The following is a 71,118-nucleotide window of genomic DNA, read 5'->3' as shown; positions in this document are numbered from 1 at the left end:
GTTAAGTCCGCGCACTCCACCTCAGTGACCCAGGGTCTGAGACGGCGTCCCACATAGCACAACCAGAGGGACCTACAACTAGAATGTACAACTGTGTACTGGGGGGCTCCGGGGGAGAGGAGGAGGAGGGGGAGGGGGAGGGGGAGGGGGGAGAAGAAGAAGAAAAATTGGCAACAGATGTTAGCTCAGGTGCCAATCTTTAAAAAAAGAGAAAAAGCTTCAGTGAGCAATTATGAGCACCCTGGAAACTATATGAAAAAAACAGAAAGTCTCAGCCATTGTAGTGGACCACGGTGGAATTAATATGGAAATACAAGCTCATCTGCTTATAAGTAGTAGGGTGAAAGTAATGCTGTGACTACTGGTAGGAGAAGAGAAAGAGAATGGATGCCACTGGTCAGTGTGGACTTCAAGCTTAGATCAGATAGCCAATTTACTTACATTGGGCTAGAGAGGCTCCTTATATCTCTAAATAAAGAGCATCAATTTAAAATAAGGCTGGTTTACTTCATCATCTCTGTAGTTGGGATAAAAATTTCTAGCACTGGGGCAAGCCCCGGTGGTCGAGTGGTTGTGTTCGCGCACTCCGCTTCGGCAGCCCAGGGTTTCACTTCGGATCCTGGGCACGGACATGGCACCACTCATCAGGCCATGCTGAGGCGGCATCCCACATGCCACAACTAGAAGGACCTACAACTAGCATCTACAACTATGTACTAGGGGGCTTTGGGGAGAAGAAAAAGAAAAAGAAATTCTAGCATTGAAAAACAGTTAAGATTTTAAATAGAACCAATATTGCAAGTGTTAGATGCCATTTTAGCAAGCCTCATCTTACAGTACTACATCGAAGCAGCACTGTACAATGAAATGATAGAAAAATTAGAGACTTAAGGTAGATGTCAAGTGGATGTATAAAGGAGGTAGGGCCCCTTTAGGAAATAATAAAGGTATAATGAAAACTCTATACACGTGGTTGGTCAATTCATTGCAGCTGAGTTCTGTAGGGGGCGGGGGCGCACTCTGGTGCCTGCTACTTTCTGTCACCCTCCTCAAAGATGTCAACCTATTCTGCTTGATGATTGGTCATTGTCCCTGCTCTCTGTGGCATCTGCCTCTGCTGCCCACAGTCCTTCCGTGGCTCTTGCTTATAAAGCCCGTGCCATAGCTGCTAATGGTGTCCCCTCATTCCTGCTGAGAGGCTCCTGCTGGTCCTCAGAGCCTCTCCCAGTCACGTCTGATGCTCTCCAGGAGGGCTGAGGGGCTCTGGGGACTGGCCACACCTAGTCCATGACTGCTGTGGACCCAGGCCTGCTGACAACAGGCAGGTCACTCTGGATACAGGCACGCATCTTCTCTCTTCTCAGAGCCCCAAAACATTTCGGGGGGTTTATGTCTCCCGACTTCTCTGAGTTGTGGTTAGGATTAATAATAATAATATTAATTAACATGATAGACAACAGAATGACAATTAGCATCACTTCCTATGCAATTGTTTGTGCTCTGCTCATAGCACTGCATAAGGCCACTTTGGTTCAAGGTCGAGTCAGATCATAGGAGTGAGTTTCAGTGAAACAGACAGTACAGACAGGAACCTGAAGTCTATAACTGCAAGTGAGTACGGTGATGGACTGGTGTTCAGACATTAAAATAAGCATAAACAGCCCTGGTTCTTTGCTTTATAATTTTAAGAGCATCTGTAGTTGGACACATAATATTTGAGCTTTTAGAATTCCATGTGGTCTAGAATTTTGTATATATTGGAAAAATTAGAACATAGATAGAGGCTAGGCTGAGCTCCGATGGTGGAGGACTTTCATCAGGGGCATATGTGCTTTATCAGCGATTACCCCATGAGGGTATTCTAATTTGACTTCTAGGTTGCGTACCCTGTTGTCTATTTAAACTCCAAAACACGTTTGCTGTAATTTCGGGTAATGACGACTGGTAACTACCAGTAACTACTTCTGGTAACCAACTTTTGGTTCCATTGATGATACATGGACACTTTTCATAAAATGTGTTAATTATTTTATTTGGGAGTTTTCTCATGCTTTGAGGCCATCCATCCAAAATGTGGAATTCAGCCCCATGCGTTTGTCACATTGGTGGGGTAATTTTATTTGAGAGGATTAATTCCTTAAAGCATCACAGTTTGCCAATGTGACCCCCACTCAGCACAAGGTGGTTAGTTCACCTGACTGGAAGAAGAAGATAGTCAAACAGAGACCGTTCTGTTTCCTGTTTAGAAAGTAAGGGAGAATGCGTCCTTGGCGGTCCCCACGCCGTGGCTCTTGGACACATGACTGGACAGGCAGTGCCTCTGACACATATGATGCTGCAGGTTATATTTTGAGCCAACAGGCCTGACTTAAGTATGCCAAGTTCCTTTTGCTTCTTTTATTTTTTTAATTTTTTTTTTCCGAGGAGGATTAGCCCTGAGCTAACATCTGCCAATCCTCCTCTTTTTGCTGAGGAAGCCTGGCCCTGAGCTAACATCCGTGCCTATCTTCCTCTACTTTCTATGTGGGAATCCTACCACAACATGGCTTGCCAAGCAGTGCCATGTCCATACCTGGATACGAACCCGCGAACCCCGGGCCGCTGAAGCAGAACGTGCGCACTTAACCGCTGCACCACCGGGCCGGCCCCATCCTTTTGTTCTTTTAATCTTCTTGATTGTACTCCTCTGTTGGACTAACAATGATTTTAAAAGGTACTTTAAAATGGAGAATCTGAATAGGCCAATCACAAGTAAGGAAATAGAAACAGTAATCAAAAACCTCCCCAAAAATAAGAGTCCAGGACCAGATGGCTTCTCTGGAGAATTCTACCAAACATTCAAAGAAGACAATACCTATTCTTCTCAAACTATTCCAGAAAATTGAGGAAGATGGAGTACTCCCTAACACATTCTATGAAGCCAACATCACTCTGATCCCCAAACCTGACAAGGACAACACAAAGAAGGAGAACTACAGGCCGATATCACTGATGAACATAGATGCAAAAATCCTCAACAAAATTCTGGCAAACCGAATACAGAAATACATCAAAAAGATTATACACCATGATCAAGTGGGATTTATACCAGGGACACAGGGATGGTTCAACATCCGCAAGTCAATCAACGTGATACACTACATCAACAAAATGAAAAACAAAAACCACATGATCATCTCAATAGATGCAGAGAAAGCATTCGACAAGATCCAACACCCATTTATGATAAAAACCCTCAATAAAATGGGTATAGAAGGAAAGTACCTCAACACAATAAAGGCCATATATGACAGACCCACAGCCAACATCATACTCAATGGACAAAAACTGAAAGCCATCCCTCTGAGGACAGGAACAAGACAAGGGTGCCCACTTTCACCACTCCTATTCAACATAGTACTGGAGGTGTTGGCCAGAGCAATTCGGCAGGAAAAAGAAATAAAAGGAATCCAAATAGGTAATGAAGAAGTAAAACTCTCGCTGTTTGCAGACGACATGATCTTATATATAGAAAAGCCCAAAGAATCCATAGAAAAACTACTAGAAATAATCAACAACTACAGCAAAGTAGCAGGGTATAAAATCAACATACATAAATCAGTAGCATTTCTATACACTAACAATGAACTAACAGAAAAAGAACTCAAGAACTCAATCCCATTCACAATTGCAATGAAAAGAATAAAATACCTTGGGATAAACTTAAACAAGGAAGTGAAGGATCTATACAATGAAAACTACAAGACTTTCCTGAAAGAAATTGACGACGACATAAAGAGATGGAAAGACATTCCATGCACATGGATTGGAAGAATAAACATAGTTAAAATGTCCATACTACCTAAAGCAATCTACAGATTCAATGCTATCTCAATCAGAATCCCAAGAACATTCTTCACAGAAATTGAACAAAGAATCCTAAAATTCATATGGGGCAACAAAAGACCGCGAATTGCTAAAGCAATCCTGAGCAAGAAAAATAAAGCCGGCGGAATCACAATCCCCGATTTCAAAACATACTACAAAGCTACAGTGATCAAAACAGCATGGTACTGGTACAAAAACAGGTCCACAGATCAGTGGAACAGAATTGATAGCCCAGAGATAAAACCACACATCTATGGACAGCTAATCTTTGACAAAGGAGCAGAGGGCCTACAATGGAGAAAAGAAAGTCTCTTCAACAAATGGTGCTGGGAAAACTGGACAGCCACATGCAAAAGATTGAAAATTGACCATTCTTTTTCACCACACACCAAAATAAACTCAAAATGGATCAAAGACCTAAAGATTAGGCCTGAAACAATAAGTCTTCTAGAAGAGAATATAGGCAGTACACTCTTTGACATCAGTTTCAAAAGAATCTTTTCGGACACTATAACTCCTCAGTTGAGGGAAACAATAGAAAGAATAAACAAATGGGACTTCATCAGACTAAAGAGCTTCTTCAAGGCAAGGGAAAACAGGATTGAAACAAAAAAACAGCTCACTAATTGGGAAAAATATTTACAAGCCACTTATCCGACAAAGGGTTAATCTCCATAATATACAAAGAACTCACATGGCTTAACAACAAAAAAACAAACAACCCGATCAAAAAATGGGCAGAGGACATGAACAGACATTTCTCAAAAGATGATATAAATATGGCCAATAGACGCATGAAAAGATGTTCATCATTGCTAATCATCAGGGAAATGCAAATCAAAACTACACTAAGATATCACCTTACACCCGTTAGATTGGCAAAAACATCCAAAACCAAGAGCGACAAATGTTGGAGAGGTTGTGGAGCAAAAGGAACCCTCATACACTGTTGGTGGGAATGCAAACTGGTACAGCCACTATGGAAAACAGTATGGAGATTTCTCAAAAAGTTAAAAATAGAAATACCCTATGACCCAGCCATCCCATTACTGGGTATCTATCCTAAGAACCTGAAATCAGAAATCCCAAGAGTCCCTTGCACCCCTATGTTCATCGCAGCATTATTTACAATAGCCAAGTCGTGGAACCAACCTACATGCCCAGAAACTGATGATTGGATAAAGAAGATATGGTATATATACACAATGAAATACTACTCAGCCATAAAAAAAGACAAAATTGGCCCATTCGCAGCAACGTGGATGGACCTCGAGGGTATTATGTTAAGCGAAATAAGCCAGTCAGAGAAAGACGAACTCTATATGACTCCACTCATAGGTGGAAGTTAATATATTGGCAAGGAGATCTGATCTGTGGTTACCAGGGAAAAGGGGGGGGTGGGGGGAGGGCACAAAGGGGGAAGTGGTGTACCCACAACATGACTAACAATAATGTACAACTGAAATCTCACAAGGTTGTAATCTATCATAACATTAATAAAAAAAAAAAAATGGGCTGGAGACATGAACAGACATTTCTCCAAAGAAGATGGCCAATAGGCACATGAAAAGATGCTCATCATCGCTGATCATCAGGGAAATGCAAATCAAAACTACACTAAGATATCACCTTACACCTGTTAGAATGACAAAAATATCTAAGACTAATAGTAACAAATGTTGGAGAGGTTGTGGAGAAAAAGGAACCCTCATACACTGCTGGTGGGAATGCAAACTGGTGCAGCCACTATGGAAAACAGTATGGAGATTCCTCAAAAAATTAAAAATAGAACTACCATACGATCCAGCCATCCCACTACTGGGTATTTATCCAAAGAGCCTGAAGTCAGCAATCCCAAAAGTCCTGTGCACCCCAATGTTTATTGCAGCACTGTTTACAATAGCCAAGACGTGGAAACAACCTAAGTGCCCATCCACAGACGAATGGATAAAGAAGATGTGGTACATATATACAATGGAATACTACTCAGCTGCAAAACAGAACAAAATCATTCCATTTGCAATAACATGGATGGACCTTGAGAGAATTATGTTAAGTGAAATAAGCCAGCGAGAGAAGGACAATCTGTGTATGACTCCACTCATATGAGGAATTTAAAATTATGGACTAAGAACAGTTTAGTGGATACCAGGGGAAAGGGGGGGGTGGGGGGTGGGCACAAAGGGTGAAATGGTGCACCTACAACATGACTGACAAACATTAACGTACAACTGAAATTTCACAAGATTGTAACCTATCAATAACTCAATTAAAAAAAATCCTATTAAAAAAAAGTACTTTATAATTAATTTTATATGTTACACTGTAAGCCATCAATGGACTATCCAGCCACACTGAGCTGCTCCTCGTACTTGAGCCAGGGACTGGAAGGCAGCATCCAGACTGAGGAAAGGCAGTAAGGACTACTTCCTGAACTGCGCCGGGTGGGCCTGCGCGTCAGCACCACCCGTGGGCTCTGTTTTATACCCTATTGAGAAAGGTCTGCTGCTGCGTTCAAGACACTGGTCTGAGCGTGTGTTGTTGCCCAAACGATTTCTTTTGAGTTCCAAGAGTAAGTTCCAAGGTAATAATAATTTATATTTACATACTAAAGTTCGTGTGTAGTTCTCGTTTCTTCCTCATGCCAACCTAGTGAGGCAGTTACTATCCTCCCACTTTTATCAGGCTAGAGAGGCTGACCTCATGTCAGCACCAGGCCTGACACTCAGGTCAGCTGCCTACAAAGCCCAGCTGTGTGGAGCATCCTCCCCTCCAGGTGAGGGCGGGGCAGGCAGGCAGCCAGCTCCCGACAGACCATGCCCATTTTATTTTGTTTTCAAAGTCCTAGCCCTCACGTTTCCTGTGCAGAGGGCCTGTGTGAGCAAGCTGCTTGTGTTCCCCAGTTGGCTGTAGGGAAGTGGCTCTCAGATGCGTGGGCTTAGGAACCATCTGAACTTATCAAGAGGCAGATTCCCAGGCTCCTCTTCCTACAGTCCGATCCTATAGGTTGGGGGTGAGGCCCAAGAATCTGAACTTTTAAGAAACGTGATTTATGGGGCACACTTTTGAGGAACAATGTAGGCCCTACATCGGAGGCAAACTATCATGGACTTTTAAAACATTTTTAATTGCGGCAAAATACACGTAACATAAAATTTACCATCCTAGCCATTTTTAAGTGTACAATTCAGTGGCATTAAGTATATTTACATTGCTGTGCAATCACCACCAACATCCATCTCCAGGACTCTTTTCACCTTGGAAAATCTGCAGCTCTATACCCATTAATCAAGAATTCCCCATTCCCCTCTCCCCTTAGTCCCTGGAAACCTCTAATCTACGTTCTGCCTGTATGAGTTTGACTACTCTAGGTACCTCATATACGTGGAATCTTACAGTATTTGTCTTTCTGTGACTGGCTTATTTCACTTCGCATAATGCTCCCAAAGTGATCCACGTTGTAGCATGCGTCACACTCTCCTTCCTTTTTAAGAGTGAATAATATTCCGTTGTGTGTATATATCACATTTTGTTCACTCACTCATCCACCACTGGACACTTGAGTTGCTTCCACATCTTGGCTCCTGTGAACGATGCTGCTGTGAACACAGGTGCACAATCTCTCTTCAAGTGCCTGCTCTCAGTTACCTGGGGCATGTACCCAGGAGTGAGGTTGCTGGGTCATATGCTAACTCTGTTGTTAACTTTTTATGGAACTGCCGTACTGATTTTTATAGTGGCTCCACCATTTTACACTCTCAAATAGCAGAGTACAAGCGTTCCAATTTCCTTACATCCCCGCCAACACTTATTTTCTGTTTTTTGATCGTAGCTATCCTGATGGATATGAGGTGGTGTCTCGTTGTGGTTTTGATTTGAATTTCCTTAGTGATTAGTGATGTTGAGTATCTTTTCATCTGCTTATTGGCCATTTGTATATCTTCTTTGGAGAAATGTCTATTCAAGTCCTTTGCCCATTTTTAAATTATTTGTTGTTGTTGTTGAATTGTAAGAGCTCTCTATATATTCTGGATATTAAGCCCTTATCAAATATATGATTTGCAAATATTTTCTTCCATTCTGTGAGTTGCCTTTTCACTCTGTTGATGTCCTTTGATGCACAGAACTTTTAAATTTTGATGTCATCCAATTTATCTATTTTTTCTTTTGTTGCCTGTATTTTTAGTGTCATATCCAAGAAAGTACCACCAAACCCAATGTTGTGAAGCTTTTCCTGTATGTGTTCTTCTAAGAGTTTTATAGTTTCAGCTCTTACATTTAGGTCTATGATCCATTTCTCGCAAATAGTTTTTTCCAATTTTATTGAGATGTAATTGACATATGACACTGTATAAGTTTAAGGTATACAGTGTAATGATTTGACTTACATATATTGTGGAATGATTGCCACAATAAGTTTAATTAGCAGCCATCATCTCACATAGATACAAAAAAAAAAAAAAAAACCAGACAAAAAAGGTTTTTTTTTTTGTGGTGAGAACCCTTAGGAATTACTCTCTTAAGAACTTCCAAATATAGCACACAGCAGAGTTAACTATAGTCACTATGGTGTACAGCACATCCCCAGGACTTATTTATCTTATAACTAGAAGTTTGTGCCTTTTGGCCACCTTCATCCAATTCTCCTGCCCTCTATACTCTGCCTCTGGTAACCACAATTCTGATCTCTTCTTCTATGAGTTTGGTTTTTTGTTTTTAGATTCCACATATAAGTGAGATCATACAGTATTTGTCTTTCTCTGTCTGACTTATTTCACTCAGCATGATGCCCTCAAGCTCCAGCCATGTTGTCACAAATGGCAAGATTTCCTTCTTTTTTATGGCTGAATAATACTCCATCATGTGTATGTATGTATATACACCACAGTTTCTTTATCCATTTCTCTGTCAGTGGACTCTTAGGATGTCTCCATGTCTTGGCTATCGTAGACAATGTTGCAATGAACATAGGGGTGCACAAATCTCTTCAACACAGTGTTTTCTTTTCCTTCAGCTGTATTCCCAGAAGCAGAATTGCTGGGTCACATGATAGTTCTATTTTTGTTTTTTTGAGGAACTTCCATGTTGTTTTCCATAGGTGGCTGCATCAATTTACAACCCCACCAAAAGTGCACAAGGGTTCCCTTTGCTCCACATCCTCACCAGCATTTGTTATCTCTTGTCTTTTTGCTGTTCCAACAGGTGTGAAGTGATATCTCCTTGTGGCTTTGATTTGCATTTCCTTAATGATTAGTGATGTTGACTACCTTTTCATATGCCTGTTGACCATTTGTACATCTTCTTTGGAAAAATGTCTGTTCAGGTCCTTTGCTCATATTTTAATTGGATTGTTTGGGTTTTTGCTATTGAGTTGCATATGATCCATCTTTAGTTAGTTTTTGTATATTGTGTGAGTAAAGGCTCAATTTCATTCTTTTCATATGGATATAGAATTTTCCCCAACATCATTTGTTGAAAAGACTATTCTTTCCCTAGCATAGGCTTTTGATCAGGAAGACCTGGGTTCAGATACTGATTCCCTCACTGACTAGTCTGGAGATATATGGAAGACGCTCAGGAAAATCTCCTACAAGTGAACTTTCCCTCTGAACGGAAGTCAGTGGGATGTATAGGCTGTGGTTTGTCTGTTGTTCCTGAGCCAGCTGCCCCAAGGTCTTGCCCAGACAGAGGGCACACCTGCAATGAGGGGCAGGATCACAGGACGCCTGGAAAGCCCTGGCCGAGAGGGCTTTTAGGCCCTTTGTTCAGACACTACACTTTTTATGATTCTGTACATGTTAGGAACACCTCTCCCTTTTCCCCTCAGTACCTACTCTCAAAGAAGGGAGAGCTTTGTGATGGGTTGATGCCATGGGTCTATAACTTCTGATCTGAGGAAAGCAACAAAATAAGTCAGCAGCCCTCATCCCCTCAGGACCACAGACTGACTGTGCACACAGAGGCTCAGCGACGGTCGGCAACCATCTGTCAGCAGTGCCCAGGCAGCCACCCAGCTCTGGGGCGGAGAGGCGTTTGGGGGGTCGAGAATCATATGGGCGGGTAGAGAACAGTGTAGGGTTTAACAGGACACCACTTGGCAGGTATTCGACAGCAAAATCAAAGGAGAGTGAGACTGTGTCTCTAGGAGCCCATAGTTTCATCTCACTGTGATCACAAGAGACTCACGTACTCTCGGGCTCAGAGAGGAAAGGCAGCCCTTTGTTTACCGAACACAAGAGCCCTTATCTTGGAAATGCTTGTAAAACGTAAACATTTTGGAGAGGAATTTGGCAATAACTACACCAATATTTATGTTTACATACTTTTGAACTCGCAATTCCACTTCCAGGAAATTCTTGACGTGCATGCAAAGATACATGTACAAGGATGATTACTGCAACACTGTTATAACAGCTGAAATTTGGAACAACCACCAGTGGGGTAATGATTAAGAAGTGGTACATCCATCCAACGGGATACAAAGCTGTTGTTAAAAAGAATAAGAATTGATACAGATATATTTTCAAGACATAGTATTAAGTGGGAAAAAGTACAGAAGAGTTTATTTCTGTGAGTGGCCTTGTGGGAATTTTCACTTTCTGTATTATATGTTTCTGTATTGCTTTGTTTCCCCCCCTGAGATGTAATGTTTTGCATTTAAATCATTTAAATAGGAAAGGGTGTATATAATAAAACTTATATATGGGGATCCAATGAGATTGATAAAGCCCCTAGCACAGATCAGGCATGGAGTGATGCTCGCTACATCTTACCTCTGTGATATCAGGAAACATCAGGGTGCAATAGACACCTTTTGATCCTGTTTTGGAAAACAGCACTTCAGTGAGGAGAGCCAGTGGAAAACAGTTTCTTAAACAGCTTTTCTGCCCTCTCTGTCCCTACATGCCAATTTTAAGTTTCCTGTCTAAGGATGATGAAATGGTTTCTTAGACTGCTGATACCATCATTTGTCTTGCTTGTCATTTTTGTGAGACTACTGTTCAATGAATTTCACATGCTGGCGAAGTAATAAGAAGGATGTTCTCCAGGAACCACTGATCTTTACCTTAGAGTCTAACTCTATTGCTCCATTCACAGATATCTTTGGTCTTCACCACACCTGCCATAGATGCGATTGGACTCTACTAGGCAGGTATGCCTCTTTTTAAGAGACTCAGATGCCCTCTCCAAATTTGAATTACAAAACAGCTAAGTGAAGGAGCAAATTTTACAATTGCAAAAGGACTCTGCTTTACTGGAAGATCTCTGAAGAGTTCCTTTCAACAGAGACCTCTGGTTCATTTGCGAAAGGACTGACTTTAAAAAAATTGGATAATGCAAGCTTTCAGAAACATCTATTACATATAGCAAGGAATATTTCTATTAACTGAGACTATCAAAGATTAATTGCAAGACCTTTGATTGTCCCAGGGGAAACCTGATGACTTCTGAGTGCTACTAAGGCAGCGGAACCCACCAGGCCCCACTGTCAGGCCACACATTCAAGAGCCCTGGAGGAGGTGGAGAGACTGGTGTTGGTCCCAGCATGCTACTGACTCCTCTGCAGCCAGGACAGGCTGCCGCATCTCTTTTCCATTTCCTCATTAGCAGGGATGGGAGAAACATGTTTCTCCTGGAGTTATCTTGAGGTTTAAATGAGATCACGTATCATCTTCCAGATATTAAAACATATTATGAAGCTACGATAATTAAAAGTTTTTTTCCAGAAGAATAAAAGACAGCTGAATTAAACAAGTAGAGTTCAGAAATAGAATCAAAATAAACAAGAATGAAGTTTCTGATAGAGGTGGCATTTCAATGCAGTGAAAAATAAGATGGATTTTTTAATCGACCCAGAAATAAATGGTTGGAACAAGAAGCTAGCCACTGGTGGGGGGCAGGGAATAGTGCTGAATCCCCACCTCGTCCCTCACACAAAAAGAAATTCTAGGGGCCGGCCCGGTGGTGCAGCAGTTAAGTGCGCTCGTTCTGCTTCTCGGTGGCCCAGGGTTCGCCAGTTTGGATCCCGGGTATGGACATGGCACCGCTTGGCATACCATGCTGTGGCAGGCGTCCCACATATAAAGTAGAGGAAGATGGGCATGGATGTCAGCTCAGAGCCAGGCTTCCTCAGCAAAAAGAGGAGGACTGGCAGTAGTTAGCTCAGGGTTAAACTTCCTCGGGGGGAAAAAAAAAAGGAAGTTCTAAATGGACCATTAAACCTAAAAAAAGAAACCATAAAAGTACAAAGAGAAAAATGGAATAATGTTTATTTATAATCTTGTAGTAGGGAAGGCTTGTCTAATCAGAATATAAAGCCTAGAAGTCACAAAATATCAATAAATTGCTTATCATAAATGTTTAAAACTTTTTCATGGCAAAAAAAAAATCACACTGTGCACTGTCAAAATGGGAAAAATTTTCTCAAAAGGCTAAGTCTCTTAATTTATAAGGAAGGTATATATATCAATAAGAATAAAGAGGATGTATATTTATGAGAAAAGGATTTGACCAGGGAGTATGACATATAAATGGCCAATAAACAAATAAAAGATATTCAACATCACTTGTAACACAAGAAATCCATTTAAAACCATAAGCAAATTCCCCAAAATTAAAAATTTTGATAGTATTCAGAGTTAGAGTTAGCAAGATTTGGGTTAACAGACACACTCATACATCACTGATGGGAATAGGTATGAATCAGTACAATTTTTCAATCCTTTCAAGGGAAATTTGGAAACAACTATCACATTTTTAAATGCACACAGCTGATGCAGCATTTCACTGCTAGAAATTTTCTCTACAGATATATTCCCAAATGAAAGCCAAGATATATGTGATATACAAGAATATTTATGACGGCACAGTTTGTAATAGCAAAAAACTGATGACTCTCCAAATGTCCATGAGCAGGTGACTGGTTGTACAAGTCACGTTACATAAACACAGCAGAAGAACCCCAGCTGATAGTCAGTTAGGGGAAAGGTATGTGCCGCCAGCACCTGATCTGGTTTCCAAATACCCTTCTCCACACAAAGGAGCCAGGACACCTCGGAGTCCAGGGCTGCCACAGAGAAAGTGTAAGATGATCCCGGAACAGCTTATTGCACCAGCATGTAAGGAAGTGCTCAAAGAATCAAGGGGACATGCCAAAAGGACACAGGAACCAGCCTGAAGTGGCTTTCACTGGCTATCTGGGACAATTTGAGCATTAAAATAAATAAAAATAATAGCCTTGGATTATAAATCTGAATAAAATGAGAATCTAAGAGTTTATATTAATAGAAATAGACAAATGGCGGAGAAGGGCAACCTGCTCTTTACAGTAGAATACAAACTAGAAGGAATGAGAGAGTTAGAAAATCATCAATGGCTGTCGAGACGAATGGATGAAAGTTTGATGAGGAACTGGATATTTACACAAATCACCTTAACTACAAGGGGAAACAGTAACTTTACGAGTGGAGAAATCTGGCAGATTTCAAAGCAATCAAGTTGATCAAAGCGACCAAAGTTGAGTCCCGAGGAACGAGTGGGATGAAATGACATCAGGTGCCTCCTGAGAGGGTGCACCGAGAAAGACACAGCATCACTCCAGACAAACCCACACTGAGGTACATTCTGTGAAATAACCGGCCTGTGCTCTTTAAAAATGTTAAGGTCAGGGAAGACAAAGAAAGGCTGAAGAATTTTTCCAGGTTAAAGGAGACTGAAGAGATAGGACAACTGAATGCAATATGTGATCCTAGATGGATCCTGGACTGGGGAAAATAGCTATAAGGATATTACCGGAACAACGGAAGAATTTAAGTATTGCCTGTCAATCAAGTAATAGTTTTATTTGAACGTTAAATCTCCTGGTTTTAATAATTGAACTGTGGTTATGTAAAACAAAGTCCTATTCTTAGCAAATACACACTGAGGTAATTAGGGGTACAGGGTACAATGTCTCTAATGTACTCTGAAATGGTTCAGAAAAGATGATATGGGGGCTGGACCCTTGGCATAGTCGGAGCTCCACTCTGGCATCCTGGGGTTTGCAGGTTCAGAACCCAGGCACAGACTTAGCAGCACTCATCAAGCCATGCTGTGGTGGTATCCCACGTAAAATAGAGGAAGATTGGCACAGATGTTAGTTCAGGGCCAATCTTCCTCACAAAAAAAAAAAAGAAAGAAAGAAAAAAGAAAAGAAAAAATAATATGTAGATCTAGAGAAAATGATAAAGCAAAAGGGGTGAAACGTAAATAATTGGTGAATCTGGGTCATGGATGTACCAGAATTCCTTCTAGTATTTGTCCAAGTGTTCTATAAGTTTGAAATTATATCAAAATTAATGTATATGCTAGCATTGAAAGAGCTCCAACATGGGTTATGCAGTGATAAAGGGAAGGTGCAGAGCCACGCACGTATTATTTGCTTTAAAACAATATTCCAGAAATGTTTGACAATGTTGGCTCTTGGGGGACAGATCAGGAATCATGACCTGGAGAGAGAATTTTTTACTTTTCATTTTGTATCTTTCTTGCTGTTTGAAATTTTCCTTCCCTAGGATAGAAAATGTTCAACATATGTTAATTTCCTTCCTTCCTTTCTTTCTTCCAATTAAAATTCAAACGCCCCTACAAGGGGTCCCACTCACAGCAAAGGGGATGAGCTTGGAGACAGAGGTCCAAGGGAGAAAGGCGCTGGGTGCATGCGCCCAGACGGAGCGCCCATCCCCTAAGAAGGCACCAAGACCTGCTTTACCTATTTGGTGATCTGGCAGCCCGAGAGGGGCCGCAGCCTCCTGCCGAAAGGAGAAGCTGGGACTGGCAGTAGGTGGGACAGAGCCCCTGACAAGGGGAAGTGCTGAGAGCAGCCTGGGCTCGCATGGATTTGGGCCTGGCAGTTGAGTTGCAACACAGCCCAGCGCTGAGTGAAGGTCCCCGCGCGCGGGCTGTGAGGACTTGCGCCCCCTCCCTCTCCTCGGAGCGCCGCTCTGCTTGTCTCTGTTCCTCATTCTGGGCCCCGGCTCTGCGGGCTGGGAGGGGAGCAGTCCCTCGGCCTGGGCCGGCTCAGCCAGCATGGCTCTGCAGCCGCCCACTGGGCCTTTCCCAGGCGGGTCACATATTCGGTCATCTCTGGCCTGTGATGCCTCTGATGAGAAAGCCAGCCCAACCCAGCGGTCTGGCCACACCGTAGCGGTTCTCTAGAAATGGTGACTGAAAGGTTAAAGTGAGCCAAATTGCAAAACTGAAAGACCGCACATCAGTGGCTGCCAGGGGCTGGGGTCACGAGGTCAGGGAGGGGTGACAGAGAGCTCGCTCCAGGGAACCTTTTGGGGTGATGGAAATGTGCTATAGGGTGATTCTCATGACAGTTACTCGGGTGTATACAGTTGTAAAATAACATTAAATTGTACACTTAAATTCGTAAATTTTTATTGTATGTAAATTATTCCTCTATAAACCTGATATTTTAAAATGATCAAAATGAAGACAGACTACCTACATATCTAAATTATCTGACGTCCTCTAGTAATAAAATGAGTACAGTCTACAGGTCTTTTTCCCTAAGAATCATCCTCCCCTGACCTGTCACTTTTTGTCCACTTCAAAAACCCACCCACTGGACCAGTGCGAATGGACTCAGGCAGGCAGTTAGGAGCCGCAGTGGCAGCAGCAGAGAGGAAGACAACGTCACATAGGACCGAAAATGGCCTGTCGGTGTTTCTGTCTTCTAAGGCGAGGCAGAATTCGCATCAGATCACCACAGGTCCCTTTTTCTTACAGAGGGTGGTGGCTGGGCAGGGACAGAGAAAGAAATCACACAGCGTAGATGGCCCCTGTGTAGCCCAGGATTTTGGTCATGCAAAGGCGGAGCCCTGCGGGGTCACAGAAGGTCTGGAATGAATCCCGGCAGCCTGAGAAGCAGCAACTTGTGAGCCAGTCGATGGGTGTGGGCTGCAGCCTGAGGCTTTCGGAAGGGGTTGGAAGTGAGAGTGCGGTGCTGGCCCTCTGAGCCCTTGGCCCTCTGAGCCCCTGGCCGCCAGCGCCAGAGCAGAGCCGCTGAGCAGAGCCGCTGCTCTGCATCAGAAACTGGGGGGCTCTGCTTCCTTGTTCAGGAGCAGGAGGCCTGAGGAGCTGGGCAGCCTCAGAGGGGAGCGTTTGGTGGGGGCTAGGGCCCGAGGGTAGAAATGTTTACAACACTTGTGGTGCTGTGATGTGAATCCTTCCATCTCTCCAAACCTTTGGTGGAGTCAGTGAAATACCAAGTCCTTGTGTGAAAAATCATTTGGATGAATTCAAGGAGAAGGGATAACCGCCATGCCTGGGCGAAAACAGGATCCATGAGCCCATGGCAAGACGACCCATGAACTGATCAAATTCCTCCAGTACAGAAATAATCACAGGGCACCTGCTGGGCGGCCAGTAATGTTCGCTATTGTCACTATTACTTTACATGGTGGCCAGCACTGGGTGACGCATGGACAGTGGGACACAGGAGTAGTGGGGGAGGCAGGCAATAAACAGACCAATATGTATTGAAATCAGTGAGAGCCTCCTTCCCAAAGCTGCCGCTAAGGTGCTCGGTCCTTCTGAGGAAGCTGAGGCCACTGTGGGGTGGGGCCCTCACTTCATCCAGCAACTAGCACAGTGCTGGGCAGCTGCCGGGCTGGCACACGCCTTCCCCATGGCCTTGGCCCCTGAGACTGCCTACATCAACTGTGGGGGCCCAGAGCAGGCTATCCCCAAATATCCCACAATGGCACATTGATCATTTTGAATTCAGGTCACTTGAGAAGCAAAAAGGGCATTCTGGGCCTCCTGCCTCTGTTCCCTCTGAAAGCAGGAAACCAGTCTTCCATGGGAAACGCTCTGCCTGCATCCCCGTCCCCAGAGCCAGGGGATGCTGCCTGAGGAGCCACATAAGCAGACCTTGTTAACTTACTACCCCAAGCCTAACTTGTATTTAAATTCCTCACTAATTACCTACCTCAAACCTACATTCCTTTGTCCTGTCATTCCTCACAAATTTATTATTTCTTTATGTAAAAAGATATATTACTGCCTGCTTTGTTCACTCTTATGAATTCAATTGGGTTTTCTCCTGTTGATCTGGTTTTGTGCCAGTTTCATTACCCCTCCAGCCGTTAGAACACAAGAAGGGTGGAGAGGAAATTCCCTCCTCCCTGACACTATTCAGTCCTCATCCCGCGTGACAACTCAGTGACCGTCAAGGAGGACAAGATCACCGCCCTCATTCAAGTGGCTGGTGTCAATGTTGAACCTTTCTGTCCAGGCTTGTTTGCAAGGGCCCTGGCCAACATCAAGATCAGGAGCCTCTTCTGCAGCGAGGTGGCTGGCGGCCCTGCCCCACAGAATGTCCTGTCCCCTCCACCACTGCTGCCTCAACGGAGGAAAAGAGAGTGGAAGAAAGAAAGAAGAATCTGAGGGGCCCGATGAGGACACTGGCTTCAGTCTTCTTGATTTTGTAACATGTTCAGGAAAAAGCCCAACCCTTAAAAAAAAAATTAGTGACAAGAGCTCTGAAGGACAAGAATAGAGTATGGTGACAAAATTCCTGGTTGTGGTGGACAGGAGGGCCCATGTAGAAAGAGCGATTAAGAATTTCGCAAAAGTAGGAGCTCGGAATCCGAGATAAATAGGAAACACACCACCCACCTCACCCACCATCAGACACGACCACATCTGACACCAAATTCCTGGAGAGATGTGAAAGGTGAAGGACACGTGGACTTTCAGTGTAATGGGAGGCAGGGGTGAGCCCACTTCATCTGAATCACAAAAGACAGGAGTCTCAGCTGATTTCTGGGTTATTGCATTAAAAAAGCAACAGCATTAAAAACTACTATTCAAAAAGGGTTTAATAGGCACCCGGCTCTGTACTGGGCACTTTACATATATAATCTCACTTAAACCATATAACCACGAGGAGTAGGTTTTATTAGCCCCCATTTTACAGAAAACTGAGGCTCAACGAGATTCAGTAAACTGCCTGAGATCCCCAAGCCAAGAAAAGGCAGAGGCAGGATTAGAACCCATGTCTCTCAGACTCCAGACAACACGTATAACCAAATGCCAAAGAGGGCAGCATCACCAGTCTTTGCATTGGCCAATTTGCTCATTCACTCGGTAAATTTTTATTGAGCACCTATGATGCACCAGGTGTTGGGAATGCAGCAGTGAACACAATCTCTGCTCCCAGAGAGCTAAAGGAGCAGCTCAGAACGAAGATGAGCTACAAAACATACCTGCCCGGTGGTAAAACCGTACACAGCAGCCCGTCCACCGTCTCTCTGCCCCCGTGGGCTAGGCCACCGTTCCTTAGTGACTGCCTCCTCTCTAATTTGAAGAGGGTTCATTCTCACTATCGGGCTCTGCCAGCCCAGCCCTATCTCCCACCAACTCCCCTAGAAGAAAGGTGGATTTCTTCATGTCTTCCAACTAAACAAGTTTTCCAACTTTTCTGGCAGAAGACTTTTTGTTTGTTGAAGGAGCTAGTCTTGACTTACAGAGTCCTCTCTCTGCAGGGCAGGGAGAAAATTGGAAGTAATGAGAGAGTCGCTGAAGTCACTGAGCCAGAGCTGACTGTGGGCAGTGGGGGGCTTGGGAAACCCTCCCTGTTCCAAACGGTCTGTTTGAGTGCCTTCCTGTCTTTTGAGCTGGTTTCTCTTACTGTGACTCAGCTCCCAGATGTTCCGATAACAATCCTTTCCTCGCTCAAAGGAGTTCAGTGTTGCTATGCCTGGCTGCTGTTAGGTAAGAGAATAGAGTTTTCTCAATTGATGGCACAAAAAGACTGAATAGAGGATAGTTATCTTGGACCCTGGGGAGAAGGTTTTATTTTAAAATAAACCCCTTAGAAACTTTATCCTTATCGCTAGCGCAGTCCTACCTCCACAACAGAACCAATCAGTGCTGGAATTTTGTATTGCCTGCTCGTCCTTATTGCTCATCACTTAATGGCTTTCTGTGGATCTGACCTCCCTAAAAAAATTCTAGGTGCCTCTGACGAGAGTTGCATTGCTTGGCCCCCCCAGGTCAGCCATGCCCAGAGCTGTGCCAGGCACGCCGGCTGCTCAGTATTTCTTGACCACCCTATAGTCACTGCTAAATAGCACCCTCAGCCTTAAAACAGGAAGAAAAGGGAATATTTTTCTGCTGCATCTAAAAATATTTTTTGCAAACAGTCTGTTCACATCTCTAGAGCAGGACAGAGACCAGATGTAGGCAGTGGGCATGTCTTTTCTGAAGAGAAAACAGGGCTTAAGATGACAAATTTCTTGAGACATGATAAAACCCAGAGGCCCCTTCCTGGGCCATCATTCATTTTTTTTTAAATCTAGTAATATGTGACCTTATCAGAGAGATTTATGTTCAGTTGAAAACCAAATTATTTTGAGCTGAGCAAATGGGGACTGTTAAATTACGGAGTGGAGTAAACTTTTGGTATATCAGTGGATGTCTCACTAACTTTCTCAGTGACAGTGATTAAAGAGAAACCTTTTATGATGTCATATAAGAAATAGACTCGACATAGGGCCCAACTCATATAGGTGCTCAATAAATATGTTTTATCTTAAAAATTTATTTATTAAGCAAACACTTATATAGCATTTAGAATGTGTTGGGCACCATTCTAAGTGCTTTCCAACTGTTTACTCACATTCTTTTCTCTTCCTGCTTTGAGGCTGAGTGTGCTATTTGGCAGTGACAGTAGGGTAAATTGAGAAAAACCCAGGAGCTCAAAGTGCCGAGGCAGCCCCGGGCATCGTGGACCCATCTGTTTGGGCTGACGTATGTCCCTAAGCATCTCCTTCAGCCTGGGGCTCTGTGCCGGCAGGAGTGTCCCCTGTGTCAGGCAGGGCTCGCCAGCACCTCCTCTGTCCTCCACGTCCACCCTGCCAGTGCCTCCGCTGTCTGACCTGTGCCCTCCTGTCCTCCTGCTACCCTTAGGCTGAGCCAGATGAAACTGCTGATCTGTGTTTGCTGTGTTTCGACTGTTTTTGCTTTATAAGAAAACGACAATTTCATGCAATTCAACTGAATCCTGCCTACATTTTAAAGGAGAGAAATGGATGCTTGGAGCGGTCAAGTAACTGGCTAAAGTCTCAGAGGTAATCGACAGCAGTATCTAGATTCGAAAGCCAGTTCGCCTCCTCGTGAACTTCTGAGGACGCTGCTTTTAACCACATGTTCATAGCGTGGGTCCGAGAGCTGGCTGCTTGGGTTTGAACAGCAGATCACTCACTTACCAGCCTGTGACTTTGGATACAGACTTTTCCTCTCTCTGCTTCAGTTTTCTCATCTGTAAAATGGGGATAATAATAATCAGTATTGTCCAATTTGTGGGGTTGGCTTGAGGAGTGAATGAGGGTACCTAAGCACAGAGTTTAGACAGCACCTGGCACTCAGTGAGCACTCTATAAATGAGAGCTCTTATCTTTAGGCTTCCTTTAGTACTTTTTGTCCTGCTCCAGTAAATATACCAACACACACACACACACACACACACACACACACACACAACTCCTTTGTCTGCTAATATGATGCCCTAGGACTGAGAAACTCAGTAGTAAGAGACCTTATTATAATGCTAGGTAGGTGGGAGATGAACCCCTCTCCTCAGGGCTCGGAGCCTCTCACCATTTCCCTTCATCACGGGGACTGAAACTCCGCTTTAGGGTCACTCTGCTAGATTCCCCCCCCTTTCCTTTATTTTCTTTAAAGGGGGAGTAGGGACTGTCACTTGTAAGGAGTACAGCTTTGATTTATCATTCTTGATATCCAGCCAAAGAGCCTCTGAACCAGGGGAGCGCAGCACGAGGACAGGAGGCCAAGGGCGGTTCTTGGAAACAGTCCCTAAATCAATCCCAGCGGGGGCGCGGGAAATTCCACCGAGTTAAAAGTCTAGGAAGCGGTGTCAAGTTCACCCCAGGAGGGCCGGGGTGAGGAAATCCCCATCTCCCCTGTCCCAGAAACCGCTCAGGTTGAAGGCACTTGTCTTAAAAGGACTCTGGCGTCTTAGGGCTCAGCTTAGGGCTGCGCTTTCATCTCAGCGAGCACAGCCTGTTCAGTTTCGACCAGAGTTGTCTAGAAGCCACACACACCCTCCCAGGGTCACCTAGGCTGGGGTCCCCGGGTACAGCCGGCCGGCGCGGGCACGGGGCGTGGCCGGACCCCCGCCTCCCTCACCCCCCGACGCCGCGGTCCCTTTAAGACCCGGCCCGGCCCACGTGCCCGCGACGTCAGAGCAGGAAGTGTTTGAGGAAGTGGCTCTCGGCTGGCAGGTTTAAGATTCCCGTATTTTAATGTCTTGGGGTGGTGCCAGAGACCCCGGTGGTGCCGCCCAGCCCCCGCCTCCCCCGCCCCGGGGAGCCGCTCCCCCGCCCCGCGGCCCCGCCGACAGGTGAGTCCCCCGGGCGGCGCGCGGCCCTGGTGCCACCTGCAGACCCCGCGTCGCCTCTGCCCTGGCGGGCTCGCACCTCCCTCCTCGCTTGAGGCTCCTGGAGAAACTTATGTCGAGTTTAAAAGTCAGGGGTTCAGGGCGTGGAAGCCTTTCCCTCGTGCGGTTGGAGTCGGGGGCCCAGAACAGCCCTGGCGGGGGCTCCCGGGGGCGGCGTCGAGGTGGGTGGCTTTGGGAGAGAAACGTGATTCGGAACGTAGAGTCTCCCCGCCACCTCGGGCAGAATGCGCGTGGGGCGCGGCGACCCTGGCGGGGGTCCCGGGGGCCCCGTGTCGAGGTCCCGGGGTGTGGGCCGTCGTCTCCCTTGGGTGACTTTCCTCCCTGCGTGCTTCCACAGCCGCGGAGGTGGGGTAGGGGACGGCGAGGAAGACAAGTTTGCTACCCAAGCCGAAAACCCAACCAACCTAACTGGTTTATTTACAAAACGAAAACCAGCTCAGTTTCTTCTGCTCCCACACTGAGGGGCAATGATATCTCTCACCTTCTCCATCCCCATGACTTCCATTTTGTCTTAACCTTAACCTTTTGCCCCCCACCCCAAATTGCTTACAGAGTTAGCACGGCATCGCTATGAGCTGGTCACCTTCCCTGCCGACCCAGACATGTGGGGCCTGGGAAATGAAAGAGCGACTTGGGACAGGGGGATTTGGAAACGTCATCCGATGGCACAATCAGGTAGGGCTCTGTGCCGCTGGGAAGAGCCAGGGGCCGGCCGGGGAAGGGGTGGGGAAGACAGGCTCCTCTCTCCCGCCTCTGCCCCGTGCTGGTCCAGGCTCACCACCTTTGGCCATGGGCTTCTTGGGAGAGAGTGCGAAAGGGAGATGGGAAGAGGGCTCCAGGGCTGCTAAGCTGTCTCTGGGTTAGTGATCTCTGAGCTTTATTGACTATGCCACCTAAATAAATAGGAAAAGATTTTAAGTTTTCCGCCTCAATGATATATATTTTAAATTATCTATCTGTCCTGACATTAGACTGTCATGCGCTAATCTATTGTGTACTAATATATTACACATTATAAAACACACAAAAATAGAAAATTTTGAGCCAACCCTGATGGCCTAGTGGTTAAAGTTCGGCGTGCTCCACTTCAGTGGCCCCAGCCCAGGTCTGGTTCCTGGTGTGGAACTGTACCACTCGTCTGTCAGTAGCCATGCTGTGGCAGTGGCTCACATGGAAGAACTGGAAGGACTTGCAACTAGAATATACAAGTATGTACTGGGGCTTTGGGGAGAGGAAAAAAAAAAAAAACTTCAAAAACAGAAAAATTTAAAGGATGAGAATAATAAAATATTTGAAAATGTCTTAAAAATTAGTTTTTACAATATTTACTAATTATGATGTCTTCCCAGGGTTGTTTGCAGTACTTTGCAGCACAAAATATGGAGATCTACATGAAAGTGAGAATTATTGTTAAGGATAGTAGATAAAAATCTGTATTTCAGATAATTTTTATAATTTTGAATTTTGGGGACCAATTTCTTTTTAGATCTGGTGAGCCCTCATTGTTTTTACTCCTTATGTATCTGACATGAGTTTCTCAGCTTGGAAGTGTTGATTCTTCCATATTCCCGTTTGTGCAAGTGTTACGTGTACTGAAAAATCTCTGCGGCAGCCTTTTTAAGCCACTCGTCCATTTTATGAGAGTTCTTTGATTAAAATTGGATAATACAGTCCGTAATTCCACCTAAGCAGGGCACATGTAACCTTCAACATGTCCCCACAGGCCCCTGTCCACCCCTTGTCTTTGGAACCCCATTGACCTCAGGATACCTCAAGTACCAGAAGTGGCACTTGACCTGACAAGTGGTGTGAGGAGGGTTTAGTATCAGAAAAACTTAATTTCTTTTTTATTTTTTTGATTCCAGTCTTGGATAACCCCTGGAGTACATATACCCAATTTGGAGACCACTGCTCCAGGGGACCCTCACTCACCAAATAGGTGAGAGTAGCTTCCTGACCCAAACTTCAGACCCACTGAAGTCCTTGAAGGAAGGCATCTGCTTTTCAGTCAAGGGCTGCTGAGCGCCCTTTTCGACTGAAGGGATGGCAGATTGCAACCCACTTCCCAGGAGCCTGGCTGCAGCGAGCAGCGGGGGTCACGGAGCTACTGGCCAGCATGTCGAGGGTCATTCTGGTCAGCTGACTCCCGTCCTCAGTTTGTTGGAAGACATTCCAGGCCCTGCCCTGAGCCCTGTGAGCTCTGAGTGGGTGGAATGACCCCTGGAGGGATGTGGCAGCCGGAGCTGGAGGCCAGAGAACAGCTTTGCAGGTGGTAATTCCCATACCCGACTGGCAGGCTAGGATCCCAGCAAAGCCCATGGCTGAGGAGGCCTTAGAAGCGCAACTGGCTCAAATCTGTTCTGGTCAGAGTGTAGCCAGGAGCCCAGCATTGTAACAGAAGAGCCAGATCGTTCCATGCGCCACATATACCTGGTCTGGCCTGCTTCTAAACGGGCAGGGATTTTAGAGTTTTGACTACAACAGATATCTTGTTGCAGCCGAATTAGAGACATCTTGGTTTCCTTCAAAGAGAGTTCTGTCCGAATGTGCCACGTATCTGTCATCTCTGGTTCAAAATGGCCTCCGTCTGCTCTCTGGGCTTGGAAAGCTATTGTCAGAATTTCTTTGAGGCTTTATAGATATGGCCTAAGGGGGGTGTGTGTGTGTGTGCGTTTGGGTGTTTGGATTAGTCTTCAAGAATTAATACTTTCAAGTTCCTTCCCCTGTTCAAAAACCTTAATTTGTTCTTTATTTTAAAAAACCCAAAAGCTAAACTCCTCATTCTGCCGCTGGAGGCCCCTCCATGGTCTGGCCTCACCCTGTCTCTCTAGCATTACGTCCCCTTGTTGGCTCCCAACAGGTTGGTCGGCTGAGCCCTCTCTGGGACAAGCCTGTCTGTCCTGGACAGTTTTACCTAAATCCCACCCGTTCCTCTGGGACCAGCTGTACAGCTCCTCCTCCATAAGCCGTCATGGACTCCTTCGTTCCGTGGGAATTGGTTCTCCCATTGAGTTCCTTCAGCTCCACTCCTTTGGCACGCCTCGTGCACTGCCATTTTGTCTGTGTGTAGGCGTGTGTCTTGTCAAGGCTCTAAGTTCCTGGTCAGCGAGGTCTTTCTGGTTTTTGGTTTCTTTCAATTCCCCCATAGCAACTATCTCTATGTTACACACATATTAGGGGCACAAAATGATTCTGATAAATGATTTTGATAAAGATCTTTTTGGAAAAGAGAAAGAGCCGTTTGTCAGTAATTGTAATTGTAGACTCCGGCTGTGGTGAACGCGGCATGAGAGAGGGGCCCAGTGCAGCGAGACCCCGTGCCAGGGCAGGCCCAGTGCAGCGAGACCCCGTGCCAGGGCAGGCCCAGTGCAGCGAGACCCTGTGCCAGGGCAGGCCCAGTGCAGCGAGACCCCGTGCCAGGGCAGGCCCAGTGCAGTGAGACCCCATGCGGGGCGGGCTCAGTCAGGGGTGGGGAAGGCTCCCCCAGGAGATGGCTCTTGAGCAGAGGCTGAGGGATCGGTAGAAGTCAGCCGAGCAGAGAAGGTGGGAAGAGAGTTCCGGGCAGAGGGGGCAGCTGGTGCCGAGCCCCTGTGTGGGGGGATGCAGGGTGGGGGGAGCCGGCTGCAAGGGAGGCTGGAGTGTAGAAGGTGAGAGTCGGACCCTGCTGAGGAGGTTTTGTTTTTATCCCAAGAGCAACGGGGAATCTGTTGAAGGGAGGTGTGCTCTGACTGCGGGGACACCTCGGAGCGGCCCAGGCAGTGGTGGGCTGGGAAATCAGCTCTCTGAAAAGTCTCCCTGGTGGGGAGTGTTGACCGATTTTCACAGGGTAACTACTCCCAACCTGGCTCATTTCAAGCCACTGATAGTTTCACAACCAGTTCTCACCAAATTCCTGAATATTTAACAGTCGGCTTTCAGGGACTGGTACTGGGACACCACTGGCACTGCCCTGTCTCGTGGGGAGACCAGTTATGAAGCTTTTGGGGTAGTCCAAGTGAGAGACTGGATGGGCTGACGGCGGCGGAGCTGGAGGGAGCGGGCAGAGTTAAGAGCTGTTTTAGGGGTAAAACTGACGGGGCTTAGAGACGGGATAGAAAGTGGAGGGGCTGAGGGAGAGGGAGAGGTCCAGCGTGCACAGACACCTGGTGCGCGCTTGCTGAGCCTGGCTCAGTCCGGGCAGCTCTCTCGCTCCTCCTGGGCTGTTCCTCAGCTGGAAGAATCCCTCAGGCTGCTCGGGGTGCTTAGGGGAGGGTCTTTAATTGATGTTCAGGATCAGAACGGGAGCAGTGTGGCCTCTGGTGGATGCCCTCCTGCTCAGAGCCTCTTGAAGAGAGCAGCTGGGATGGGGTGGTCTCAATTGCTTAACTCCACTCAGGAATGGTTGTACTTCACACAGCAACCGTGGACCTTGTCCTGATACTCCAGAGATCCATAGACTTTATCTTGTCTACAAAAGAGAAAATATTTTTACTTTAGCACAAGAGAAATTGCAAAAAGAACCTATGCCTCTGTCTCCTTGGCCAGGGAAGTGACACCTAATGGTGAGACCCGTTATTTATTGAGCACCTACTCCACGCAGATTGGGCTAGCATTTTATGCACTTTCTCTCCAGTCAGCACAGTAATCCTAAAAGGACGTAATGCTGTCTTTACTTCCACTTTATAGCTGAAGAAACTGAAGCACAGAGAGGTTAACTCACTTTCCCCAAGAGGCTAAGCTAGTAAGTGAAAGAGCTGGACTCTGCACCTACATCTATTTGTGTCCCAGACTGCACCTCACGCCTTCCCCACTGTGGCTTGTAACTTCTCCATCATGGAGGATGCAAGCTTAGGGTCGCCCCTAGGACATTCTCAGGACCCCACGATCCGTCTAAACCATTTTGAAGCACTAAAGGAAAAACTCTCCTTTGGAGGACAAATATATAAGTTTTCCTCATTAAACAAGAACTTGAAAATAGGTATTTCCCAGTGAGGAAGGGCAGTGTAGTAAATGACCCACCTGTTTCCTGAGTGTTTTGGTCCTTTTGCCAAGCACGGGCCTGGACCATCTTTGCTATGTTGGTGTTTCCTTAAGTCTTCAGCCCAAGGGTCAGTGCAGTGTAGACAGGCTGATATTTTCAATAAGATCTTTGTTAAATACAAAGGAAGAAGAAAAGATGACCTGAGTGACCTCAGCCTGCAACACCTTTTGGGAATAAGGGGGAAAAAACAGAGCTTGCAATCACACACACCTAGGTTCAAGTTCCGGCTGTTATTGCCAGCGTCGTGGCTTTGGGCCACAGCCTCCCATGTGGATTTGGAGGATGCTAAGATATTGATCCCCTTGGCACTCAGCATGCCTCGGCCGGACATGGGGCGGCTGCTGTCTGGAAGCATCTGGAAACGTCCCAGGGTTCCTTGCAAATATCACATTCTCTGTGAACTTTGATGTGAAAGAGGCTGGGAAGTGCCACCGTAGGTCCCAAAGGATGAGTGTGAGGATGAAATGAGGTGATGTAAACGCTGGCTGTTATAAAGATATAAAAGGTAAGGGATTGTTAATTATCCCTTCTGTGAAGTAGTACTAACTTTTACTTGCCCCTTCAGTGGACAAGACTAAGTTCACTTCAGCTTATCTGTGTTTTGAAGTCTTAAAGACTTTAGTCAGTCAGTTCACTAAGAATTTATTGAGTGCTGGCCTAAGCTCCATCAGGGATCCATGAGGGAAGAAGCGGTGACCCGTCCTTAATGTGCCTGTGCTCTAATTGAGGAGGTAAAATGGAGACTTAGGAACATATCAAATAAGTCTAAATAGAAGCACTGAATTGTGTGGCCAGAATAATGGCTACTATTTATCACGAGTGTCCTGTGTCATTTGTGCTTGGTGCTCTATCCCTCTTGTCTCTCCTGAATGCTCAGTTTCTTGAGGAAATGGAACTTCAGCAGGATCTTGAAAGGAGGAAGATTGTAGATAGTCTGACAGGAGAAGAGAAGGCAATTCAAATGGGTAGGGCAACATCTGCCAAGGGTGAGAGAAAGGAAATGATACTACTGCAATTTACTCAAGGCCCCCTCTGTACCAGACACTCCATCTCATTTTAACTGACAACACCGGGAGGGGTAGAGTCATCTCCATCTTATGGATAAAGACCCAGAAGCTAAGGAGTGGGGCCAGTGTCACACATTTACCAGGTCAAGGATGAGGGAGTTACACTCTGACCTACTTCGCCCCTGAGCCCTCGTGGGTGAGTTTGGAGGTCGCTGTGTCCCTTAGATGTTTACACTGAAGGTAGTGGGTTGAAGTCAGAGCCCTCTCAGCATAGACTGGTCAGTGCTGTTGAGTGAGGGGCAAAGCTACAGCCAGCCCTGGACCTTTGACTCTCGGGCCTTGGTTCTGTCTCTAGGATCTCTCAGAGCCCAGCGTTGCCGCTCCTTTCAGAAACATTCGTCTTGGAGGGCAGGGCCTGAGAAGGAATGAGGAGGTTATTACTGGTTGCCCCCTTATACCATAGTGCCTAGAGGGTGGTTGCCATGGTAACAAGAGCTGGCTTTCGGAGCCAAGGCTTTGAACGTACCTCTTGGCTTCCTATGAGTTTCCCTTGGTCATTAAAAGAAAGCTGACTTTGGCAGGCAGGGCCAGCTCCCTCTTAGACTGGCGTTCCAGCGCACTTCTGCTGTGGCATCTGTTGGTAGCTCTCACAAGTCTGCAGATGTATCCCCCACCTCCATCTGCACCTTATAGTGCACTCACATTTATATACAAGTTTTGTGTTTTCACATACAAAAGGCAAAGAACCACAGAGACTCTAAGGACCTTCATAATCAACTGCATTCAATTTCTCCATTTTCTCAAAATACAAACCAGTTTTAAATTTTCTCCCACATGAGGAGTCTACTTACTAGACGTTGGATATGAGATAGTTCTGGCCAAGTGTAGGTTTCGGCAGAATTGAGCTGACCCTGGGAAGTTCTAGACCAAATGAAGAAAGGCGCCCACTGTTCTGAGTTGCATTACTGGTGAAGAACAAACTCCCCAGGGTTTCAAAGCCAGTATTCGTTGTCTGTTTCTGTACTGTTCAATTGAATTTTGCTTTCTAGAGCAGGTGTGTTTTTAGCAACAGAAAGTCATTGTTCAGGTTTCTGTTTCAAGTGAAACATACTCATGGCCACTGTGTAAGGAGACTTGAAGTGTGTCTGTATCTGTGGGACATTTCCAGGCTAGGAAGTTAGGAGTTCCCCTGCAGCCGTGGGCCTGAGCTGAACTCTCCAGTGATGGTCTCTGTGCCCTGTTATTCCACAACATGTTCAGTGCTGCTGTTGCTCCAAGCTCACTCCGCAGTCTGAGTTTGAGTATTGAGGCCAGGATCAAATCTTCAGTCTTTAATATCAGTCTGCAATATCAAAATCTATTCCTGGATTCTGGTTGGGCCAGGTGACAGCTGTGTGTTAGGTCCAGTGTTTGCACTGAGCAAAAGACTATGATTATCTACTATTATCTAATGTATAGAGACAGACCTAAAGTATTTTCTAAGTCACTTAGTATATCTGCCTTTCAGGTTTGATTTATCTGTCATTTTTATGAAGGAAGCATACTGTTGGTGGTAGGTGGAGTAATGGGACCTCCCGAAGATATCTCCATCCTAACCCCCAAACCTGTGAAGATGTGAGGTTACATAGCAAATGGGAATTAAGGTTGCAGATGAAATTAAGGTTGCTGATCAGCTGACCTTAGATGGGAAGATTATCCTGGATTTTCTGGGTGGGCCCAATACAACCACGGAAGTGATTAAAAGTAAAAGAGAGAGGCAGGAGAATCAGTGTCAGAGTGATACAATGTGACAGTGACTCAACTGGTCATTGCTGGTGGAAGGGGCCATGAGCCAAGGAATTCAGGCAGCCTCTAAGAAGCTGGAAAAACGCAAGGAAGCGCATTCTCTTTTAGAGTGTCCAGAAAGGACCACGGCCCTGCCAACATCTCGATTTTAGCCTGGTGAGACCATCCCGGACTTCTGATCTCCAGAACTGTAAGGAAACAAATTTGTACTGTTTCAGGCCACTAAGTTTGTGGCAATTTGTTATAGCGCAATAGAAAACTAGCACACTGTTCTGTGTATTGAAGTTAAAATAGGTGCAGATTTTTAAAATTCTTGGTTTAAACTCTCAAGAGTCATTCTGAGGTAACAAACCATGAATTGCAAAATCTTCTACTAAACTGTTACTTACAAGACTGTCCATTGAAACACTGCATGCTGGGGGGGCACTCTCGACAGTGCTCCCTCGTACAGCACAGCCCGTCAGCCTCCTCTCGGGTAGAGCTCTGCCTTCCACAGGCTGTTTCTGTAGCGATCCCGCCTAACAGGAGACTAGCATCTGTAACGTGTGTCGGTGTGTCGGAGCCACTGTTGACGGAGTTACCGTAGAACTGGGGAGAAATATTTGAGTCTGAACACTAATGGGAAGTGAAACTTGAAACCAAATTCAAATCAGTTTGAGAGCAGACAGAGGAATTGGGAAGCTCACGAGGTAGGGGGTGTAAGATTTTGTGAAGTGTAGCACAGTCTGCTTGTACATCGATTGAAGAACAGTGGGATTCTTTTGACATGTTCTCTAACTCTTGAAAACTGTTAGATGGACTTCTGCCCAAATTCACCTCTACAGCTGTGCTAATTGGTTCAATAGCAACAGGATTTACAATTTTTGAAAGAGGTCAGCTCTTCTTCAGAGAGCACCTCAGAATCTAGGCCAAAGATCAGGGTTCTAATAGCAAAGTAAGTGAAGGATACTTACAGCAGAACCTGGTTATCAACACCTACTGCTGCCATGGGCTGCACCGAGGAGTGTTATCACAAAAGTGGACATGCAGCTCCAGCATGGGTAAGCCGTGGAGACAGTAGGCTAAGTGAAAGAAGCCATCACACAAGACCACATACTGTATGATTCCGTTTGTATGAATGTCCAGAATAGGTTAACCTGTAGAGACAGAAAGTAGATTGGTGGTTGCCTAGGGCTGAAGGGGTTGGGGGGAAATGGGGAGTGACTGCTAATGGGTATGGGGTTTCTATGCGGGGTGATGAACATGTTCTAAAATTGATTGTGGTTTTGGTTGCACTATGAATACATCCACAACCATTAAATTATATTCTTTAAATGAATGAATGGTATGGTATGTGAATTATATCTCAATAGAGCTGTTAAAGAAAAAGTAGGCATGTGAGGTCACCGCATGACGGAGAGTTTAACCTCAGCAATGTTGGGATTTGATAGAAGCAACTTACGGGAGTATCTCCGAGGTGTTGTAAGTATCTCTTTTCTGCCATTGGACCTGTAAGGATCAGAAGATGCTTCTACCTTATTTCTGAAGCTTACAGTTCTTAAGTCAGTTTTAGGGATTGGTTTGTTGATCAGTGATTCAGTGGTCTTATTAGACAGCTTCTGCTCCTGTTTGGAGCCTTCCATTTCTCCTTTTTTTAGTGGATGGGTCCTTCTTCCTGTAGGGATCATGGCTAGCTTGGTAAATGTGCGGCTGCGATGAAGTTCTGCACGCGCACACTGGAAGGTCTTGCCACAGTCGTCACGTCTTTTTTAAATCCCGTTCAGTTCTATACGAATTGCTATACTTAAAAGACTTAATGATTCTTTTCAGTATGCATTTTCATGAACTGACAGAACAGTCTGACAGGCCTTCTGGGGCATCCTTCAATTGGGCAACAGTAGAGTTTTGGTGCCGTTCTGAAATCTTTTCTTGTTGTTGGATTGACCGTACCAACCTGCAGGCCGTGGCCCTTCCCCAGGGGCGTGCTGAGTATGGGGCTGGTGGGGAGGTTCTTGCTGCAGATGCACAGAATACACAGGATATTGGTATAGGGCAGCTTGCTCACTAATGGCAGACCAGCTCCCAGGCCACCACCAAAGCCACAACCAGGGGCAGCTGCTGCCCCTCACTCATCCTGGAGGCCCCCATGGGCCCAAGGAGGTGGCAACGCATAGTGGTGACCCCATTGTGTGGCCAGAGCACCCGAGGACAGAGCCGCAGTCCCTACTGCCACCGATGCTGCAGCCTCAGGGTCCGGGAGGATTTTTCTTGTCCGGGAGGACAGACCAAAAAGGGATTTTTGGTCTGTCCCCCATGGCTCCTTGATGCTGCCTAGAGCACCAAGGAAAAGGGAAGAGTTAATCCTCAGGACCTGGTCAGCCAGTCAGTTATTCACAAAAATTTTATTGATTGCCTTCTTTTCCATTTATGAAACGTGAGGGCATTGTGCTAGTTACTGGAGAAGAGGTTAAAGTGCATGAGGATGGACAAGCCTATAATTTAACAAAGAAAAGAGACAATAACCCTATGACCTACAGAAAATCAGTCAGGTGGGTATGGGCAATGAAGGGGTTACCTGTGTAGCGAGGGGGCAGGAGCCCCTGGCGGGGGAAGCCTGTGGTGCCTGTGCACCGTGCCAGCACAAGCGCAGACTGCAACGGCATGGCCTGGGCCCGCGGTCTAATCTAGCTGCTGGTCAGGCCTGGGGTGGAGTCCTGGGAGGTGACTGGAAAGGCAGATTGGAGCCAAGCTTTGGAGGATTTTAAATGCCAGGAGTACCTGCGTGACGTGGGTCTGCCCCCAGGAGTGTCACTGAACACCTGCTAAGGGCTGGACTTGGCTAGGGGCTCAGCTGCATGACAGTGGGTGTCAGTATTCCCATTTTACAGATGAAGAAACTGAGTCGGACCAAGGGGTGTGGTTAAGGTCACAGAGCTAGTAAATGGCCAAGTAGGAATTTGAATCAGCCTGTGTTCCATCTACTCGGCTTACATTCTCTCTGAAGAGACAAAACTCTCTCCAGAGAGAGAAATATGAAACATGGAGACTGTGTGGCACTGACTATGAGATTGAGCCACGTGGAAGTGCCATTGGTGCAGGTGAGAACGGTCAACAACAGAGTGTCACATGGTTCGACCTGGTGTGACAGCAGGCGGGCTTCGGAGGAATGGGAAATCTCTTGGGCAGGAATGGGAAATCTCTTGGGCAGGAATGGCCAGCAGAGGTTTTGTGGAGGAGGTCGGAACCGAGCAAGGCCTTGACGCAAACTCTGGATGGATGGAAATGAGGGAAGTGCTGAGTGAGAGGTGGGGATGATGGAGACCAGCCTGATGGGCTGGCAGGTGACTTGGGGACATCTCCCAGTGGACACAGAGGCGCGCCTCAGGAGCCTGCTGGCAATGGCAATCCCTGCTTTGGGCCTGCTGTAAAATCGGGAGACAGTTCTGGATGTGACCCAAGGCTTTCTCTTGTGTTTGGTTGTTGGTTCTGCTCATCCTCCCGCGCCTGCTCTCTCTGCAGGAAACAGGTGAGCAGATCGCCATCAAGCAGTGCCGGCAGGAGCTCAGTCCCCGGAATCGAGAGCGGTGGTGCCTGGAGATCCAGATCATGAGAAGGTGAGGGCCTGGTGCTTCGAGCTGCCGCTGGCGACAGGGCTGCCACAGGGGGTGCCAAGGGGCCTGCAGGGGCCGAGGGGCCATGGGACGTTGAGATGAAGTCCAAGGCAGTCAGCGGGGCTTGGAGATCTGGAGCAACGGCCCCACCTGCTGCGTCTGGAAAAAGAGAGTCAGAAATCTCAGTCCCTCAATCAGGACGCCAGCCGGTCTGTCCGGATACATGCCTTCCAGAAGAGTGGCAGTCAGTATCCAACGACTGACCTTGTCAAGGGCTCTTGGTTAGTTTTATTTGTTATAATAAATAACTTTAAATAGCTGTCACGTTGAATTTTCCTTTGTCAGCAAAAGTCCTTTTTTCCCCCATACTTCCAATTCCAAGCTGCATGTGACTCTCCACTGCTGTGAGCTGTTCCTGATCTTTCTTCCTCTCGAGTGGAGACAGGGTCTGTCAGTCCTCTAGGTGGATGCTGTCCTCCCAGCTAGTGAGGTGTTCAGGTAAACCAGCAACATAGTTAGCTCGGAAGACCTCAAACAGGTGCTCCGTCCATGAACCTGTTAGAGAGGGGAGCTGTTACCTTGTTGGCATCCAGTGCCCGCGTGCACACACACATGCGCACACACACCCCATCCCCACTTGAATGGCATGACATTGGAAGTCCCTCTACTTTCTCTGCTTTTCAAAGCAGTTTTGAAGTACAGTGAGGGCTTGGCGTGAGGCCCTCTAAAGAAGTTTAAGTTACGTGGGATGCACTGAGAGACCTGGGGTTCACAGGGCGGAAAGTGGAATTGGGGATGCTGACCGCCTGGGCCTGGAGGTCAGTCACCCGTTCCTGATTTCTATCTTCCCCTACTTACTCCTGAGGGCCCTTGCTGTTCCAGGCCTTTGTTATAAGGTGAGCTTTGCTGAGACATGGGCGGAGGGGGAATGGGTTTGAGCCAAAGCTCAGGGTCCTCCCTCATTGGTTTCTCCTTCTTCCTAGGCTGAACCACCCCAATGTGGTGGCTGCCCGGGATGTCCCTGAGGGGATGCAGAACTTGGCTCCCAATGACTTGCCCCTGCTGGCCATGGAGTACTGCCAGGGAGGAGACCTCCGCAAGGTGAGGCGTCCAGGGCGCGGGGAGTGCCGGAGACCTTTCACTGCCTTTGTCATCGGGCAGCTCAGGGAGCCCTGGTGACGTCAGTGGGATTGCCTTCTCACATCCCCCTCGTCCCTGCCCCGTGTGGGGCGATGTGTGTGCGTGTGAATTAAGAGACTGAATGAATCAGAGGCCCTTACAAGAAAGTCGGGAAGAATCGCATTCTGCACAGCGGTTACTAAAACGATGAGGAAAAGGTCACCAGGTCTTGAGTACGAGGCAAGACTGGACGAGTTCCAGAACAAACTCTTCCTCCCTTGGCATGTCGGGGCCACTTCATTCTCTCAGTGTCCTTATTAGGAGGAGTTTCTCCCACAGCTGTGGCAGCACTGCACACAGGGCACAGAGTGGGGCAGGAAGGGAGGTGGCTTAGTAATCAGGGAGCTGGCCTGGGGTTCCAGAGCCACCACTGACTCACCTTCTGGGCTTTCTTTCCTCCTTCTGACCACAGTAACTTCTCTTTGCTAGAACGTACTCTGCAGAGGGGTTGATGGCAGCCCCCCCAAGTCTCAGGGACAGGTGTGTGTCCACCTCCCCAGCGTTCTCTAAAACAGTGTCACACAACCTGCTTCAACACATTGCCTCGTTCACTTGTCAACATCCCTGTGACGTTGGTAAAACAGATGCCATTCCCATGTGAAGGATGGGTATCTTAGCCCAGAGACGTTAGGTGGATTACCAGGCCTCGCACCGCCACTGTGGCAGAGCTTGGGTCACGGGCCCTATGAACCCAACTGCAGGCCACTTCTCCATCTGTGAAACTGAACAATGCCATATAGCATGAGGAAAACTAAAAGCTCTGGGCGGAAGAGTTGTTTTTGTAATGAAAAAGAGGCTGCTCTGTTAGCACACGTCTCCCTCAGCTCTTCGCTCTAGGAGAAGGCCTGTGATTTTAAGGGGGTGCAGGATCCCCGGCGTCTCTCCTGTCTTTCCGTGGCAGTTTCCTAGGTCAGGCATCATGGCCATTTGTGTTATTCTTCTGGCCCCTTCCGCCTTCTCTTTCAAAAGGAAACTTTCCATGAGGGTCAATCTGCCCGAGTGGCTTTCTCCTTCCGTGGGAGGTGGGCATGTCCTGGGAGTGTCATGGCAGGATGTGAACACAGTCGTTGGCATGCCCCACAAGCAAGGGACTGATAACTGATGAGAAGTGGGGAAACTGACAACGCTTTGACGTTCCTCTTTATTTTCCTAACCTTTGCCAGTCCTGTTACTAACAGCAGTTGTGTCAGGAGAGGAAGCCATGTTATCATAGTTTAGCAGACAGTCCTTAGAGAGCAGCGTGGGTGGGTCGCACCAGATTACAGAGGGCTCTGAAGCCGGGCAGGGGACTGTAGTCTTGATCTTGTAGGCAGCAAACAGCCGGTCAGCCAGGGCAGAAGAAACAAACGTCAGCATGATGGACCTAGTGTGGGGTGCAGGGTGGCGGGGAGGCAGGGAGCGAGTGCGCCCAGAGCACCGGGGTCTCTGTTCTCCAAGTGAGGTCACCTGTCTTTCCTGCCTCTAAAAGTTCAGAATCAACACCCCTGGGCCTGGAGAGAGCAGCGTGGCCAGCACGGGGGCAAATGTAAAAGCCAGAAGTGACTGTAAGAGGGCGTATGTGGGCCTGGCTCAGGAAACAGGCTCTCGGATGGTCGTGGGTACCAGTGTTAGTTGATGACTCTGAATCTCAGTTGGGAAGCGCTTTACTCTGTTGTCTGCATTGAAGTGCCTGGGCTCGAGCCTCAGGCAGAACCTGGCTTCATGTTCCGGCTCTGCTCTGTGACAGCTGTGTTAGCAGACAGATGGCTGGCCCCTCAGCCCCAGGTTCCTCACCTGTGACATGGAGATTCCTGCAGTGCTCACCTCAGTGGCAGGGGGAGGATGAAGTGTGACAGTGCAGGGAAGACCTTCCTGAGCTAACCTGAGTGGGGGTCGGCCTGGCACAGGCATGCAGTGCGGGCTTGCTGATTGCCCCTCCTGCTGCACCACCCACTGGCGAGGCCGGCGGGGAGATGGCCAGAGGGTGGTTTTAGGGCCCTGCCCTCCTTGGGCCTCTCAGGAGCAGTGGGCCAGGGTGGCTGGGCTTCGACCCGGGCCTGCCTCCCTCAGGACTGCTGCCATGAGCCTTGAGCTCCCTGTCTAAGAGTGACTCAGACACCTCAGCCCAGCCCGTGCTATGGGTGTGCGAGCGCTTCTGGAGTTCTCAGTACTGCTCCTCCTCCTCGGGCCAATTCCTGCCAGTCCTGCTGCCCCCGCTCCCTGTCAGCCCTGGTCCCCAAAGCCCAGGGCCAGGATTAACACTTGATGACTTCCGCTGGTAAGAGATGCTTGTGGGCTTACTGGTGGTCGGTGGCCACTCTCTCTGACGCTTCTTTTCACCTTCTTGACAGTACCTGAACCAGTTTGAGAACTGCTGTGGCCTGCGGGAAGGAGCCATCCTCACCTTGCTGAGTGACATTGGTAAATCCCAGCCCTGGAAGTCAGGCCGTGCCCTCTGGGGAGAGTGTGTGGTGCCCCTGTGAGTCCTTGCGGAGCACAGAGATGAAGATATTTCAGTCCTCTGATCTTTATAGAGGGTGGGGTTGGTGGGGACAGATGTGGAGTGGGGAGGTCACCAAGGGGCTAGTCAGGCAGGCGCTGAACTCAAATAGATTTCCCTTCCTTCCGGACTAAGTCATGAAGTGGATTATGATGTATATAGAATAACAGATTTCCTTTCCCATTAAAAAGCTCCACTCCCTACTTTCCTGGAATGGCCAGCAATGGACTAGGTTGTCATTTGAGTGAGTTTCATCCCTTGGCAATGAATTTTTCCACTTCCACATTCGCGGTTCTTTGCCAACCACAGGCGTAGGAAAAACTGCCCTGGTTTAATCCTTTGATCCTCTTGGTGTCCCCAGATGAGGGTATCTGTGGCGCTCTCTGAGAAGGCCAGGCTGGCTTCAGGGACAAGAGTGACCTCAGCCTGCAGGGGTCAGGTGCATCTCCTAGAGCCTGGCTCCGGCTCCAGGAGGGAGCGCAGCGGGGGAACTCCGCAAGTCAGCATGTGGCTCCCGCCTGGCGGGAGCAGCAGTGAGAGGGGCCTGGCCTAGGGCTCCTTTTGTTTTTAAGTCTCCACGGTTGTTGGTACAAGTTGATAGTTTGAGATCTGAAGTTCAGAGTTATCCAGAGTTTATCACTGAGTAGTTTGCCCCCAGATTTGGGAATGATGCTGTTCTCCTCCTCTCCCACCACAGCCTCTTTGAAGCTGTATTTTTTTCTTTTTGTTTGCTTGAATTTTTTTTTCAGAAAAACATCCAACATAGAAAAGTTGAAAGAGTGATACAGTGTAACCCACATACCCTTGGCCCGGCTTCACCGGCAGTGTTACCGTTTTGCCACATTTGTTACCGTTTTGCCACATTTGTAAAGCCGTGTTCTCTAACGCTTGGCCTGGAAGGACAGGCGGGCCTGCAGTTTCTACAGCACTTGGCCTTGCTGGCGTGGGTCCGCCTCTTCCATACTCTGTGCCGTGTCTGCGTCCGTTAGAGGGCGGGCGAGAAGGAGGTGAAGGGGCAGAGTCCAGCAGAGACATGTTTAAGGGTAGGCCCCAAACAAACTAACAGAAAATTCCGTCTCCCTCTGTATCCTGTGTCTTCGTCCTTTGGGTGGGGCTCCCGTGAGGGCAGGTTGGCATTGGGTTTTGTCCCTAGTTTTATTAAGATAGAATTGACATAGAACATATGTAAGTTTAAGGTGTACAACGTGGTTACGTTGCACCAGTTTCGTCTGACTTGAGTGGGCGTCCACCACTGGCCAGACTGATTCCTTTGTGGCTGGGCCCGTGTGGGTCTCCCGGAGGGCCTCTCTGTCTCATCTGTAAGTTGAGAGTCCCGCCTTTTTTCATGACACCCTCCACATGGCTCGCCTGCGCTTGGCTTTGTTCGACGTTTACCTGATTGTGTCTTTTACCCCAGGGGCCAAATCCCTAATTTATTTTCTGTTGAACAGTTTGGAGGCAGGGTAGCAGGCTTGGCAATGTTCCTTTGCTCTTCATGGCCAACTTTTACTGTGTTTCTCTTTGGTTAGAGCTTTAAGTCATTTTGTTTAAATGTTATTCTTTCAGATTTTTTTTCACTCGCTAGATTGTGTATTCAGCGAATAGTTATTAAGAAAGTCTTTAAATGATCAGCTCAAATACACATGACTGTTTACTTCCTCACGTTAACTTTTTAGTCTTTTTACTTCCTCGAGTGGTTCTCAAGTGATGTTAGTAGAGCCTTTACTGGTTGCATATTCTTCGGGCTGGCCACATTTTGTATCTGGTTACCTTTGACTTGTATGGTAGCTTGTGTATTATCTATTCAAGTTGTATATGTGTGTTTGTTACATCTCAGTCAGAGTGATGAAGACAAGTGAATTTGCAAGTGCTTGTGTCATTCAGCTCCCCTGTACGTGGATGACTATTAAAATTCTTTAGGGGCTGGCCCCGTGGCCAAGTGGTTAAGTTCGCATGCTCTGCTTCGGCGGCCCAGGGTTTCGCCAGTTTGGATCCTGGGCGCAGACATGGCACCACTCATCAGGCCATGTTGAGGCGGTGTCCCACATGCCACAACTAGAAGGACTCACAACTAAATAAAATATACAACTATATACTGGGGGGATTTGGGGAGAAAAAGCAGAAAAAAAAAAAGATTGGCAACGTTGTTAGCTCAGGTGCCAATCTTGAAAAAGAAAAAGAAATTCTTTAGGTCACCGATTCCCTCTTTCCTTCCCAAATTGGAAACACTGAGGCTTCGAAGTTCTAGTGTGCTGGAACTGAACTCTTGAAGGCAGTCTTTACTGTCTGTTCTGTCTCCAGCATCTGGAAGAGCGGTGCCTTAGAGCAGCTTCTTTGAGATACAATCTGCCCTCTGTATCTGGGGATTCTGCATCTGTAGATTCAACCAGCTGTGGATCGAAAGACCTACTGATGGTCGCATCTGTAGTGAACACGTCCAGACTCCTTTCTTGTCATTGTTCTCTAAACAATACAGTATAACAATTGTTTACATAGGGTTTACATTTATTAGGTGTTAGAAATAATCAAGAGATGACTTAAAGTGTGTGGAAGGATGTGCATAGGTTATATGCAATTACTGTGCCATTTCGTGTAAGAGACTTGAGCATCCGTGGATATTCTTGGGGCAGATATCTTGGAACTGATCCCCTTCCGAAACTGAGGGACGACTGTACTTATCAAATGAATGAAATAAATCCCAAAGGAAATTAAAATAAGGACCTATTTCTTTTTAAAACAGATGTTTGCATATTATTAACACTCCCAGGTCAAGTACCAGCTCCTCCACTCGTTGGCTGTGTGAGCTAAGACATGCTAATTAATTTTTAAGAACATCAGTTTTATTAGCTATAAAATAGGAACATTGCTCATCTCATTAGAATCGTTATGAGGATGAAATGAAATGATAGACAGAAAGCTCCCAGCACAGCAGCACGGTGCTCTGCTCCTAGCCTAATATGCAGTCAACAAGTGTTAGTTCCTTTCTCATCTCCTTCACCATCTGGAATTGGATTTCTCCCTAATTGGGGTTATGACCTGAGGTTGGAGTCAGTGAGCTGGCAGGTAGGTGATCGTCTTCTGAGACTTTCCTTTCTGGAAATGGTTAACCTTCCTCAGACCCATTCTTATCTCATGCACCTTTTGGATGCAGTCACATCCCTGATTTTGTGGTTGGGGTGAGGTTGCTGATAAGCTTGTATTTTGCTTTCATTCCCATCTCTGATTCATGTGCAGGATTCATCAAATTTATTTCTTTTGCAAGGATCTTGTCACTGAGCCAGAGTTCAAAAGCTTTTCTTGGAGCTCATCTAACATAACTCTTTTGTACTCTGAAACATTTCCTGAGCATATTTTGTTCCAGTTTGTTCCAAGTGCTGGCCCCACATTCCTTTTGTTGGAGTTGCCACCGCTCTTCTCTGCCACGTTGACTTCAGATAAGCAGAAGAGCCCCACCCTTGACCCCTGGGTCTAGATTCATTGCCTTCTCTTCTGGGTTAAAGCTGTTTTACCCCTAGCCTCTTCTGTGCTAACCTCTCAGAGATGCCACTCACAGTCAAGATAATAGACATAGGTAGGAGTTTTTCAGTGAACTTTAAATTGCCCGAGAAGATAGTGCAGAGTACATATGGGAAAATGAGCAGATGCCTAGCAAGCATATGGACGAGCCTCCTGTTTCGCCTGCAAGGACAAGCCTGTTAGACCATTGCTCTTATGCTGGTGAGAGATCTGGGGACAGGTGCAGAGGCAGCTGTAAGTGATCTGTCTTCCGAACAATGTGACCCTAAAATAGCTCAAGGAAGTCATATGCGGGTGAACTCTATTTAAGCAGTCTTACTCATAATCCTTTGGGCAACATTGGAGTGTGTTTCCTTCTGCCTGCAGAGGAGCGCACTCCTGAGCGCTCAAGATTGAGGGGCAGACCCCTGTCCTCTGAGGCCCACGTCTCTGCTGTGTGAGGGGTGGGGGCCTGCTCGTGCCAGCTGCTGGGGCAGTTGTGCAATCACCATGGCCTTATCAAATCTTAGACTTGAATTGATTTTCCTTGATTCTCTGGGTGGCTGGGTTACTGTGGTAACTGACCATCCTGTCCCTCTGAGCCTTCAGGAACCCCACACCCCATTTTTGTGTGTGCTTCATTCTCTGAGTCACCAAACCGTCCTGTTGGAGCTGCTCGTAGCGGGCGTCCAGTACTTCAACATTAAAGAGCAGAGAAGGGTCCAAACAGCACACAGGGCTTTAGGGAAGACAGCTCCAATCTACGAGTCAGAAAACTAGACTCTATTTAGTGTTTCTCTAATTGCGGATTTTCTTGCTTGTTCTATTTAATGTATCACTCTGACTGCCCTGTTGATTATAACAAAGATGATTACCTGATCTCAGAAATTCAGATTATTTGCATATAAAGTATGTTGAAAAGCATACTTGAAAATCTGGTTGACAATAACCAAATTAATGAATGTAATAATAACAAAAGAAAAGACAACTGACCTTCAGTCCTGGCTTCTCCACTTTCCCAGCTCTGTCACCTTGGGCAAGGACCTTTTGGTCCATTAATCTTTCCATTTCTTCTCTATGGAAAACTGTGGTAACTTTCTCAGCCTGTGTGTCCTCAACTTTAAAATGAAGGGTTTGGGCTCGGGGGTCTCCAAGGTCCCTCCTAACTCTAAATATTCCATGTTTATTATTCAGGTAGCTGATTTGCGGAATGGTTGCCCCATCATATCTTTGACATCCATGCCACTGTCCAGCCTGACTGCTCCTACAGTCTCTCTTGCCTCTCCCTAACACATCATCTTTTGCCTGGGGCTATGTCTTGATGCCTCTGTTAATTCCTGCTCCATCCTACTCATCCCTCTCTGCACCTGGACTGACTACCCGCTGCTCTCCAATATTCTGTTTGCCAGGGCATTCTCATGACGGCTTTATCAACCATATCTTCTCCAAAATCTGTATATTCCACCCGATCCCCAGCCTCAACTCTATGTCCATGTCTATACGATATTTCTCCCAAAGTCACTTCCAAACTGAAGTCCTAGACTTCTTCCTTCAACCAGATCCCTTCCTGATGTCCTCTTTCTTGTGTCACTAGCCCATCTTTCTGCCCGTTACCCAGACACAAGCACCAGTGTGGAATCTCATCTCTTCGTGGAGTCTGCCTCTTTTCCTGCTCCACATCCTCCCTTTGAAAAAGTCTCCAAATCCTTCCAACCTTCCTTCGTGTGGTGTATCCCATTCTCTCTTTCTGCTCCCGGTGCCTCCACTAACTCAGTGTCATAGCAAATCACTGTAGTGATCTCTTACCTGGTGTCCTTAGCTCCATTTTACGAATCCACCTGTCATGCTTTTGAAAGGACACTTTCGTATAATCCATCGTTAGATCAAGGCCAAACCTCTCAACCTTGAGTTTCTCCCGATCCACGATAGCCAACTTCATATGTGCGTGGCTCTCAGAACCCACTTTTCAATCCTCTTGCTAGCCTTTGCATGTGCTGCTCCTTTTCAGAATGCTGCTCCTGCGCCTCCCCGACAACTGCATCTTGTCTTTGGGGCACAGCCTTCGATCTGCCCCCTCCATGGGAACTGCCCTGACCCGTCACGGGTTCTCCCTCTCATGGGATTTCTCTCCCCTTGTTGCCTCTCCACTCAATTGGTACTTGGTATCTCTGCATTGTTATGTGATCTCTTCCTGTTTTTGACTGTAAGGACTAACTTCTGGACTTGGGGCCCATTGACCAGACCATTTGTGCAGTCAGTGAAGAAAACATTTGGATTCAGTGGCACATTTTCCACAATGCCTAGCAAATAGAAGACCCTTTATAAGTTCTTGTTGAGTGACTGGGAGAAGGACTCTGCACCTTCCTCTCAGCACTCCGTGTGGCTGCCTTGCTGCCTTGCCCATTGGTCTCAGGGGCTGTTTTAGCTGAGCAACCTTTAGCTGGACTCAGTCTTTCTCCACATGTCCACGCTTGGCCTTCAGTCTGTTTTGTTTGGAAAGTTTGGAGACACCAAAGTGACTGGTGCGTAGTAGGCACTCAGTCAATTTTTATTGAGTGAACAAGCATCCTATTGCCCTTCTTACTCATTGGTGACTGGCTTTTCTTTCTCTTCTAATCTCTGTCCCAACTTTTTCGTCCATTTATCTTTCTGTTTCTTCTCTATGAAAAGTATCCCAAACAAAAATGTTCTCAAGGGAGCTTAGTAATCCTTTAAATTTGGAGTGTGGGAAGTGGGGATTCACGGACACAACCTTATGAGTCTGCTTTTGCACATGGAAGTCTAGCTGGTCCTCTCTGTTGCCTAATTTGCGATTTGTAAGCTGAAAAAATAAACAGGAGCTATGATTTGGGATTCTGGTTCATCAATAAGAACTCCAGGAGTGTCCTGTTCTTCAGTGTGTGTTTGTGTCTACCTCACAGGCTAAGGGAAAGCTGGGACAATACCTGGATGCTGTTTTTGACAAGGATAATAGGAGGAGGCTCTTGTTTTCCTGTGGCAGGTCCTTACCTTGGACCTGTCTGTGCAGTAGCTGTCCTCGGAAATGCCTGCGTGTGCTTTACAAGTGCACACGGGGTGCTTCTCACAACTCTTTTCTATAATTGGAATGGGAGAAGTTAACTTTTTGGGTTTTGTGCTTTGTGGTGTGGTTTTCAATTTTTATACACGTGTATTATCACTACTGCTAGGAGCTTAGGGTTTTTAAGGAAATTTCACATGCAAAAGTATTTTTCTTCATCTCAGCTTCTCATTTTCCATCCCATTTAAATCAAATTAGGTTCTCTTAGCCCGAGAGGATTTTGACTCATTCCATTCACTGCTCTTCAGGTGCTGTTTTGTAAACTGCAGCCCAGTCAGGCCGAACTAAGCTTTTTAAAGACGATTCTGTGAGGAGATCTCTGTAAGGGGTCTTGCCCGTTAGAATTCTGACTGTTTCACTCAGTCCAAGAAACTGTATATAACGATACCCACAGCGTCTTTAATTCCAGACTTTCAGTTGACAAAAGTATTTGGGAATAAATGACTGCCCTGAAATGAGGATTAATTTGTTACATACAGTTGCTTAAGCGTAAACATGGCCAGCTATTAATAGTAGGCAGTGACTTAGTTGCCAGCTTGCCCTCCCCCTCAGTGAAGCTCAGGTGACAGCTCTTAATCAGCATGGTGGGGAGGAGAGTGCTTTCACTCTGGTCCACACTCTTCCCTCTCGGGGCTTCTTGGGGCGTCTCCGCTGCTCCGTGTTATTTGTGCTGAGATGTTCACATCTAGCTGCAGAGGCCTCGTCTTAGTCGGGGCGTACGTACTTGCCCAAGATACAGTGAGTCTCAACTTCCATATGTTCTGCTTTTCAACAAACCAACCCACGCTTGGATCCATTATACCCTGACGCCCTTGTCATATACCAAAATGGGTCTTTTGTGAGTCAGTCCGTAACAAACACGTCCGCTTCCTGCGCAGCGGTGCTCGCTGCCAGCCGCTCGTTCAGGTGCAGCAGCACCACCCCATTTGCAAGGTTGTGTTTGTGTAGTTATTGGAATGTTTTATTATACTTGGCTCTGATTCTTTAAAAAATTAGTAAGACAAAAATGGAAGTGCTGGCAAGAAGCTTTGGTCTTTAAAAGTTAATACAATTGAGAACGAGGTGGAGTGGAATTTTTTAGGCACACGTTGCAAGCAGCGAGTCTTTCACTGCATTTGGACATTTGTTGGACCTAAGCCAATCGACTGTATTCAGTTATGAAAGAAAAGAAGAATAAGGAACAAGTATGCAATGTTGGAATGACGTGTGCGGTCAAAGGCTGGGTGTAGAAGGGCAGATGGAATTAGAGGTTTTGAAATGTAACTTAATGTTCTGAGGTGGAACTCCCCTCAGATGTTAGTCAATTGTCCAGCTCTCTCAGTTTGACTTTCAAACGTGTTTTCAGGGGAAGCTCAGCATGCAGGTCTCTATGGAGCAATCACTTGGTTTCTGTGGAAGGTGTTTTTCCTCCTGCTCCTGCTGAGCAGATGGGAGCAGCTGCCCGGACCCGCGGCGCTGCCCACCGCCCAGGTTGGGCCACATTCTGTCTGGGGTGATGAGCTTGTGTGTGTGGTGGCACAGGGAGGGCTCATTATTAACCTTTCTTAGTGTTGCTCTTGCTTTTACTTTTCACCTTTTTTTTTGAAAAAACAAAAAAGTGATCATACCATTGACTTGGCATACAGCCTTGACATCCCGCTGAGTCATAATATCTATATCTGAGTTATATTATCTATCAACCTACGTGACTTTAAAACAGTTGCCTAGTGTAGTGTGGATCTAGCGTCATTTGCTCAACCATTCTCTCATTGTTTCAGGTCGTTTCTAGTTATTTCACTCCGAGCTATGTAATAAGCATCCTTATGCCTATGTTATGATGCTTTTGATGTTACAAGCTCGATTACCAGAGGTGGAACTAATGGGTCAAACAATACATACCTTTTAAAATTTAATGGATATTGCCATATTTCTTTCCCCTAAAGGCACAGCAATTTTTCCTCCTTCCAGCAATGTAAGGAAGTGCCTTCTATTTCTCATCTAAAATTCTTGCCAGTTGAATAGTGAAAACAGGCATTTCATTGTGCTTTAACTTACACTTTTTGGACTGCTCATGAGCTTGAGCAGCTTTGTGCAGAATTGTTCACCGTTTGCATTCTTCTTCTGTAAGTTACCCCTTTTCCTACTGAGTTGCTTTCTTACTGATTTGTAAGTGCTCTTTGTCTATTAGATATATTTACTCTTTGGCATATGTGTTGCAGATATTTTTTTCCAGCCCTTTTTGTCTTTTGGCTCTGTGAATAGTATCTTTAGCTATAAACTTTTAAAACCTTTTTATGTTATTTATATTGCTTTTCTTTATGCTGTATACTTTTCACCTAACACTAGGGGTTTTTTTGCTAAATTTGTCCTTTGGAGTTTTTGTTGCTAATGTAAATGGGATTTATTTTTTCTCTTTCCGTTTCAACTGGATATAGCTGACCTTGAGAAAAGCTGTTGATTTGTGTATACTTGTTTTGTTTCCAGACAACTTACTAAATTCTTTCCAGTGGTTAGTCTATTGAGTTTTCTAGGCATATACATGGTCATATCATCTCCAAATAAAGATAATTTTATCTCTTCCAATACTTATTCTATTTTTTTTCTTTTGTAGCACACCTTGCAAGGATTTCTGTTAAAATTGTTAAACCTCTCTTATGGGTACAAATCGCCTCCTGCTTGGAGTCTGAGCTGCAGATGGAGCCCGTTGCTCTGTGCCACGGCCCTCCTGTGTAACTCACCTCATTTCCTCTGCACAGAGGTATGGGTGTCGAATGACTTCACTGCCAGTATTGTGCAGACTCTTTCCTTCCCAAGTGGATTCTGGGCTCTTGCAAGTTGAGGATCATGTCCCTTGTTTCATGTCCCTCACAGAACCCAGCAGAGAACTGGGCACATAGTAAACACATGTCACAGGGTCATATGTGTTGAATGTGCTCCTCTTCTCTTCTTCCTGGGCTCCCTACTTCTTCCTTGAAGCAGCTCTGACCTTATTAGACTCAGATCACATGCCCAAAGCTCTCTCTGCCCGGAACACCCTCCTCCTTCAACCACCTTGCAGAATTGAGATTTTTTTTTTAACCTTTTATTGAGATTATGATAGTTTACAACCTTGTGAAATTTCAGTTGTACATTATTCAGTCGTGTTGTAGGTGCACCACTTCACCCTTTGTGCCCAACCCCCTCCCCCCATCCCCCTGGTAGCCACTAATCTGTTCTCTTTGTCCACATGTTTAAATTCCTCACATGAGTGGGGTCATCCAGAGATTGTCCTTCTCTATCTGGCTTATTTCACTTAACATAATCCCCTCAAGGTCCATCCGTGTTGTTGTGAATGGGACAATTTTATCCTTTTTTATGGCTGAGTAGTATTCCATTGTATATATATACTATATCTTCTTTATCCAATCATCAGTCAGTGGGCACTTAGATTGCTTCCATGTCTTGGCTATTGTAAATAATGCTGCGATGAACATAGGGGTGCATGGGACTTTTGGAATTGCTGACTTCAAGTTCTTTGGATAGATACCTAGTAGTGGGATGGCTGGGTCATATGGTATTTCTGTTTTTAATTTTTTCCATAGTGGCTGCACCAGTTTGCGTTCTCACAAGCAGTGTATGAGGGTTCCTTTTTCTCCACAACCTCTCCAACATTTGTTACTTTTTGTTTTGGTTATTTTTGCCACAGAATTGAGATTTTTGAGCCTCCACACTAGAGAAATTCCCTTTCTCAAACTTTTTCAGCATCATCATCACCTGGAGAGCTTGTTAACACACAGATTGCAAAGTCACTCCCAGTTTGCGATTCAGTGGGTCTCAGGTGGGACCTGAGAATTTTCCATTTCTAACAAGTTGAGATGCTGCTGGTCCTGACAGCGGTGTTGGAGAACCACTGCTCCAGACTGCAGTTGATGACCTTGTGGATGCAAGGCTGAGTTCTTTGCATGAAAAAGCCAGATTCTTGTGGTGGTGCTAGTCCTGCCTCTGCAGCCAGGCCCCCTTCATGTCACCCAAGGGGCTTCTGCCCCCGGCCCTGGCCCACACCGTGAGTCTGTGCACTGAAAGTCAGAGTGTGTGTCAGGGGCACACAAATTCATCTTTCTGAGGATAGGCGATTTTGAAATGAAAAGCATTTTTTCGGCTTAATGAAAATTCACTCCCTTTCCACCCTCTCAGCCTCTGCGCTTAGATACCTTCACGAAAACAGAATCATCCATCGGGATCTAAAGCCAGAGAACATCGTCCTGCAGCAAGGAGAGCAAAGAGTGAGTGACCTCCTGGGACTGGGAGAGTCCTGGGCTGCCTCAGGGAAGCTGCTTTGATCGAGAAGGAACATGCTCTGTGTGTTTGTTTATGTTTGCGTTTCCTTCAGTTTACATTTGCTTTGGTTCTCTGGGAAGGCTTTTTTGTTTGAAAACAAATTCAGCAAAAAGTTCTTGCTTGCAGATTGAGGCAAGTTTGAAAGGATCACATTGTTAATCGCCCAAGTTGCAGGAATCTGATAAGAAAAACAATGTTTGTCTTCCCACCTCCACCCCCAACCTTTGGGACTAACACTTCTTGGAAACAGACTTTTTTGTTTTCCATTTCTTTGAGAGCCTCAAGTCCTGATGCTAGCGTGGAAACCAGCTCTGAGTGGGTTCTGGATGTGGCTGAGAAGAGGCATTTGGAGGTGGCACCTGCCCATGGAGCCTGTGCTTTCTCATGGCCTTGTTTGTTTAGCTGGGGGCAGTGAGAAGGGCTCAGCTGAGTGGAATGTAGTAACTCAGCTCCTGGGTCACTTAATCTCTTCTGATACACTCTGTCAGCATTCTGGGCCTGACCGTGACTATCACCGCTCTCACCTTTGTTCCAGTTCACACTCATTCTTGCCAGAGGTTCTAAGATTTAAGAACTAAAGATATTGACTGAAAAGGGACTGGCCTGGTCTTTCACCTCATAAAGTCCGGGTTTGGCATTCTTGAGGGCTGGTGCATGGTCTGTTACTTTTGACCATCCTCTGGTTATTGGTTGCAGAACGAGAGAGAACATGTGCCTTTTTTCAGCATTTTTACAGTGTATGTTTTCTTTTGCCCTAAATCTACCATGTGAAAGGCATTCTCCTGTGTCTCTGGTGGTTCCTAGGGACTTAGGCTCTAATACCACCTGGGAATTCAGAAATATCCTCTGCTGTGTCAGCAGACAAGCCGAATTCTTGTAGGAGGACAGTGTATTCTCATAACCCTCAGATTTCTCCTCCTCCCTTTTTTTCAGTTAATACACAAAATTATTGACCTAGGATATGCCAAGGAGCTGGATCAGGGCAGTCTTTGTACTTCCTTTGTGGGGACCCTGCAGTACCTGGTAAGAAATGGGATCTACGTGTTTCCTTAGCAGTTTCTCTCTGATGGCCATCTTTGTGGGGCTCCTCTCCATCCTTGCCTTCCAGCAGCTAAGTCCTGCCCGCTCTGTGGATGTTGCCTAGATGCATGGGAATTGTTGTATGAGGTCAGACCCATAGTCCGTTCAAGTCAGCGCTTTTGCCAGCAGAGGCCCTATGGAAGGATGTGGTCATCTTCTTCTGTCAAAAGGGCCCTGCTTGTGTGCCCTTGCACAAATCCCATAACCTCTTGTGCTGCAGTATTTTATCTGCAAATAAAGAGTTTAAGCTAGATTCATGCAGGTCTGTAGAGGCCACCGTTTCCATGAGGCATCTCAAAGGCCATGGAGAAGGATGCTGAGCTCTGAGCTCCCGCCCGTTCTTTACATTATTTGGTCTGATGTTGGGGTTCTATCTGAGTCACTTATTCATTCGAGAAATATTGACCAAGTGTAGTCTTAGAGTTTAGCAGGAAAGCAGGCATTCCCCTGATCCTTACACCAATGACTAAGAAACTACAATTGTGATCAATTCTACACAGGAAAAGTGCAGGGGGTTATAAGAATATGTATTAGGAGGACCTGGCCTCTGGCTGAGACCTGAAGGATGAATAGGTGAAAGGTGTGGGAGAGGAAACTCTGGGCAGAGGGATGGCACATTGGAAGACCAGAAGGTGTGGGCTGGGGCCTAGAGAAGAAGGAAGAGAGTCTCTTGAGTAGAATCTGGAGAGAGAGGTGGGGACCAATTCTTCAGGGCCTTTTTGGCTAGGTTAGAGATTTCAGACTTTATCCTGAAACCTCTGCAGAGACATGGCAGGGTTTTATGTTGGAGAGGAATTAGGTTTACCTTTGGAAAAGACCACTCTTGATACAGTGTGGAGAATGAATTGCACTGAGCAAGAGTAAATGGTGGACAAGTAGGAAGGAGGCTCTGGCAGTAGGCCAGTTCAGAGCTGTGGTCACAGTGAGGTTACAGAAGATGGTTCAAGGATTGCCTAGCAAGTGGGGCTGGCCCAGTGGCGTAGCAGTTAAGTTTGCACATTTGCTTTGGTGGCCGGGGGTTTGCCGGCCCAGATCCCAGGTGCAGACCTGTGCACCACTTATCAAGCCATCCTGTGGCAGGCGTCCCACATATAAAGTAGAGGAGGATGGGCACAGATGTTAGCTCAGGGCCAGTCTTCCTCAGCAAAAAGAGGAAGATTGGCACAGATGTTAGCTCAGGGCTAATCTTCCTCAAAACAAAAAGAAATGCCTAGCACTAAGAGACTCAGCTAGACTTGGTAATAGACTGCTTACAGATGATAAGGGTCAGTAAAGTGTTGATTGAATACAGGAGCCTGCAGTTTAAAAAACAAAAACAAAAACAGGTTGGAAACCCCTGGGCTAGATGAGCTTAAATATCTTGTCTAGTTCTTAAAAAGAAAAAAATCCTTTGAAGTCTTTTTGAGTGCATTAATGCTCCCTACTTACCCCACCCACTGGGCTAATGGCCTGCATGGATTTATCACCTGCTCTGTGGAGTAGAGGTTTCACGGGGGGCTGCGATTCAGGCACCTGTGTCCATATAATGTAATTATGGAAGTCCCACTGAGTGTCCTCTGGAATCCTCGGCAGCAGTTAAATGGCGGGAACCTTGTGCTCTGACCAGGATGCTCCGTCACGTCACTCGCTTGCAGGTGCTGAGCTTCTGTCCATAACCAGACCTAGAGATTGACCTGACCATCCCCCAGTTTTTCCTCTTGGTTTGGACTCCTTGGCCTTGCCATACGTGTCCCACTTCTAGCCAGACCGTGCACAGTCCTGTCTGCGTGCCTTTGCTTGTGATGGTCCTTCCTGGAATGTCTCCTTTCAGACACTCCTGTGAGGAGCCTTCTTCTGAGCCAGGTTCCTGTCCTGCCTGTGCTTTGAATCTTTCCTTGGTCACCGCAGTTCTTTCTACTTGGGCAGCAGTCATACATCTGGCTTTTTCTGCCTGATTGTAAATATGTCATCCCATTGTACACCCATGTGTTGTAAACCACATTGGTTTAGGAAACTTAGTCAGCATTTAATGCGTGTATTATGCATTTGGTGTGTGTACCTGGTATCATTTTCCTTTGTTAAATGTAGCCTATCTTCCCATCTCTACACAGCGCCCAAGAGAAGGGTATACAGTGTAGTCTGGTCTACCTAGAAATACCCCTGGGGGCCTTTGTACCAGCATCGGGATTGCACGAGGTACAGAAGAATCCTGGCTCCCACTAGCTAAACAAGTGGTGGACGTGCCAGTGCCCCCGGATGGAACCAGCGAAGAGTGGGGACCTGATTAGAAGGGCTGCTTGCCCCCTCTCGTGTTGGCTTCTCAGGAGAGGGAGCGGCTCTGATGTGTCCCCACGTGCATCCTTGCAGGCCCCAGAGCTGCTGGAGCAGCAGAAGTACACCGTGACCGTGGACTACTGGAGCTTCGGCACCTTGGCTTTCGAATGCATCACAGGCTTCCGGCCCTTCCTCCCCAACTGGCAGCCCGTGCAGTGGTGAGTGTGAGGCCAGGGTCCAGGGCCCGGGGCGAGGAGGGCCCCCTGAAGCGAGCAGTGTGTCCATCTGTCTCTGTCATGCCGCTTCACCCGTCCCTGCCTCACTGGGCGCTCCCAGGCTGGGCCTGAGCCATCTGTGATCTGTCTCCTGGAGCGGAAGTCCTGTTAGGACCCAGCCTGTGGGCAGCCTGAGCTCCAAAAACCTAGATAAAGAGAGCAATGGTTAAGTATCCACATGGATTCTGAACCTTAACAACTTGCGCTACAATACTGTGTGTGACACCTGAGTTCAGTAGCAACATGTCGGTACTTTCATAGCCTCTTGTGCAAATGTGTGCCCTGACACTGAAAATGCTGCTTATTAGTTAACAATTAAAGGATGTGTTCACATGACAAATAATGAGAAATATTTACATGGAAATTTATTGTTGACAAATTTTATTACACCTGAATATAAATTTCATTTTCATAAATTATGTGATAATATATTATTGAGAAATTTTATTATACCTGAGAACAAACTTCTGTTTTCAAAGTATAAGAAATTGGCTGAAAATGTGAACTGAATAAATTACAAAAAAAGATTTTCTAATAAAAAAACAAAGGATACGATTAAGATTTTTAAAATTCCTCTATATTCTTTAACTTTTTTCTGATTATAAAAATGTATTCATTATACGTATATATAAAAGTTAATCATGACTGAAATGCATAATTTAAAAATTAATGTTCCCTTAAATCAGTTAGATCTCATTCAGAATTGTTCCTTGAAAGGCCACACACTAATTGAAATAATGCTACCGTTGTTCAAAAACTTTTTATTTCCAGTTTATTTTTTTGGAGCAGTTGAAAGTTTTCATGGTTCAAACTTCAGAAAGTATAAAAGGGTGTGCCGTGAAAAGTCGCCCCTAGCCGTCTCCAGCCCCCTGCATTCCTTGCACACGGACGCCCTGACACCGTTAGTTTCTGGTCTGCTTCCAAAGATGTTTTGTGCTTGTACAAGCAAATTGGCATGTACTGTTTGTTTGCTTGTTTCCGTGTTTCACCCCTTTCTGATGTCAGTGGCAGCATTATATGAACACTGTCCTGTACATGCTTTGAAAGCGTTTTTACCCTGTGAGAGTTTCCGTCACACAACCCGGAAATAACCTCTGTGAACATTTGTTTGTTTCTCTAGGCTCTTTAGTGTGTGTGTTAGACCTTAAAAAAAAATTACTTTACGTACTCTCATATAACCTGCTTTTCAAACTTACTGTTGAAAATGCTTCAGGATTTTCCATATTATTTGTAATATCTGATTGTTATTCCACTGAATGGCCATACTGCAGTTTATTTAATTTATCCCCCATTGTTGAGAGTATGGGTGGTTGATAATTTTTACTTCTGAAAATAACACCAAGAATAGCATCCTTCTAGGGAAATCCTCATAGGTCCACAATTATTTCCCTAGGGTCAATGCCTAGAAATGGAATTAACAGGTCAAAGATTGTGCACATTTTGATGTCTGTTAACTAAATGCTCAACAGGAAGGTTGTATAAATGACATTTCCACCAGGAACCCAGAAAGCTGCCTGTTTCGCCACACCATTGCCAACACTGGCTATTGTCATTTTTCTAAACACCTGTCTAGAAGTAGTAAAAACATTAACCTTTTCAAAGGACAGGTGTTTACATCATGAGAATATTTATTTGTAAGAATAAGATCTAGCCTTTGAAATCAGTTCCACAAAATGGTTTTCTGTGACGGCCGTCCAGGTCAGTCCACATTTATGGACCGGACAGTGGAAGCACAATGATGAATGAGGCGAGATCCCCGCTCGTGAAATGGCAAAGTGTGCCCTCCTGTGGTGATGTATTTTGAAACAAGCAGTGCTTGTTGACCTGCATAGGTTCTGGAATATTGAGGAATTCGCTCATTAATTTATAGTCACACCTTAAAGTGTAACCATCCTAAAAATAACTTTAGATATCTGTATGTCTATATTGTTAACTAACCAAGGAATTGCTGCATCCCTTCAGTTCAAATGTTGAGCTTTTCCATTATTTATAATGCAATGAGTTAAAATCCATTAGAACTGGGAGAACAAGTGCTATTTGAAAATACATCCCTAATGGCTCAGCATCTTCACAGTAAGTGTGCTGTCTGCAGAATCAGCTTCCTAGAATTCCCCTCATCAGCGCTAGAAGACCAGGGAACCACTTTCGCGTGGACTTCTCTCAGACCCAGTAAGGAGCTGTTGAGTGGGCTAGTTTGTGGGAAGTGCCTCTCTCGTCTGCTTTGTAAGGCCTTAGACAGCTTTTCAGAAATTTCGCTCTCATCTCAGAAGGCAGGTAAATAGCAATTTCGGGACAAATGCAACCTGAGCTTTATAGTTCTGTTATAAAGCTGCTTTGAAATACATTTTAGGACCTAAGCAATAAGCATTTTATTTATTGTGTCCTTTTATTTTTATAATTTACCATCGACGGACTAAGTTTTCATTGAAGGAGCATCCTGCTTGTGTGTGATGACAAAGTGTGGGCACACCTGACTTACGGCGATCACAGTTTCTGCCAGGGCTGTAGCCCGCAGCCTCTGCCATACTCCAGCTCTTCTGGGTGTCCTCTGTGGTCGGATAGGCCAGGTCACCCCGTGCCAATGAGAAGCATTCAGGGCTTAAGCATTTTTGATTTGAATTTCCTAGATGTTTTCGGAAAGGAAGGATTTGGACATTCAGACAGAGTAGGAAGAACACCGGACTTTGGATTTGAGTCACCAGTTCTGCTGCTCTCTAGTTGTGTGGCCTTGGGCAAATCACCTAGTCTTCGTTTCCTTACCGCTGAACAGGGGGCTACAAATAATGTCTACCACATGGGGTCATCGTGGCAAAGAAGTGCATGTTGGGTATCAGCGTACTTGGTTATCTATGAAGCATTATTCAAATTTAAGTTATTATTCTTGTCATCAAGAAGATTTGAAACCAATTGGATTTAAAATGTTTTTCCTTCAAATACTATTTTAGAGGCATCAGTAAGTTCTCTAAATTGGGAAATGTAAATATTTACCTTTAGAAGTAATATTCAGCCATATCCATTTAGAAGTGTGTGCACGTGTTGTGTATGTTTCCTCTAAATGTAATACACATGCAGTAATCTTGGTTTGGAAGTCCTAATTTTGTCCTCTATCAAAACATGGCAGTTTTGTATTAGATGAAGCAGAGAAAATGAAAAGGACAAGCCAAGGATGAGATAAGGAGTCAGCAGTCCTGTCTGCAGAACCCTGGGCCCAGGGAGGTGAATGACTACTCATCAGGCAGTACTGGCCATTCTTAAACTCTCAAAGAAGCCGTCCTAGCAGGATACAGATGCACTGACCATTATCCCAAAAGATTAAGTAGTGACCTGGGGGGCATCCTGTACAGTTGTAAAGTGATATGTTACAAAAATAAAATGGCTCTTGACTACGAGGTGACTTCAGGACTATAGTAAACCAAATCACACATTTGCAGGCATTCCAAAGTCCGGCAGAAGAGTGAGGTGGACATTGTTGTTAGTGAAGATCTGAATGGAACAGTGAAGTTTTCAAGCTCTTTACCCTACCCCAACAACCTTAACAGGTAAGGCACAGTGGCATTTCTCTTCTACAGATTTTTCTTCCTTTTTGAGAAATAGATATCTGAGGTGACATCTGATAGCTTTCAAATAAATTATCAGGATATCATCCGATGACCAAGAACTTGACATAATACATATCAATCTTAAACTTAGAATGGATCCCCACCCTTCACCCCCATCCAGAAATCATCTCTTTTCTGAATTCACATAACAATTTATCTGTGCCTCTTCTCACCATTAATAGGGTCTACCTCGTATAACATTTGAGTTTGCATAGGGTTTATCTCCTAGTTGACTGTAAGCGTTTTAAGGGTGGGGAATTATACTTTATTTCTTTTGGCACTCCCTATATAGCCTAATACTGGGTCATAGTCAACAGAGAAATCTTTGTAGTTTGAATGGCGTTACAATCTAGTGTTAGGGCCAGAACATGAGCAGTTAAATAATATCAGAATTGAGTAATAGTACAAAAGGAAGCTACAAGGCAGTTACGCAGTTGAGCAGCATAGATGGTAACTACCATGAGTATTTAGTGGATGGGGAGAGAGGTGTGTGTACTAGAGCTATGTGGAATGATTTTGGATGAGCTGGAACTTTCTGGAGGGATCCGGCTAGACATGCAGGACATGGATAGGTGAAGAGGAAGGAAGTTCAAAGGGGAAGGATTGAGGGCCGCAAAGGCACGTTTCGGCAGGCGGTGAGTAGGCGTGCTGACCTCGGAGGGGCTTTCATGGAGGGTGGTGGGAGGTGAGCTGAGAGTGCTCACAGGAGGCAGGCCGCAAGGGCCTGCAGTGCCCGGGGAAGGAATGTGAACCTGGTGAGCCACCAATGCCTTTGAGGGGGGCGACTGACAAAACAAATTCAGCCGCATGGGGTCTAGATTGTGTGTGGGGTCACCTGGAGGTGGGGCATGCCTGTAAAGTGCGTTTTAAAAAGCTTCACAGATCCTTCTCACGCAGCCAGTGGGAGGTCAGTCTCTGACCGTCTGTGGAGAAGTCCCTGACTTGAGGGGGTGTTTTAGCAGGCCAGGGAGGTGATAAGCACCTGAGTAATTAATTTGGTTGGAAATGTTCACTTTTTCTCTCAGATGAATTCATTTTCAGTAACCATTTATTGGCTGCTGTCTATGTGTGTCATGGTGACATGCTTGTGAGGTGTGCACTTTTTAGTTTACACGTTATGGCCACCTGAAAATGGCTTTGGAGGTGTGTCCCCCTACTCTGTGCCCCCTTTCTTCTCAGCATCCTGGCACAGCGACTGGAGAGGTGGCTGCAGCTAATGCTAATGTGGCACCCCAGGAGAAGGGGCACTGACCCCGAGTATGGGCCCAACGGCTGCTTCAAGGCCCTGGACGACATCCTAAACTTAAAGGTGAGCTCGCAGCCATGTTAGCCCTGAGGCACAGGTCAGCTCCCCATGGCACGTGGCAGTTCCTACGAGAAAGAAATACTCATTAAAAAGCAGGTTGTGGGCCGCCCTACCTGGGGGGAGATTCGGCTCCTGTAAGAGTATCTCTCTATGTTAAGTAAGAGGATAGGACCCTTATGCTGCTGACGTTGGTCGTAAGGTCATAGCTGTGGACGAACAGGAATATTAAAGACTTGAATGTATGAACTGTGGCACTCGGGCTGCCTTCCCCAAGCTAGGCCCTTGCTTTTTGTGGCTGGGAAATGTTAGAGTAGCAGAGGATCCAGCAAATAGATGAGCATCTGTAAAGGTGGGTTTTTTCCAGTAACATCTGGGTCGTGTTGCAGCTGGTTCACATCTTGAACATGGTCACAGGCACCATTCACACCTATCCCGTGACAGAGGACGAGAGTCTGCAAAGCTTGAAGGCCAGAATCCAGCAGGACACAGGAATCCCTGAGGAGGACCAGGAGCTGCTGCAAGAGGCAGGTCTGGCCTTGATCCCCGACAAGCCTGCCACTCAGTGTATTTCAGACGGCAAGGTGAGCCCCTGGCTTCTTGCAGAACGCCCTGTTTTTCTCTGACTTTGCCTCCAAGGAAACTCGTGCCCTCGGATTTCAGCTGTGCCTTGTCGAGCAGTCTCTTAATCAGTGCAGATAGCTGCCTGTTTTTCTAAGTTGGAATGCGACACCCCCTGAGCCCCTAATAGGAGACAAGAATCCCCCTTGATCCCTCCTTGACACTTGACCCTCTCCTTCCAGCCCACTTAGAGTGCCTTTCTTTTGCCTTTGTTGCCAAAGCGATGCTTTATTCTTCTGAGTCAACCAACACTATTTATGATGTACCTCTCGTGTACAGAATGTGCTGACAACCGCAGCAATGCTAGACCCCATGGTCCCCACCCAAAGAGAGCCAATAAAGTTAACGTATGAGAAGCAGTCACTGGATGGGGAAGAAGCTCATGAACGTGTTATGTGCACAGTAAACACAACCAGAGAATAAAATAGAATGTAATAGTTGTGAATAAGGTGCGTGTTCAGATAATGGGTGTAAAAGAAACAGGAAAAGGAAGTGGAGGCCAGAGTCCTTCAGAAAGGCTTCATGGACACTTAGTATTGGCTGGCCGAAGATGATGCTGTTGGTGAACAGTGGGAGGCACTCTGAAATCTCTTCGTTATTACTTGGAAAAAGGAGAGCTTGGATTCACAAGGTCTCGTTTTGTTCTTGTCCCTTTGCAGCTAAATGAGGGCCGCACACTGGACATGGATCTCGTTTTTCTTTTTGACAACAGTAAAATCGCCTATGAGACTCAGATCTCCCCACGGCCCCAACCTGAAAGTGTCAGCTGTATCCGTAAGAACATCATTGTTTTTTTCAAAAATAATCGCTTATAATGCTTGGGACAGGGCAGGAAGGAGAGACATGGACCAGGGGAAGGGTCCACACCGAGGAGATGAGCTTGCCTGGGCCTGGGGCAGCCTTCCTTATGTGGGACGTGTGAGGAGTAGCCCAGCTGAAAAAGAGCGCGGCAGGCTTCAGTGAACCTCCACCTCAGAGAGAGGACTTCAAAGAGAGGACAGAGAGTCCTGCCTGCAAGCCACTGGACTTGAAGCAGATGGCTGCTTTATTTATTTTTTAATTTTATTTATGTTTTAATAATTATTACATGCGTGTGATACAAAAAAATCAAAAGGGACAGAGGAATTTACAGTGAAAAATAAGCCACCCTCTCTCCTCTAATGCCCAGCCTCTTCCAGGAAAACCACTGCGATGAAATTCTTGGGTTTACCTTCCAGGGGTATTCTGTGTACTTCTAAATTATATGTACCCATATATATAACCTTCATGCCTTTCAGGGGTAGTCTATGCATTTATAAATCCTATATGTGTGTGTACATGTTCTTTATATTATATATATATATATAATTGTATATAGTCTATACAATATATATTCTCTCTATATATTCTTATGTTCTAAAATATATATTTTTTCTTCTTTTTCTCCCCAAAGAAGTGGTAGCATACAATACCTACTGTTCTGTACCTGCCTTTTTCACTTAATATATTTGGCAGATGTTTCCCCTGTTGGTACATATAGGGCTGCCTATGTTTTAATGCCTGTGTAGTCTTCCATTCTGTGAAAGTTAGATGGACATTTTAATGCATCTCCCACTCCTGTTCACACACACACACACACACACACACACACACACACAGAATTAAACAGATTGAGGGTCCAAAGTCTTAGAGATCTCTGGGCTTACTGCTTATTTAATCATTTTCCAGTACTGCTGGCTGAAGCTGCATTTTTAGAAAATTTCCTGTGACCTTAAATGTTGTGACCCTAAGAGTTTCTATTGAAAATGTATGTGCCTGTGTACATGTGAATGTCTCCACGTGGTTCACAAAGCGTTCCTGCAAATCAAATCAAGAGCTATTTACTGACTGGTATATGCCTGTGCTGTCATGGGACACAAAAAAATGTATGAGACAGTAACAGGCATAACAGTCAAAAACAGTCATGTAACAAGATAGTAGTTTACATCACTTTTAAAAATGTGAAAGTGCCAGTGATGTGTCAAGGCACAGTGTGGCTCATTGTCGGAGAGTCATTGTCTGACAGTGCGCATGTCTCTGTTGCAGTGCAAGAGCCCAAGAGGAGCCTGTCTTTCTTCCAGCTGAGGAAGGTGTGGGGCCAGGTCTGGCACAGCATCCAGACCCTGAAGGAGGACTGTAGCCGGCTGCAGCAGGGCCAGCGAGCTGCCATGTATGGGGCCAGGCGGGTTTGGACTCAACTCATTTACAGTTGCTGCGTGGCTGCTGCCGTGGGGAGGCGGTGGAGGCAGGGCGGGGAGCAACTGTCAGGAGAGACAGGAGGAGACGCTGGTTTGGGTGGGCGGGAAGTGGCCTCTGGGCTGGATCGAGGGAGGCCCTTTTAGACCTGGCAGGGTGAGTGAGGTTAGCACTTGGAGCAGAGTATAGACTGAGGGCTGCGCAGACTGAACTGAGGGCAGAATTTAGAACATGGGTTAGCGAAACTGCCCGGATGGTCATGCTGGGGACTGCCTTTTTCCCCAGGCTGTGACTAATTTAGGTTACTGGCTGTCTGTGTAGTGCTCTGCCTAATTCCAGTTTTGGTGCGGAAACTCATGTGTTGCTAAGGGCTAGGAAATGGTCTTTATGGTTGTAAGTGACTGCTATAATAATAATAATTACAGCAGGGATCTGCTTTAGTATCTGAGGTGGTTTTGTTATGGTACAGGAAATGGTATTTGGATCCCAAAGATGCCCTAAGGTTCCGTTTCTTGTGGTCCCTGCAGGATGAATCTCCTCCGGAATAACAGCTGCCTCTCCAAGATGAAGAATTCCATGGCTTCCATGTCTCAGCAGCTCAAGGCCAAGTTGGACTTCTTCAAAACCAGCATCCAGATTGACCTGGAGAAGTACAGTGAGCAGACTGAGTTTGGGATCAGTGAGTGTGCTCTTTGCAATGACTTTGGAGAGACCATTCCTTTCTTGTTTTTCTTCCTGAGGTTTCTTTTGTCCTCTTATGATTGAGTTGCTTGTTTCTGCTTTGGTTTTGTGTTTTCATTTTTTCCCTGCATTTTTTTTCCAGCATCAGATAAACTGCTGCTGGCCTGGAGGGAGATGGAGCAGGCCGTGGAGCTCTGTGGGCGGGTAGGAGAATCATCTGAGGTTTATCTCCCTCCTGAGGGGGATGAGGGTTTTTACCACCATTTTCCACTTTCTCATTGAACACTAGGGCGATCTTGTTCGTCAGAAACTAAGCTTTCCTCACCATGCTCTGTGACCTTAACTAGTACTTGCTGGAAAGAGGCTGGGAGAGCAGCCAGTGAAGGGGGCCCCCCTGTGGCAGATGCAGGAGCTACACAGATGGACAGAGCTGGTCCAGATTTGAATAAGGGGCAAAGGTGTCCCTAGGGGGAAGCCTAGACCTCTCCCATTAGAAAGGGCCTTGGGTGAATGATCAGCACTCCATCTTGTCACAGGTTTTTGCCTAATTTTGTTGGGACACTAAATCTGAGTGAGTCTCGGGACAGTGTAAATCAGATGCCACTGAACAATGCTCATTACGAGGCACGGAAGTAAGTGTGACCTAGTGAACCTCACACAAATTGAAGACCTTGGCCTCTGAGGTTTTGTCCCAGACTTTTCCACCATTTTCCCCTGTGAACGTGGGCAGGGATCTTCACCTCTGTGTTTCAATGCCTGTTTCTATAAATTGGTACTGATATGCCTGCTTAAAGATGGGTGTTCTATAGACAATACCTTATTTAACCATAGAGATGGGTGGGGGCTGCACCCCACCTTGGCACTCATATACGAAACTCATGAAAGAAAGGAGTCCAGGCCTCCCCACATGGGACGGTGTGGGATGGATACATTAAGAGAAGAGAAGGAATGTGCCTTGGGCATCTTTGGTATGCCAGGCACCATGCCAGATGATTTACATATTTTATCTTATCTAACCCCTAAAACAACCCTATTAGAAGCCTGTTTTATGGTGGAGGAATCTGCAACTCAGAGGTTAAGGAACTTGCCCAGGGGTCACACAGCTAGAAGGCGGTAGACCTGAGATCCAAGCCTGGGTCATTCTGCTTCCAAAGTCCTTGTTCCCTCTAGACAGTCAGTTGAGAATCTTCAGTGACTTGGGAGGGTTTTTCCTGAAGATTTTGCATCTCAGCATGCTCTTATTATGTCAGTTGACATTAGCACAGCTTTTTCATCAGGAGAATGAGGTGAGACATCTGGTGGAGCGGATGATGGCGCTGCAGACCGACATTGTGGACTTGCAGAGGAGCCCAATGGGCCGGAAGCAGGGGGGGACGCTGGACGACCTGTGAGTACCACCCGGGCAGGGAACCATGCGCCGCACACAACACACGCAGATGCCTCAACTGGGGTTTCCATATGTGTGTTGGGGTCATCTGAGTGTTCGCATGTGGGTATTATGGACTCTCTGTGAGGCCGTTCTCCTGTAGAGCATGCTCCCCCAGTGAATCATCTCGGCATGTTCCTGAGATGAGCAAGGGCAGACCACCATCACTCTGAGCCTTAGTTTCCACATCTATTAAGTGTGAGAAAAACTGTCAGACCTCATCAAGTTATGAGGATCAGTTCAGATAATGCACAGAGCAGTAGTTCATAAACTCTAAAGGCTGTAATGCAAGGAGCCTTGACCCGCATCAGAAGTCCCCCTGGGTCCAGCGCCCCCTGGATGTGGCTCAAAGAGCAGAAGGTAGAACAAAGTGACCTAGTGAGTCTTAGAAGTTCATCTGAGTCTTTATCCGGAACTTGGCCTTGGCTCGGGCAGGGGGTGCGCTGCCCAGGCAGAGCAGTCGCACCTGAAGGCAGTTGTAGGCGGCCCCAGGGTGCAGGGGGGAGGGAAGCTGGCAAGCCACATCAGCCTCTCAAGAGCTGTCTCATTTGGGCTCTGGTGTCCTCTGATGCTTTTACTAAGATTTTAGGATGAGAAGGCTGAATATCAGAAATCTGATTATTTGTATTCTATGTTTTCTCGAGTTATTTAACACTTTATTCTCCTCCAGTTTCCAAATGAAAGTCACTTCTGAAAATGTCAGTCAGCCTCACTATGTTAAGGAGAAAAGGGGTAGGAGTTTGCATCTGCCCTTGGGCTTGAGTTGCCAAGGAGAGCATGTTCTCCAGGCTCAGGTCCAGTGATGGCGCCTGAATCACTGTTGCGGAAGACAAGAGGGCGAGGCTGGGGAATTCCACACGGGGAATGGAGACTCCTTTCCTTAAGATTCTCTCTCATTAAACCTTGGGGACATTTGAGTTTTGATAATGAGGGGGTGATCATTCCCTCATTATAGATATCACTATCATATCCCTAGGAATAATAATTTTCTCCTATCAAGACCTGTTGCCAGTCTTGCTTCTAGAAATCAGTGATTCTGTTGGCGGGGATTAGCTAACCAATGCTTCAGATGTGCTTATTTGACCTCAGACGGACACAGAGCTGCTTCTTTGTGTGTTTCAGAGAAGAGCAGGCGAGGGAGCTTTACAGGAGACTAAGGGAAAAGCCGAGAGGTAAGGGGACTTTGACGTCTCCTCCGGTTCATCGTCAGCTCGGGGATGAGGCGTGGAGCCCTCTGGCAGCCACTTGGAGGAACCGTGCAACTCCTTTCCCTTTCCAGACCAGCGGACTGACGGGGACAGTCAGGAAATGGTACGGCTGCTACTTCAGGCAATCCAAGGCTTCGAGAAGAAAGTGCGAGTGATTTACACGCAGCTCAGGTATAAGCCCCGGCTGTCCTACTCGAGGGTGGGACGTGGAGCGGCAGCTGCTGGTGTGGCTGTTTCTTCACTCCACACCGACTTGTTTAACACCTGGAGAAACTGTCCATGGCTGCTTATTGGATTCCTGACTGCCAGGGATTATGTTCTCCCGCTCCCCAACCCGAATGCCACTGGTGTTTGTCGTGTTCATGCTTTGCAGTAAAACTGTGGTTTGCAAGCAGAAGGCTCTGGAATTGTTGCCCAAGGTGGAAGAGGTGGTGAGTTTGATGAATGAGGATGAGAAGACTGTGGTTCGGCTTCAGGAGAAGCGGCAGAAGGAGCTCTGGAATCTCCTGAAGATCGCTTGTGTGAGTGAGCCCTGTAGCCAGGCCCGCAGCCCTCGGCCGGCCAGCCGCTCTGTGCCCCTCTGCGCTGCTGCCACCGCGCCGCCAGGGAGGCCGCAGAGCCCCGACAGACCCCTCAGCTGCTGCTGCCCATCCTCCCTTGTCTTCTCCGTGACTTAGCCTGAGCAGGCACGGGCAGAGATGGGCCTGTACCAGCTGTTCTCATTTGTGCGTGTGTGCCTTTCCTGTGGCTCCTGTAATTCACCGCCACCAAGTTCCTCCCTCACAGCCCTGGAGTCCGGAAGCCTGAAATCAAGGTGTTGATGGGGCTGGGCTCCCTCTGAAGGCTCCAGGCCTCTGCCGGCTTCTGGCGGCTCCAGGCGTTCCTTGGCTCGTGGCAGCATCACTCCAACCTCTGCCTCTGCCTTCACATGGCCTCTCTGTGTCTCTCTTCTGGGTGTCTCTTATACAAACAGTTGTCATTGGATTTAGGTCCCCCTGAAGCATCCAGGACGATCTCATCTCAGGGTCCTTAACTACATCTGCAAAGACCCTTTGTCCAAATAAGGTCGCATTCCCAGGTTCCTGGAGTTAGGACATGGACAGGTCTTTCTGGGGTCCTCCATGCAGCCCCCTACAGTGCATGTGAGCATGACCCGCTTGATCCTCGTGTGTGTCTGTGCTGCTTAGTATGGTACCCGCGCTGTCTGTGCCCCCATCTTCATGCTGCTGTGAGTCCACTAAATGCTGCTCAGAGAGAAACTGTGACATAGAAAGGAGAGACCGGAACAGACAAAGAAGGGCCAGGTGAAAGCCAGGGAAGCCAGAGCTGATGGGACAGTGACCCCACTGTGAAGGCTGCAGAGAGGTTAAAGGGGATGAAAAGAGTGATTTAGTCATCCATAGCCTTTAAGAGCCAAGAGGAAAATGGGAAGAGAGTTGCTCAAGGTGGAAACAGGATACAAGGATGGCAGTTTTTTACAATCATGGAGACTGGAGCAATTTGTAGGCCCAGCAGAAGGAGACAGGGTCCCGGGGGATGCAGATGTCAGAGAGGTAGGGGACAGTGGAGTCTCCAGTCCTGAGGACAGTGGAGCGGGGAGAGGTCAGAATCAGGAGCGTAAGTGGAAGGGGTGGCCTTGGAAGGCATGCGTGGCATCTCATCCTGTAAGTAAGGAGGAAAAGAGAAAAGGAGAGAGACAAGGCAAAGAAGGAGGAGAGAGTTGAGGTGTTCACAGGTGATGGCCGGATCTGCCATCTGCGTCCATTCGATGTTTGAGTGCTGAGTATGTGCCCAGAAGGGTGCTGAAAACTGGAGATAGAGAAGGAAAAAAGCTAGGGCGCTTGACCCAGGCAGCGTATAACCCGGCGAGGGGCACAGACAGAGAAGTGAGTGAGGACAGCTTAGGGCAGGAAGTGCTGTGCAGCGTCTGTGGTAAGCAGAAGCCGTAGCAGGAAGACAGGGGAGCGACGCCAGCTTCAGTCTCAGGGGAGGGAACCACAGGAAACGTCTGCAGCAGGCAGTGCTCAGCTGAAGACTGAGTAGCAGTTAGGTGGGTGGGCAGGTGGAGATGAGGACCCTGGGGGACAGAGACATTGCTCTTTCAGAGGCCTGCAGGCCTGAGAGTGTGGTGTGTTTTGGGTGGGATGGCAGGTTGGTGTGGTGTGGGGGAAGGATTCACTGGGGGGGAAATTGGGGAGGTGGCAAGGGCTCGCTTATGCGGGCTACATTTTATTTTAAAGGCATAAAGGAAACACTGCAGGGTTTGTTTCTTCCTTTCATTGTGAAGGAAGTTAAGTATGGAATGGTGTGACATTGGGCTTTAGAGAAGTCGCTCCAGTGGCAATTGGAGGACCGACCTGAGACTTGGGCAGACCTCACCCTTGGGAGTGAGGGGCTGCTTGGTGGGGGCTGGAGTTGAGTAACCCCTGTGGTGCTCAGGACAGGATGGTGGAAGGGTGAGGGAGCCAAACAGCACAGGAGTGATCCCCTGCCACACTCGTGGGCCCAGGCAGAAGTAGAGGAGATGGAATCCCGGGTCTTTCCGTGGGTGACCATCAGGGAAGACGCAGCAGAAGGACAAAGAACAGAACAGGGCAAAATTGGGTGCTTGAGTGGCTGGTTGAAGTTGGACCTGGATGTTCAGCTGGAAGGGAATATGTGGAGACAGGGTGGGTCCCACAGCTTGAGAGGCTGAGAGGGTTTGAAGAGCCGCAGATTGCAGTGGGGGCGAGGAGCTGGGTCAGTGAGAAGCGGGTCAGGCCAACAGATGCCAGTGTGGCTGGGGACGCGGGGAGGGAGAGGTGGCTTGAGGTGCTGAGAAGGTTGACAACAGGTCATGTCTGTGAGTTGCAGGTGTGAGGAGGTGCAGGTAGCTGGAGCAGGGGCATCGCTTTAACATCTTGGCTTTGAGGTGGAGTGGCTGGAGCAGCCCAGGAGTCAGAATAGCTTGGTTTTCTTCTCAGCTGTCCCACAGATGGTGCATTCACAGGAAGTTATAACCTTTTTGTGTGTCTCAGTCTTCTACTTGGAAAAGAATAAAAACATCTCCCTTTTAATTTCCTTTTAAGAGTTCGTTAAACAAACTAATGAAATAAAGCCTACAAATATAGGCACTCAAATCTCCCTATATTTAGAATCTTTTATCAAAAAATATACCTATAGATACAGAAACATTTTCTAAACTAAAATGCAGCTATCAGCTGTTCTCACAGATGGGGATGTTGACTGACATTTTCTAGGAACAGTGTGTGTCTTGTGGCCAGTTGTCTCGAGAAAAACCACGGTGTCAAGGGGAAATTGGAATCATCCCTTTGCTCCTATATTTGACTCCCATGTTGACTTTCTCTTTGGTTTTGTCCTTTAGAGCAAGGTCCGTGGTCCTGTCAGTGGAAGCCCAGATAGCATGAATGCTTCTCGCCTTAGTCACTCAGGTCAGCTGGTGTCGCAGCCTTCCACCACCCCTGACAGCCTACCTGAATCAGCCAAGAAAAGGTACGTCATCATCCGTGCTGCCAAGTGTAATATTCAAGGGCACGTTAGGAGATCGTGGGGGTGGAAATATATGTTTATCATTGGTAAACACACCGTTCCATCTGTCTTATGATTTTGTGCATATTTTTCTTTGTGTTTGTTACATATGCGAGGTACTTTGGGGACGAATGTGATATTTTGCTCTCATAGTCCCTTCTAAGTTGCTAACTAAAGTTTCCTTATCAGAGGGTTGAATCACTGATTGCTTACTGAGAATATTGAAAGTGCTGGTCAGTCACATGCTGTCATGTAGTCCATCCGTCATTATCTGTTCTTCCAACCAGACTCCCTGCGGGCCGTGCCCTGTTCGTCACCCCTGAGTCATCCTGCCTCCTCCCTCTCACCCACCCCACTTTGAGTTACCAAGTTACCAGTTTCCTTCCATTGTCTCTCGTCACCTCCTGTTCATCCCTTCCTTTCCCTCCTGCCGCCTGGAGAGGTGGTGAGCAGGACACTCCAGTCCTTTGTGACAAGGCTTCTTGCTTCCCTGCTTCCTGTCTGGTACTGCCTCTAAGCCCTCTCTGGTCAGAGACTCTTCACAAAGTACCATTTTGATCAAGTTATTCTTTGGTCACTTACTCGTAGTGGCCTCTCGCTCCCTGGAGAGGCAAGCCTGAGCCGTTCAGCCATTCACAGCCGCCTCAGAGCTGCTCTCCAGGCGGAGCCACTGCTCCTGTTCACACTCCTTGCTGTAGCCCAGCGGCGCTTAAAGCAGCATCAGCATCATCTGGGTACTGGTTAGAAGTGCAGATTCTGAATTAGAAGCTCGGGGTGGGGCACAGCAGTCCGTGTTTGACAAGCCTTGGCGGACTCTGATGCATGCTGAAGTTTGAGACCCATGGCTCTGGCCCATGCCCTCCCTGGAGGCACGTCCACTTCCCTCAGCTTCCCACCTCCTCCCAAACCCTGCCCACGCACGCACACAGGCATCGCTCTCTTCTTGGCCTGCCTGTGGGGTTTTGTGTCTAGTTCAGTCCCTCACCCATTTATTCAGCACCTTCTCAGGCCCTAGGCACTGCAGATGGTTAAAATTGGTTCCTGTAGGCAAATCTGTAGACATAGAAAATAGATTAGTGATTGCCTAGGACAGGTGGGGAGAGGGGATGGGAAGTGACTGACAGTGGGTTCGGAATTTCCTCTTGGGTGATGAAAATGTTTTAAAACTAGATTATTCTGATGGTTGCACAACTCTGTAAACATACTAGAACTATTGAACTGTATACTTTAAATGGCTGAACTTTGTAGTTTGTAAATTATATCTCAATAAAGGTGTTTTTAAAAATCCTGTTCCTGTCCTTGGGGAGTTTGTGGCCTCTACTATGTTGGTACGTAATCATACGTGGCCTTGGACTCTTAGTTTTCTCCCCAGCCTATTGTGAGCTCCTTGAGGACAGTCCCTGGGTCCCCTCCTCTCACGCTGCCTCTGGAGCTGGCGCTGAGCCTCTCACCTAGTTTGGAGCCCTGTAGCTAAGCACAAACGTGCTGTGTGTGCCTTCCCTCAGAGAGCCGCACTGTGCAGGGTGAGGGGAGCCCAGGGCGCTGTCCTCCTGGATTTGCTGTGTTCCCTCCAGTGATGTCCTCAAAGCTCTAGAAACGTCGTCCCGGGAGCACAGGCTGCTGTTTGTCTCTCCACGTCATAGAGCTGAGGGCCTGTTGTTGAGGGACACACGCGTCTCTTATCATAGAAGAGGGAGCAGATTAAATGAGATTAGTTCCCAGAGCTCGCTTCCCACAGATTTCCAGGGTTTTCAAGGAGCTGTGGAAACCTGGTGAAATTGCTTTGTCTATATATATTTCTTCTGTTTGAAAAATTGGAAAACAGGTGATTTGGGAGCCAACTTTAGGTTTGGCAGTTTGGAGGGAATTAAATTCAGCTGTCTGGTTAAGTCAACGAGAGCGCTTCTTCTTCCTTTTCTGTTAACCGCGGATCTGTTTGCTTGTTCTTACGGTGAACAGTAATGCTTGTGGCATCTGAAAGTGTTTAACCAGATGAATGAACTCACTAGTCAGTGACGTGATGTTTTAAGACACTCAGCAGCAAAATAATTATTTAATTTTTAAAATCTCGTCAAAAGCTCTTTAACAGATTTTTAAACATTGGTGTTATCTCCAAGAAAATAATATTGACCACTTTCTAATAATGTGATCGTTTTCTTTAGTGAAGAACTGGTGGCCGAAGCACATAGTCTCTGCACTCAGCTGGAAAATGCAATACAAGACACCATGAAAGATCAGGACCAGAGTTTGAGGGTAATGGCCCGAGGGCATCCCAGCTGTTCCACGTCCTTCCTTTCTACAGCAAACGAGACACGGAAAATGGAAAGGCAATCCAGCGTTTCCTCCATCGCAGTACATGACTATGATTTTCTAGTACATGTTTATCTTTATTTACCATCACAATAATGCTGACAGTTATTGAACGGGTGTAGGTGCTTCATGTGCGTCAGCTCATTCAATCCTGACAGCACTTAATCCTTATGAGGAAGGTGCTCTCGTTCCAAGAAGGCCTTTTCCTCCTGTAGCTTCTGCTCTGTTGCTGAGCATCTGTGTGTGGGGAGCTGTGCCGGACTCGGGGAAAAGCAAGAACCTGGCACAGCCCCACTTCTCAGGGATGCGGAGCTTAGCAGTAGGTAGTACTAGTTACATGGAAGCTGACCTAAAAAAAAAACTAGTCAAGATACAAGTATATTAAGACAAAGCTTAAACTGTTGATCAGATCCTAAGTCGTTCCCTCAGATCTTTAAATGGCCTTTTCCAGCCAATACAGTTACCTGCCCTGCCAGCCTCCCCCTGACTTCTTGGTTTTTGGAGGACGCAGAGAGGAGACCACTACTTATCCTTACCTCCTGTTTGGTCATGTGTCCTTCTCCAGTTTGGGGGCTTCCTGTACCTTTTGTTGCTGCTCTTCCTCCTGGCACTGGATATTTTGATCCTTTCACACTTATTTGCACTTCTGCCAGAGGAAAAGAAAGTCTTATGAGGCCATTCCATCTGCTGAGGTTGGAAATGGATGGCTGAGATGAGCTCTTGGTACCAGCTGCCCACAGTGAGTACAAATAAGTGCTGTGAGCCACAAGTAATACTGAAATTGCCTTTCCAGTTTCCATAGTTATGGAATCTCAGGGATTTCAAGCCTGTCCAAAGAAAAGCCCCTCTACAGTTTCGAATATGTAGCTTTAGCTCAAGGGTACCCTCCAATAACAAGACTCTTATTAATGGCAGGATTTAAATTTCCTTCTAAGTCATGGGGTTGCCTCCTGAAGAAGAAAAACAACCTGAAGTGTATTGCTGGCCACTGTGTTTCTAACACGCCTGTTGACTTTCAGTCTCTAGACTGGAGCTGGTTACAGACGGAGGACAACGAGCAGCATAGCCTGGAGCAGGCCTCGTGACTGGACGGGTGGCCTCGACCACCTGGTGGGGCTGCCCGGCCTGAGGCCCTCCCGCAGCGGATGGTGTCCCAGCAGTCTTCGGCATAGGTGGAGATCTTCTCACTGCCCCAGCAGTTGTGACATTCGCTGTGGACATCCAAGGGTGTGGCCTTCCATGGACACTGCCAGCAACTTGTCTGTACACTGGAAGTCCTCCATCACAGAGGCCCAGCCAATGCTGGTGCCAGGCACAAGCATTTAGGGAGGCCAAGCCACAGCAGCTACTTCCTCTGCTCTGAAAGAAGTGCTCCAAGTACGATCGCCCCGCAGACCACTGGACAAATGTGGAACACGACTCTTTCAGGGCAAAGTATGAACAGCACTTGGTACCAGCCTGTCCTCTCCTGCCGGCTCCTGATCTCCAGAGGTCCTGATCCACCTGTCCTCACAGCTAGTGTTTCCCCTGGATTCGGCTTCTCTTAAGCAGACTTTTGAATCATAGACTTGGCCCAGCCTTGTCCTCTCTCTTCTTCTTTTCATTTCACTGCTGCTGAAATTTCCCTTTTACCTACAACTTGGGTGGTTGTCGTCCCTCCTGTAAGGTTGTAGATGAATGATGAGCTCCCCTTGTCTGCAGTCCTTTCGGCCACAGACTGACTCACTGGAGCCAGGATCGAAGAGCAGCTCCCTTCCTTTGGGTCCCACAGATGACCTGGGAGTGAGTTGCCATGGAGAAGAAAGAAAGAATGGGATATCTGTCAACCGCTAGCCTGCTGACCGCTCTGCCCACACCTCGTGTGCCCACTCAGATGCGTGTGTGTGGCAGGGGGACGAGGGAATTCCTGCCTCTCCTGTCATCTAGCAGTATTATTAAACTGATTTATTTAAAAAACAGTTTCTATATTTTGTAACATGACTCAACACTTATACTGGGTTCCACAGTCTATTTTTATAAGATCTGTGGTTGGGATTTATGAACTCAGAATCCAACTTAATGGAAAATTTTATGAGATTAAATAGTGCCATAGCACTAGCACTGCCTCTTTGACATTTCACAAAACTTCTCCTGCATATAAACAGGAGAGCCGAGTGTTCAGGCCATCATAATAGGTGAGTTTGGTTGGAGAAGAAAGTCGGGATAGAAGACTTTGACAAAGTAGCTTCCGTGGAGACAGTTCAGAGGGTTCCACGGTCAAGTAAGTTTGAGAAATGCTTCGTGCTTTCATTGCTTCTTGGAGATTCACAGTGTACACTGGAGTATTAAAGTATCCAAAGTCCTGTGATAATAAACCGGCTTAACTTTGCGTAAATTCACTGGTTACCAAACTCATTTGACAATAGAACCTTTTTTTTTTCCTGTGTGAGTGTATCATTTATTAACATTTGAAAGAACTGGAGTTTGATGAAGCATGATTTTGGAAACACTGGTGAGGAACATAGTGGGAAATAAGACCAGAAAGCAAGGCTGGGAAGGGGTCGGATTGCAGAGGGAATGAATGCTGGGCTAAGGGTCTTGGGCTTATAGGCAGATGGGAGTCACTGAAGAATTTTGAGCAGGGAAATGACATCACCAATTAATGGTTTAAAAGATTACTATAACTGCAATATGCTAATTAGTTGAAAAAGTGAAAACTCTGGAGGCAGGACTTTTGTGTCCAAAAAAATGAAGTAGATGTACTTTCTCCTATTTTTCCCACCAAGCACAGCTAAAAATCCTTGGGCATTATTTATAAACAAATAAGACTCTGAAAGGCAGAGAGAGATGAAGGCAAACCCGCTAGGGTCCTTGGAGCTGAGGAATGACGGCGGTGAGTTCCCTGGGTTTTCCTTTTGTCTCATATGTTCCTGACTAGATGCTGGAGAAGCCAACCAATGGGCACAAACACAAAAGCCTGCACTCTAGATCTCTTTAGATTCTTAGGACCGTGACAAATTACCACAAACTATAAGGCTTAAAACAACACAAATTTATTTTCTCGGTCCTGGAGGCCAGAAGTCTGAAGTCAAGGTGCTGGCGGAACCGCTTCCTCCAAAGGCTCTGGGGAGATTCTGTGCCCTGCCTCTTTCAGCTTCTGGTGAGTCCAGGTGATCCTTGACCTGTGGCTGCCTCTCTGCCTCTTGTGTCCATACTGCCACCTCTTCTTCTCCCTGTCAAATGTCTCCTGTGTGCCTCTTAAAGGAACCCTTGTGATTGAATTTAGGGCTGATCTTGATAATCCAGGATAAGCTCCTCTTCTCAAGATCGTTAACTTACTCACGTTTTGCCATATAGGTCACTATTTACAC

The 71,118-nt window shown here is 46.6% G+C and overlaps 1 protein-coding gene across 13 annotated transcripts; it reads left to right on the top strand.

Annotated features, from left to right (window-relative positions):
• The first annotated feature begins 20,805 nt into the window (after nt 1-20,805).
• Nucleotides 20,806-70,142, top strand: IKBKB (inhibitor of nuclear factor kappa B kinase subunit beta). 13 transcript variants are annotated; one of them, XM_023630671.2, is made up of 22 exons: nt 20,806-21,283; nt 21,893-22,015; nt 32,651-32,745; nt 33,726-33,843; nt 36,252-36,321; nt 47,127-47,215; nt 48,204-48,293; nt 50,697-50,821; nt 54,310-54,417; nt 55,657-55,786; nt 56,170-56,364; nt 57,061-57,175; nt 58,466-58,589; nt 59,143-59,294; nt 59,439-59,500; nt 60,562-60,683; nt 61,845-61,894; nt 62,002-62,101; nt 62,304-62,451; nt 65,295-65,422; nt 67,621-67,711; nt 68,788-70,142. In XM_023630671.2, exons 2-22 carry the CDS (start codon nt 21,911-21,913, stop codon nt 68,851-68,853), a joined length of 2,283 nt encoding a protein of 760 aa, XP_023486439.1. In that variant the 5' UTR covers nt 20,806-21,283; nt 21,893-21,910; the 3' UTR covers nt 68,854-70,142. The 13 variants fall into 13 exon arrangements, with proteins under 13 accessions (XP_023486439.1, XP_023486440.1, XP_023486437.1 ...); XM_023630672.2 differs by having other exon boundaries at nt 20,833-21,283; nt 60,574-60,683; XM_023630669.2 differs by having other exon boundaries at nt 20,833-21,283; nt 60,547-60,683.
• Nucleotides 70,143-71,118: the final 976 nt, after the last annotated feature.

Source organism: Equus caballus, chromosome 27, assembly GCF_041296265.1.
Source record: "Equus caballus isolate H_3958 breed thoroughbred chromosome 27, TB-T2T, whole genome shotgun sequence".
Taxonomy (NCBI): Eukaryota; Metazoa; Chordata; class Mammalia; order Perissodactyla; family Equidae; genus Equus; species Equus caballus.
Note: the sequence above shows the minus strand (reverse complement) of the source record. Positions and strands in the feature narration are given on the sequence as shown.

Bases quoted from the DNA above. Each gene is read 5' to 3' on its own strand.
- IKBKB (XM_023630669.2), top strand. From the start codon at position 21,911: ATGAGCTGGTCACCTTCCCTGCCGACCCAGACATGTGGGGCCTGGGAA. The intron at 32,746-33,725 runs GTGAGGGCCTGG...CCTTCTTCCTAG, and splicing joins GAGATCCAGATCATGAGAAG to GCTGAACCACCCCAATGTGG. The intron at 36,322-47,126 runs GTAAATCCCAGC...CCACCCTCTCAG, and splicing joins CACCTTGCTGAGTGACATTG to CCTCTGCGCTTAGATACCTT.